The sequence below is a fragment of the Micropterus dolomieu genome, linkage group LG11 (genome assembly GCF_021292245.1).
Source record: "Micropterus dolomieu isolate WLL.071019.BEF.003 ecotype Adirondacks linkage group LG11, ASM2129224v1, whole genome shotgun sequence".
NCBI classification, from domain to species: domain Eukaryota; kingdom Metazoa; phylum Chordata; class Actinopteri; order Centrarchiformes; family Centrarchidae; genus Micropterus; species Micropterus dolomieu.
In genome coordinates, this window is record NC_060160.1 from 8,557,257 (window position 1) to 8,629,345 (window position 72,089).

At 41.4% G+C, this 72,089-nt stretch overlaps 1 protein-coding gene across 1 annotated transcript; it reads right to left on the bottom strand.

The window, feature by feature from the left end:
- Positions 1-2,481: 2,481 nt before the first annotated feature.
- Positions 2,482-34,218, bottom strand: slc25a21 (solute carrier family 25 member 21). The gene is made up of 9 exons (XM_046063284.1): positions 34,139-34,218; positions 19,521-19,604; positions 11,594-11,660; positions 10,726-10,785; positions 7,690-7,797; positions 7,398-7,562; positions 5,613-5,794; positions 4,502-4,554; positions 2,482-4,065 (listed from the first exon to the last, which is right to left on the bottom strand). The coding sequence occupies exons 1-9, from the start codon at positions 34,216-34,218 to the stop codon at positions 4,004-4,006; spliced, it is 861 nt and encodes a 286-aa protein (XP_045919240.1). The 3' UTR covers positions 2,482-4,003.
- Between the last annotated feature and the right edge of the window lie 37,871 nt (positions 34,219-72,089).

Here is a 72,089-nt window from a genome sequence, read left to right on the forward strand (position 1 = left end):
TAGATTTTCAGTTGGATTTAGCTGCCTGTCAGACACTGTAAATTAGAACATCACTGTTGCATTAAAATTTGAGATCTGGCAGCCGGGGACTCCCAGACTTCGGGGGTGAAGTGGAGTCCATGTGCATTCAGAGAGCCACATATAGGCTCATTGGCCTGCGGTCTACAAGGTCATCAGACATCTGACCCAAACGCAAACCTCCAGCAGCCACAAAAAGGCCAAACAGGGCTTGTCAGGGCCAACTCAACATGTTCATTACAAAAGAAAAGCACACAGCCCAGTTGACAAATGACATGTTTGCAAAATGATGCAAAAATACTTTCTACAAGTTTTGAGGGGGGAAAAGTGTAGTGTAATAAATTATGAGTGTGTCTGGCAAGCCCTGTCTAGCCCTGCAGTGGAAACCAGATATTTATCACAAACTGGGTTCCAGCGTGGCCGTGAAGTGGTCGATTAATAACTTGATAAAGTTGCTCACCTGCTCTTTTACATAGCATTACCTGCTGCTGAGCGTTCAGAGGGTGGTTGCTTTATTTATCCCCCCTGCTTTCCATTCCTCCATAAACAATCCTTTCGTGTGACAGTGTCAACAGTCCTCCCCATGCAGGGGCTGATTTGACTTGGAAAGCACTCTTCCCTGCATCCAGTGGTCACGGACCGTTGCATAGGGATCGTAGTGTTTCCTTGACCGTATGTGAACCACATCACAGGGACATGATGATCATGTACTCGCTGTACCAGCCAGCCCTCACGGCCAACCCCTTTACCATCCATCATGTACAGTAAATGATGGTTAGCTCCTTGAATGGCATGAAAAAGTCGTTACAGGCTCTGTTTTATATCTCAGCCTACAAACAACAAGGCCAAACAACTTTTCCTTTCAACTAAGCTACATGAACGGAGCACAGTCTTGTTAGTCTCCTCTGACTCATTCAACAAAATTAAAATGTGGTCGTCTTAATTGACACCAGTATTTAAAAAATAGGAACAGTGTGTTTTCTAGACAGGAGAATTAGCTTCTCGAAAGTCTAATAAGGCCTGCTCTAGTCTAATGTTGGTCAGCTTTATGGAAGCGAGGGTCTAAGAGGCGTAGTTTTAAAAATAGGGGCAGACACGTGTTTGTAATTAATGATGTTGAGTCTGACTTCAGTGTCATATGGTTATCTTTACTTCTCCACATGCAATCAGAAACAAGACAGCCATTTGCAGAATAACACAGAGCAGAGTATGCAAACACATGGAGCTCCATGCGTGTTCCTGCTCAACAAACATTTTTAAAAGAAGCTGACAACAGCCAGAACGTTTTCTTAATGCCTTAAAACAGCAACGTGGAGCAGACAGGTGAGTAAAACCTCTTAAAAAGAGGGGGAAAATGCTTGGAAAATCACAACATGTCTGGTTCAGTGTCTTTGGTATGTACACATGTGGCTCCCGTGTTCCATCACATGGACATGAATCACTGCTTTTTTTCTCTCTCTCTTTCTTTTACATGCAGTGTAAATCCTGGACATTTTAATCTGTATTAATCATTAACTGCGTCTGCTTTCAGAAAGACAGGTTGAGCCACGTCCAAATTGCAGGCTTGTGACAAGTGGAGCCGTTGAATTGAAATGTTACGGGTGAGGATGAGGAACATACATGGAAAGGGTGTAAAGAAAATGAGGAGAAGGGGACTTTGCTACTGAAGATTTATGATCAGCGCGGTGTGCTGGGAATGCAGGTGAAGGGTGGCTCTGTTGCTTAGCTACCAGCAATACACTCGGCGCATGTTACAAGCTGTCAAGTCTGAAACAAACATATGCATTCAGGACTCCATTACAGAAAGGACAGGTTAAGCGCTTACAATTCCATCAGTCTGCAAGCCGTAGCTGTTAGTCTATCACCACAGGCCCCTGGGCAAAAGACCAGGAGCCGTTCCATTTTGGCAGAGAGAAACTCCCACATTAATGATGACTGTCAAATGCCAACGTGGCTCAGTATAAGCAACTACCAGATGAGGTTAAGATGAGTCTCTTACAGAGCAGCCAGTACCACTAAAGGCTGTGCAACAGGTGTGTGTGTGTTTGCATGTGCATATTTGTGTAAGAGATAGACTGGCAGAGGCAGAGAATGTGTGCGGTGCCCCCCCCCCATCCTGCAGCCACATTTGCATTTCTTGAGCTTGTTGTTTTAGCTTGCGCTAAGGCTACACTCAGGCACTGACTCCCCTAGATACAGAGAGAGAAAAGACTGACGGCTGGCTAATGCAACTGCTATGGCTGACAGGTTCTCAAACAACCAAGTGCTCTGACGGGGGGGAAATATGAGTGCGAAGAAGCTGTAAACTGAAGAAAGGTGATACGCTTATATCAATGCCAAGCCGAAATGCACCCAGAGAAGACAAACATGCAACACACACACTTACCGTTACAGGACACACAAGTGCTTAACCCAACGCACACACACACGCACGCACACACAGAGTGAGGAACCAAGTGGGAGTTTAATTTTATTCCTTTTTATTTGTTAGCAATACATGTAAGTTACAAATGCTAATTTAAATTGAGATTAAAAAAAGTCGAACACAATTTCTTGCCAATAAATCTCGTGCAAAAAGACACAAGACATTCTTATACACAACAATTCGTATTGAGAATCATTGCGCACTACTGTGGCTGTTTGAAATTTCCAGTAAGGCTCAATCGTATGGGTGTGATCACAGTATATATTTGCGATCACATGTGCATTGTTGTGAAGATGTGTACATACAAACAGTATGTACGTGTTCGTATAGACAAGTGTGCATCACTCACTCCTGACAACAATCAATAAATCAAATGCTCTGACACAAAAATGAAAAAAAAATCCAGTATCTGTGGTCGTCGCTGGACTGTAATGAGCCCTGATGTCCAATGAGTTCATTCGGTCCGACTGAAATCAGCTGCTCTACCTGCCTGCCTACCTGTGCGCACTACATTGCACGTGAAATGTGTGGATTTTTTCGGCTGGATCCTTTTAAAATCTAGCTGTCTCTCTTGCTAGTTTCTCCAACGTTGCCAACCCCCAGCTTAAGTAGTTATGACTACATAAGCTACTTCATGATAATATGCAATTAGCCTACTTAGCGCTGTAGCAAATGTGTTTTTTTTTTTAACATTGAAGCTTCTATTGGGATTTTCAAAGGAAGCGTTGATGTCTGTCATCAAATTTTATGACATCATGACCCTAAAAACTAAATCCTTAAATTGAATAAAGTGAGTCGTTGAATTAAATTAGTTAGTCTCTTTTTATTAAATCAACTTTCATTAATGAAATAATTCTTCAGTTATGGTGCTGTTAGATTACTACTAGACTCGCCGCTCGCACAAATCTCCTGCTGAAACAATGAGGGGGGTATGCCCCGCTGCGCACAAATATATGGGGAATCGCCGGTTGTTGGGCTGATGGTGGCCGCTGGAAAATTTGGAAATATTGCTCAGCCCTAACCTCAGTATCTGTTTGTTACTGAAAATTATACTTTTGGGCTCTAAATACCCTGGTATAACACCTTGATACCACCCAAGCCTAATAAGCACAGCCCACGACAAAAGCACAAAATACATAAATCTCTCATGTGAAAAGTGTTCTGAATTTAGCAGAAAATATTGTGTTCATGTAGGACCTCATTGCTACGAGAAAGAAGCTGACTAAGAAAATAGGTTTTCGAGGCCTTTAAAACCTACAGATCCACTGTTACAAATCTGTTTTCTATTTGTAAATTTCTGCAGCTGTTTTTAATTCCTGAGAAACTAACTTAGATGAAGATGTAGTTTGTCCTTATAAATCTGCATCATCAGATATGTTGCCATTCTCATTTGGTATTTTGCAAAGCGGCATTGCGTATTCAATGTAAAAAAAAAAGGACAAACAAACAAAAAAACTAATTTGGTCTGACTTTACTGGAGTCAGTTAGCATCATTTGCAATGACACACAATCCACAAGGCACTTAAGTGGGTTTCCTTCCCTTAGTTTTTTTTCTTTTGGTTACCAGTTCTTCTGCAGCCATCCAGACACATATTCATAGACCAGCAGCATCACTGCTCCACCTGTAACCAAACAGAAGAGAGAGCCACAGTGAATCAATCCATAATTCTCTGATGGTGAATCAGCAGCGTGAGTTACCCAACCAATAGGAACTGAGTTTTGGTGCTCATGATGTTTCTATTCAATCATTGCAAATATACATTTTACATATACATTTTTGTTAATGAGTGCACAGTACAAAACATTAAGAATGAATGCTGAGTCTGAGAAGGACCCACCTAATTTCATTTGGAAACACTCATGTTAAGTTGAATTTAACACTAAGATGCTGTGGGTAGCTATATTAATAACTGGAGCTTTCCAGGGTAGAAGAAAATATAGATTCCAGTATAATTACCAATCTCAAAACCTATTATTCAGACAAAAAACCATAAAAGTTTTCATCTGTGTGATTTTAAGGTTAATTTTAATATCAGTTTAAAATTTTTTTGTTGTTACCTGGTCCAAGCCTCATTATCTTGGGCACCAACCCCTTGTATAGTGCGAAGTACCTGCAGAACAAAAATAGGATGCTAATAATGTACAAATATAAGATACCCGAGTTAAAACTCAAACTATGTAAATCAAGTCAATATTGTAAAAAAAATGCATCATGTGGGCCTTTAGTAAGTGTGCAAACTTGCATGTGTGAATAATTTAGAGTATGTAGTGGTGAGTTCTTGCCTGGCTGTCTACTGGCCTGCCTGTCTCTCACCCCGTCAGGTACATAGCTGGGGTGTAACTGCAAGGACTGGTGAGGACCTGCCCCTTAATGCATTCAAGGTGATCAGTGGCTGCCTGCCTCCGCCTCGTGCTCCCTGTCCCGCTCCCTGCCCCCGCCTGATGGCGTTAATAAGGCTCGACCCACTTCCTCCCTGGCCCTCTGTCTGATTAGATTGACCCGTGGAGCGCCGCGCGGCTCGTTAGGGGCTGCTTAACGATGTCTCCCATAGGGACCACTAATTAGCTGGGACTGTGTTGTGTTAGAGCAGGGGACTGGATGTGGCGGAGGGGGCACCCTCCATGCACCCCTGCGACGACAGCGTTTCTGTGCCGTTCTTGCAGCGGCCCCAGTTCCTGTGTCCACTAACTACAAACATCTCGCTGGCCCTTGTCTAGTGGAGCTGCATGGGGAAAAGTGGAAAGCCTAGGGCAATTACTAACATAACATACATCTTTCCTTGAAGCTTCCATTTAGAGCTGTCACTCTCTGAGGCTTGAAAATATGTTAACATTTACTGTACAACTGACACACTGCAGAAATGCATAATCACACATGAGGGGAATACAGCCCAGAATGTAACGTCACTATTTGGTTTCCATTCATTGGATCACAGCTTTGTATCAAGCTATTCATGCACTTCCTCAGTAGTTAGTGTAGGAAACTCGCACCGCATAATCAAACCCTGCTAACTTGTAGCTGCAGCTGGTATATTTGTCTTTTCTGACAGCCAGTTTGGCAACACAAGCAACAAAGCAGACAAAGTGCCTCATTAATTCTAAGATGCACTACTGACAGTGTTTAAAATTTTGTCCTGAAGATCCCCTACATTAACCCCCCCATTCATACCCCTCCTCCCGATACACCACGGCCATGGTCTGGAAGCAGGTGCGGTACTTGATCTCTCCAGGAACGGGCTGGGGGCCTTGAATGCGGCTCTTGGCTACGTCGAAGGGAATGTTCACGCAGGAGGAGATGGTCCCAGACACTAGGCCGATAGTAAACTTCCTCAGGAACTCCAGAGTCGGGTCCTGGTAAAAGAAGAGAAGAGATACATGATTAAAAAAACAAGCATTTCTAATATGGGAACCAGGTTTTAAATATCATGGCACAAAACATAAGTAGCAAATAAAACACAGCTATAGAGAGATGTAGTGTGTATCTGTATCTATATCTATATATAAAAATATTTGAGCAAATGCAAGGGAGGGCAAGAGCATAAGGAGGCTTCTGCATATGATTGCAAAGCTGGCATGAAAGCCCTGATCATTTTATGGTAGCGGGGGGCAGATTAGTGCTTCCTGACTGTGGTGCAGCATTCTGATTGGCTGAACAGAAGCACATGTTCTTTGGGGAGCCAAGACAGAGGATTTATAAACAGGGTGCATGCAGGCAGACTAGGGAGGCATATGGGGACAATTTGGGTAATTGGGCTGTGACTCGGCACAGGGGTATTACTGTACCAAAGAAGCCCAGACTCAGAGAGCTCTGACAGCTAATTGGCCGGGATATTTTTACAAATGACAGCAGCCTCTCTGGTCCAGGCCTTTCTCAAGTGGCTGGACACCCTGAGAGCCGAGGTAAATCAACAGCTAATCCCACTTCTTCTGTTTTTGTCAAGTGGGATGTGGGGAAGGGGGTAACATACCTGCGGCCTAAGTATACCCATCAACCCACTTCCTAACAGCCTTAAGCAAACATCACCTCACACATTCACTTGTGAATGATGGCAGAGTGCTATCTGCCTCCTCTGTACTTTTAAAATGGCAATATAAGAGAAGCCTGAGCTCGGCCGGCTCAATTTGACTATGGACATGTTTGAGTTGCAAGCTCATTGCTCATGTTGCTGACAAAAGGGCTTTGGATAAACAGCATTATCAGCTTAGCCTGTAAGCTGTCAGTGGCCACAATATTTATCCATTTCTGCCTCAACAATAGATGTTGTTAGCCTCTCGCAAACAGGATCATTCCATCAATGTACATACCGATGGATCATTCCCAAAAGCAACGGCCACAATCTAAGAAGAGAGCTATTTGGGTCATCCAGCCACATAATTAACATTCACAGAGGATGACCACTTGGTTCTCTGTACGCCATGCGTCACTGGAAAAATGTTGAAAATATAGCAGAGCCTGGGCTGCCACTGTAACGTTCTCTTGAAAATAGTACCGTTGTCTGCTTCCAATTAGTTCATTGGAGTTAATCTAATGCTCCAGTTTGTACATGTGGACTGGCGTATGGTAACGTTTCCATTAAACAAAATTAACTTTTGTTTGGGCCATCAGGCCCTGCCGGATGTGTAATCTGAAACGTTGAGGATGTTATGAAGAGCCAACAGACGAGGTATTAGCGAGGCTGATCTTACAAGTTCCTCTCTGATTTTTGCTTCCTCCTTGCTATGGGAGGTAGTCTAACTAATCATACTGTCAAACACTTGCATTTCCCCAGTGGCGAGGTGGCTGGGACAGGTGTGTATCACATAGCCTGAAGCTAGCAAAAATTAGGTGTAGTACAGGTTACAAACACCAAAGCAAAGCTGAAGTGTCACTTGGCTTGGGATTGCAATTTGTTGGGAAAAACTGAAACAGGACTGGAGGTCGAAGTGTGGTCATAGATTTTGCTTGGTATATTACCGGGCTGGTAGGAATGGCATCCTTGACATTAAAGTAGAAGCCAAAGTAGATCATGTTGAAAACTCCATGGCGTCCCAGTGTTGATGTTAATCCTTTATTCAAGCCCTTCAGTCCGAATCCATCTGAGTTGATTATGCGTCTTGCTTGAGCAAATGAGGACGGTTGCTGTATTGGAGAAAAGGAATTCAAAAGAAGGACGTCAAATGCAGACAAAAAAACCCATTGGGCCTCTACAGAAAAGTGCTCATTACCAACACGTTATGAGTTAAGACAGTATTTTATTTTTATTAACCTCTGTGAAGGAATCTCTGTTGGCCTGGAGACTGACTTTCACCACTTCGAACGGATTGACGACAACAGCCTCAGTCAAGCCTGCGCCAAGCCCTGCTACAGACAGTGCCTGGAGGGGGGATGGACATGACTTAAGAGTGAGAATGTGGAGATAACATGTGGGTAGAGACAGAGCAAAGAAGGCAAACTGATGTAGACAAAGAGGAAAAAGGTCAATGTGTCTGTGAGAGCTTAATGCTGAATCGTAGTTCCGTTTTCAGAAACTTGTTCTCCGAGTCTTTTTGTCTCGTTTAAAATGGACATTTGTTTCTGTCATGTCTGTCATTGTATCGCTTTGACAAATGTTTGAACACACCAAAGACACCTGTGTTTGTTATCATTTGACAAAATATTAGATGACAGGGATGAGAGGAAGGTAAACCAAAGGTAGAAATAGGAATGTGAGCAAGCTGTTTAAGATTCATCATTAAAAAGGGCAGAAAATTGAATTCAAGGAAGTAAAAAACAAAACAAATAACAGTTATTTTCAAATAACCATAGAATTTTCATACATTTTGTGTCACCCGATGCAATTCAAGAGGTAACAAGTACACATCCCATTCATAAATGTATATACTGGACATGTAATTAACTGTGGATGTTGCAATATGTGGATGTTTGCTACATGTATTTGCATGAGGCTGTATGTGTCTGCATGTAAGTGCGTGTGCGTGCATGTGTGCGTGCATGCATGCTCACAGTGAAGCGTAATGGGAACATGTCAAGAACGTGTCTATAGCTCATTACTCTTCCTGCCTCTTTATCCTGCTGTCAGAGCCCCGGGACCCATCCTCTCAGACATGCCTCATGATGTTTACACAGCCAGCCAGCCAGCCAGCCACGTTTTAATTCCTTATTTGTATTATTACTGTGTGTGTCCTCATTAATCAGAGTGAAGGCATTCAGCTGTGCCACACTGAATAGGAGAGGGAGAGCCATTCAGAACCAATCTGTAATTCACCCGCACTAATGATCTGATGTGATTACAGTACTTGATATGCAAGGGCCTCTGGGGGAAAGGCACTAGAGGAAGAGGAAGATGAGGAGACAACAAGGAGGTGGATAAGGAGGGGGAAGAGAGTATGATGGATGGGACAGGTAAACATTTCTCCACCAATGGCTGTAAAAACAAGAGGATCTGCGCTGTGCAGGGGCAGCCAACACGCTAAGTTACAGGTAAGCCATCCATCACACCTGACACTTGGTTGCCACCTGAATAGGTGGTGTGTTGTGACCGCACCCCAAATGCAACGAAAATCTGTCTGGCTTAAAACTCTGACTCAATATAACAGAAACCAGATTAGTCGAGAAAGATGAAACCACTTGTATATTCATGACCTGTGGCGTAACCGGTCTCCAGAATTAATAACAGCCAAGCAAATATGCAGTGTAGTCCGTTTATTAGGATAATGTTATGTTTGTCATTACTTGGCACACTGGATTTCAAGTGAAACAATGAATGAATTTCTCCAAAGAAGGTTAAAGGGCAACTGGACTTGGTTGAATCTTCAACCAAGTCCAGTTGCCCTTTAACCTTCTTTGGATAACTATGACCTGGATGACTGAGAATTTTCACCGACAATGAATGAATTTCCACTTCAAAAGGTGTTTTCACGCTCTTACTGATAGAAATACCACCGATTTACCTTAGGTATAATATATAATTTTTACATTGTTCATCTGATATAGAACCCCTAGATTAAAATCTGGCAAACACTATATGGATCAAGCCTGATTTTAATCTTGAACTGGTCGGCCTCGACCAAATTTTGGAATCCGGTCGAATACCTGCCAGTTTGGCTGTTGTAGGGCTGTGTGACGGAAGTAATGTGTCGACTGGAAGAGGAATGGAAATACCATTTCCACTGAGGGGGCTCTCACTTAGGGACTCTGCTATATATTTGGGTCAGGCTATGTAGCAAATCAGCTGGATTCTCTCTCTTGATATTGTAATTCTCACGAATCCAGGTGGGTTGCAAAGTAATGTGATTTGGGCAGCAGGACTGCTTACCATGTTCTCATGTGACATGAGAGCAACAGTTGGTGGTGGTAATGCACCTCCAAGTTGGTTTGCCAAGAAGAGACTGACAAGAAAACATGGAGGAGTGTCAGGCCAGCTTTAAGGCTGCACTTAAATCTCATAGTTAGTGTTTCATTTCAAATCCTATATGATGGAATAAAGATTCAAAGCAAGACTGTCTGGACACTTACAGTATGGACTCCAACAGTAAAACTTGTATTTGTAGTAGCTTGTAATGTTTTAAAGGGATTGTATTGTTTTGCCTACACTAAATCCTTTACATGTAAATGTAAACGCTCCGTATTTGTATATATTTTTGCTTTTACACTACATCTGCATTCACCATTCATACACATTCATACACTGAGCATAAGTGCTCAAATAGAAACTAACATTCACACACATTCATACACTGACGGAACAGCCGCCAGTCGGGGTTCAGTATCTTGCCCAAGGACACTTCGACATGCAGCCTGGAGGAGATTGAACCACCGACCTTCCAATTAACGGGCAACACACTCTACCACCTGAGCCACAGACATCCCATACGTTTTCTCATACTTGGAACCAATACATTAAAAGCAAAACAATGCCTCTGTAATAACAAATGGGATTGACTGACAAGCTGCCAGTTACACTGGCTTTACACAAAGTGGTAGAAACCAAACTTTTCCTCTGGCTGCTCTGCTGCCTGGAATAAAGATCATATAGTGATGTTCAGGCAGAAACATGAGGTCATTAGTAGCAGCCGTTTAGCCGATCTCCCCGAGTTCCAACTGCACGTTCACTCCTCTGCATTGACAGGAACATTTATATTAATTAATTTTGCTGTTAAAATTATTCTTGGCATTCGTCTTTGTTTTACCAGCGACAGGTTAGCTGAAACGTTGGTGTAACACTCTTCCTGGTCCTGTGAGCATGTGTGTGTTTATTTTTCAGGTGAAAGTGTATTCAGGTGTTACTCTGTGTATGACTCACCACACCAGGAGACAAAGGGGTCAAACTCAGCAACTTCTTGTATTGCTCAAAGGTAAAAAACTGCAGAGAGATCAGGAAAACCAGCTGTCAGAAAGTCACAGTGCATTCATAAACTGACATCTCTATACACATGCACACACCCTCATATACATATGTACATACTGATGAGGAAAGAGGAACTTGGGTGAGCATTGTATAAACTACGGCATAATAAAATCAAGCCTTACTTTAAAATGAGACAACAATCTCTGTGGAGAGAGAAAAGCACACTATCGAAAGGAGACACATCCACTGATTTGTTTATCTGAGCAAAGGGCAAAACGCCAGCAGAGGCGTTTTAATTGGAGCTTTACTTTGTTTTAATTCTTCGCTCCAGACATTTCTCACCATCAGCCAGCTTTGTCTGCTGTGTGAGCGATTACCCCATCTTCTCAGTGTGAGTGCTTATTTTTAAAGTTCACACATTCTCGTCTCCAGCATCTCATTAAAGAGCAGCTCCATGCCTGGCATCAGCCCCGCCACCCCTGCTGCCGTCACCCCATTATATGTTAGTGCGAAGCGAGAGATGCTAAGCCTTTCTACAAACAAATTTCAAAAGATGGGGCTCAGGGGAAGGCTTGCTATAAACGCTTGTAAGTCAATATTTGGTAGGCCAATAGAACAAATAGGAGTGGCTGAGCAGGCCGACATGGCGGAGGGCGTCATGTGTTTAATCACCAAGTGTGTACCATGTTAGAGCAACCACGGTTGGAGTTTTTTCATATGGCAGCAGAGCAGTTCACGGTGAAACCAGAGCCTGAGCGTTGCATCACAGTGCGAGTAGCTTTGCAGTTTTCTAGGAACTCAACATGCACATCCTTTATCTCACCTTCACCGCTCTCTTTGGTGTCTCTGCCAGAATCGGAGGCAGGATGCCCTTGTAGAAGCCAAAGACTCTGTGGAGAGAGAAAATCAAATGTTACCCACGCTTATACAAAGACTTGTTGAGTTCCACCTGACATTGTGATCAAACAGTAAGTAGTCAAAAGATAATTAGAAATAATTGGTTGATTAAACGATTTGTTGATTGACAAAAAATGAAAATCAGCACATTTTCTGATAGTTAATAAGATCAAGTTAACTGAATAACTATGTGGGTTTTGAACTGTTGGTCGGACAAAAAAAACGATTTGAAGATGTCTTCATTTTCTGATATTTTACAGACTGCACAATTAATCAACTAATCAAGAGCATAAACAGCAGATTAAATGATAATGAACATTATCACAGAAGTAAAAGAATAAGTCAAATCATTTAGAATTTAGGCCTTACAGAGCCATACCGGTGGTTCTGAATGTTTTATCCCCTTTATTACAAATCATGTACTGTATACTTTACACTATAGCTAACCATTTTGCAAAGTACGGATGTGTTGTTATTATTTTCTTATTGGTTTCCAATCATGTCTGTAGAGCCGACTCTTGAGTTGTGATATCCATCATTTACATTTATTCATTTTTGTCCAAAGTGATGTACATATGAGCATCAAGTCTGATTTGTTTTTGTGATGGTTACATATCACTGTCATGTCATGATGTGCAGTCTGCTACAGTAATGCTTTAGAGGGTCAGTTTAGTCAAATTACAAAAAACTATATCCAAGCAGAAACACTCAGTTGCTGGTTTATTAGGTGCGCTGTGTGCATGGAGTCTAAGGGCATACTCACACTAGGCCTGGTGGCCTTGTGCCCGAGCACGATTGTCCCCCCTCCCCATTCCCCCGCTAGCCTGCGCTCACATAGCACCCAACAATCTGAGCCCAGTCATGTTTAAGTCATCACTCTTTTGGGGGGGGAAGGTGAGTTCATGTCCGAGTTCCGTGCTCGATCACACTAGATGCGTACAGTCCCGGAATCCAACCTAAGTGTGCCTGAGCCCACTTCTACAATTGGCCCGGACACAGTTCAGCGGAGCGATCATACTGGTCAGACGAACTGAACTTTGGGGGTTAAACGTGCAGGGTACGAATCGCCTAGTGTGAGTACACCCTAATAAAACAGCCATACCAATAAATCCTGCTTTCTTGAAGTTATTTGCTAACATCCTGGTATTGGCCTTTGACATAAAACCCCCTCAAAGGCATGCGGTTACTACAGGAATGACATATCTGACAATACGAAATATAGACTGCAGGACTAATGCTAGGCTCACAAAATAGAAAGTATATTGCTGCTGTTTGGAAACCTGACTACCAAGAAACCACAAACTCTGGCAAACACGTTCTGTGGGAATCTGTGGAGAAAATGATTGAGGAGTTTATTTCAGCGTTTGATATACTGGATGTTTCAAAAGACGGTAGTTGTATAATTTTAGTCAATTTGCCTTTGCTCAATCATACCAGCCATAATTTAAAGCATACTTAGAGGCAGGAAAAATAATAAAATGATCCAGTGAGTTATGTATATAGAGATGCATGCCTACATTTGCAATATTGTAAGCAATCCATTTTATGGACCATCTAAAGAGTGAAAGGACAGTCTGGATTGTTAGCTATATGCATGTTAACACAGAAATGTGAATGAATGTTTCTAAACTTTACACAAATGTATGATCTTTCTCATGACATTTTCAGAATCCTTCAGAGTAGGGCATTATTATACTATTTCTAACTACACAATGTATCTAAATAATCCTTTATTAATGTGATATTGAAATATGCAAAAGCTACATTTTACATAATTTCTATTTGAAATAGCATTTTATCCCTTTTTAAAAAGTTGTTGATATTGAATAACATTAAAATGGAGGTTTCCCCCCAAAACACCTGACCAGACTTTGATGTTTACATGTAAGATAGTGGGATGTTGTCTGTTTTGCAGGGCACAAAGTATGTTTCGTATACATTCAGAAGTGCACAGATGTGCATTTCCCCCACTCTTCAATTTTGTCAAAACATGGGTGGACAAGTTAATTAGTTTGTGTAGTTGACATAGACATGGCTAGGAAGACCATCTCAGAGTTATCAATCAAATAAAATGACATTTACTTTTCAAATATTTTCTTTAGAACCCTCCAACTCAAACCCAACCTATGTGTGGCATGAGCGGGCAACAATAGCGCACCTGAAGCATCAGACTATTGGCTCATTCTCTGTTGTGAAGATAACAAACTGTCACTAGCAACAGCAAACAAGCTCTCATTCTGAAATGTTATTTTAAGGGGACTGCCTCAGAGAGAAACAAGTAAAACAGGTCTAAAGATTTCAACAAGAGAAATAGAAAACACAACATTATTTTCTTACATTTTGGAACTAATAAAAATATGCTTATGTGAGGTAGGCCCTACAGTTCCTTGAGCATATTTTTAATTACAGTGTAGGGATCAATTAAATAATGATCTCCACCCCTGTGCATTTCTGTAAACAACTGACTAACCAAGTAGGAATAGGTCAGGTTTATAAAATACAGCAGCTAAATATGTATGATACAAGATGCCTCCACACTTTATGGAGAATTTGTGACAAATTTTGCAATTGCGATATAAATCATAATATGTGAAACCATGAGTGCCATTTTGAAGCATGTCTAACAGAGAGCTCAGACTGTGTCATTTATATATTGCATTTCTATCTTACAGAGTGACCAGGGCACCTAATCAACATTTTAACAATCAACATTCAAATTACCTGCGGTCACCAGCTGTCGAATGCTTTTCAGATTTTCACACTTCCTTGTTTCTTTATCAATAAGCCAGTTTTCCATGAGCAAATACTCAGGTCATGGAAAAATAAATATATATAGGCTGTTTACAAACATTTCTTTCCACTTTTTCGGAAGGAAAGAGCACACACCTCACTACCTAAGGCCTCATAGTGGAAATTATGAAAAACTTTGAAGTCACTTGTTTTTTCTTTTTAAATGTAATGATACAAATCATATCACATATTAGGTCAGATATAGGAATATGGACCAAAAACATCAATGATCTGATCTACTACTATCAAGTATTGTCTGTCTGGCTCTGTGCCACTGTTGTCCAAAAACTATTCTCACATAATCGAGTCACACTGTTGCACTGGTGGCACGTTCCTTTATTTTGGTTAACATGGGAAATGTAGGATATTTGGAGTTAATCCAGAATACACTGCCCTAAATGCTCACTACAACAAACATGCATTGATCTGCATATAAAAATAGCAACAACAAATACACTATCTACTACTGTTTGAGTAATGTCTGCTAATAACCACAGTGTGCAGCTGTTTTTAAATAGCCTTTTTCAAAAAATAAAAGTATATATTTATTGCCTGCTTTAAAGATGCATGTCTTCACTAGGAATGAATGGGTTTGGGGTTGAGAGATACAAACAGGATAGTGAAGTCATGAAGCATTGAGAGAAGGGCTAACTCATTGCTTGTTTTAGTCTTTTCATGAGAAGACAATAACAAAAATATAGAATATCACCAGCCTTATCCTTAAAGTCATCAAACCAATTTAAAACAAAAAAGTCAAAAATATTGTAAATGTGCACAGGGTCATTGCAGAGAGGGCAATGTCTTTCATTTAGCTGCTTGTAGGTTACAGCGAGAGAGAGAGAGAAGAAAAGTGTAGGGGTGTGCATATTGATACTGAACACAGTTCTATAGACAAAGAGCACAACGTGGTGTGGCATGACCGACTATATCCTGTGAAAAGCGGCACCAGCTCTGTTGTGACAACATTCTCTACAAGTCAACAGAGATGATCTTGGTTGACTGGGTCAGAGTGTAAATATTTTTGCTGCTGGCATACATTTCCACCGAATATAACCTGAGAAGGACAAGCCATTACACTTCCACAGCAGCGAGGCCACCTTCCAAAAACAGCAGTGAACCACAACTAATTATCAAAACACTTGTCATCAGGTGACCTTTTTCAACAACGCCTGAAGTTACACAAGTGGTTCTGGCTCTGGGTAAGCGAGCCATCATAATAACTTTGGAGTAAGGGATTATGGCTGAGGAAAATCCCTCTTTGAAGCTAAAAATGTATCCCTCATATCATTTGTGTAAACAAGTTATTTCAGTCAGATGGAAGACCATTCCCTCTGCTCTCTTTGTCCATGCAAATGGTGGCCACAGATTTCCCGGGTGTGGTCAGGCTGGGGAGCCACCAGGTGATGAAGGAGGAGTGAAATTTGTTACAGAACAAATAGAGCCTCTAGTGAGTGGCCATCATTTGAATCCTAATTTGATTTCCAATGTAAAGTACACACTAAGTCCCTTTTTGGCTTTCCTAAACAAATGGCCTCCTGACACAGAGCGAGCGAAGGGTGAGGTGGGCGGGGCAGGGCAGATGGGGTGTGTGTGTCTGTGTGTTTATATTTGCTTGTGTGTATGATTTGTCTTTCATTTTCATAAAACTTTCCTTTTTTAACAGCCCCCATCCATCTGGATAGGAACTCAGCACTGACAGAACACAGGCACTCAACCTTGCTGGCTAATAATATCCATGAAGCACAAAGTTTGACTTTTTTTACACAAATGCGTAAATGCAAAAAGTAACAGATCATTTGCATACCTAAAACACTTCCTTGAGTACAATCATTGTTTGCAGCTTCTATGAGGAAATCTATTGGAAATATGCCTCCCCAGGAACTTTTTAACATGTAAACAACTGACATGTTAAATATGCAAATATTTTCACTGTGTCTACTGTATATCGTTGACGCTGAACAGGGACAATGCAGCAGAATTACGAGAGGCCAGGATTCACAAGATAAAAGGCACAAATTACTAAAGGGGACAGAGCGTTTGTTGTCAGGGCCCCGAGGCTCTGGAACAGCCTGCCCGAGGAAATCAGGTCGGTTGAGTCAGTGAACTCTTTTAAGTCCCTTCTTAAAAAACACTTTTATAGGAGAGCCTTTCCCGATCTTATTTGACTTTATTTTATTTTTAGCTTAAACATGTATTTTAGTCTTTTCAATGTTTTCTTGCTTTTATCTTGTATTGTTTCTGTATTATTGTTTTTTGGGTATTATTGTCTTTACACTTGTTGTTTTTGAAAAGTGCTCTACAAATAAAGATTATTATTGTTATTATTATTACTACACATTTCTCTTTTGGTGTATCACATGCACCATGAGGTAGAAATTTTTATTAATTCACATCTAAAGTAAGCACAGAAAAGTTCAAATGTATGGACTTTGAGGCATGGGTATTGAATTATGCTATTTCAAAATGTGTTATTTTTGCCGAAATGTGTAAAGTGTAACTGAGCATTAAGCAAATGAATGGTTTACACCTGGAAACCATTTGTATTACTCAAACAAACAGGGTCCTCTTTTTGAATTTTTAGAGGAAGAACATACTGTTAAAGGAATACATTTGGTAGCTATGGGTCTTCACTTTCTTGATCAATGATAAGTTAGAGGAGAAGATCAACGCTCACGTCTGTACGATTAATATGAAGTTGCCACCAACAGCAGGTTAGCTTAGGTTAGCATAAAGACTGGAAACAGTGCAAAGCTAGCTCTTACCAAAGATAACAAAAACAGCGTCCCCGCACCTTTGAAGCTCACTAATTAACATATTCAGTCCGTAGAAAATCTCAGGTGAAAAAATGTCATGTAAGAAATTGGCAAAGAAGTGAATAAGTGTCTTTGACAGGATGCTCCTACACCGAAGCAATCCATATGTGTCTGGTAGAGGCGCTTATCTACACTTCACACCACCACAATGAATGTAGATATTTTTTTTTACATAGGTGGTCCCAGCTGGAGTACCGCACTCCCCTCAACCCAGAACTGGTTCCAGGAATTAGTCATCGATCTACTGCACGCAGGCCAACGTGCTCTGCTGTAATGCATGGACCCTTTTAATATTCCTGTGGCCGTGCTTCGGGTCCCGACCCAGTCTCTGGATACCACACTGGTAAAGAATGCTCGAGAATAGAGTCTTTTTGTTTCCCTCCAGACGGAAACACTTAACACATGCTCATGCTGCTACACCCACATGCAACAGAAAAAGGAGCGTGGCCTGTAAGGCAATACACCAACCAAGTGTTTGCGAGCATAGTTCACACTGTCACACACTTATGAGCAAAGGCTACAGGATTTCATGCTATATTTTCCTGATTTAAAATAATAAGTAAATGTAAGGTAAAATTTTGAGTTTCTAAAGGAAATAATCCACACTCCAACAGTCATTCTTTTTTAACTACAAGCATTTAAAATGTATCCTGCTGCAATATAAGTAACAATGTCTATAGGTATAGAAGTGTCCAGCCTTCAGACTGTCTTAAGAATGGTGTCACACGTGCACATTTCCATGTCTTTCTTCAGTTTAATCACCAAGCTCGAGCTGAGAGCTCAAGTTTCCTCCCTCATCACCCAAGGAGAGAGAGTGAGGCTTGCTGCTAGCTCGGTCCTGCCATGAGCTAACGGGAGATGTTTATTTTTAATAATAATTCTACAACAGAGGGGCCTAACAGTATTTGTATAAGTTATAACTAAGTGGTTTGGCCTGGAGGTAATCCACAATGTGCTACTGAGGAGTGATTATAGCCGCAGAAAAAATATACTGTTAGTGATAATTGGTCGACAAGAACGTGGATCTTCCGTCTGTAGGGACTCTCCCTGACACATATATCACGCCTTTATTGTATTAGCAGTCATTTGGCTCTCATAGTTGATGTGGAGGCTGTGTAATTTGGCAAACATCTCATTGTGTCAGCGTTCTCTGGAAATTCAAGCGGATCTACTCCCAAAGGACACACCTAAAAAGCATGCATGCACGAAGGCCTTCAATTTCATACTTGGAGAGTGTGTGAGCGTGTCTGTCGGGTGAAGAGGGCACAGCTACTGTAGCTACTGCTGTCTGTTGAACTTCAGCCAACATAGGTTTTCCAACTGTCACTATCCGGCCACTCACCGTGCACTTGCTCGCACCTTGTAGCAGATCAACTTTATATCCACTGTAAAGCTGTCGACTCGCCATAAACAGAGCGAGTGGCAACCACTTTCCCCTGCACCTGCACTGTCTCACAACCCCTGTCACAGGGCAGGAAGAGGAAGAGGGAGCACGACAAGACGACTGTCTTTAGTTAGTTGTGAAAGCTTTACATATAGGTTTTAGGCCAGTAACAGCTGCACTCTTGTCCAATGTGAGGTACAATGAGTGATAAGGCACGTTCAGCGGCTTGTTGCAGGATGTAGGCTGTAGACACACACACACACAGGCTGTTTGAAAGCATCTGAACCCGTAAGACTTTCAGCTTTCCAGCCAGTTTGCCATTATACCCTGTTTGAATAAAGCAGCATGACTCGTATATTTGACTACATATATATTCCTCACTTACATCTTTTCCTAAGCAGATTATTCTTTATTCTTTGAGGCTCTACTTTAAGACGAAAGCTACACCATTAGAAAAATTCCAGTTAAATTAATTTATTGTGTGCTGCATATTAGTCCATTGCACTTTTGACATAATGTGTGTGTTGGACACCGTTGACCAGTTTTGGATTGGCCATTGACCCTTGTGTATTTCAACTTTTTCTTTCCATTCTCTTTTTATATTGTGTGCTTTTCATGCATGCGAATTAATTGTTTGTGTATTCGTGTTTGCAAAAATACTTGCCACAAATTGCCCCTTGAATTTTTTTTTCCAATTTTGAACTGAATTTAATTATTACATAAAAAGAATGACACCTTAACGCTAAGCCATCTGCCATATGAGTTAAAAAGGAGAAATTACTCCTTCCCTACGGGCAGGAAGACCGGCATCATTGGTGCTCTAAAGAAAATGTATGCCTAATTCATGACTGTTGTGGATAACCTACCCCTCATTCCGGAAGATGGTCCGGAAGCAATCACCCAGGTTCTTGTAGCTGTTGGGGTCACTGGTTCCCCTTTGGATCTGGAACCTGCAATGAGAACATTAACTCATTAAAGCTTCTGTAAATATTCTATACAGCAGCTCTATATTCAAACTAGGGTTAGCATTAGGTTTTAATTATATACAATGTGACTCCTGTGTGTAAAATACACTTAAACAAATGTGATCTTATCATAAATGAGCTCATTCCCTCCTTACGTCTCTCCCCTCTCCCTTTCATCTGCTGATTTTCCCTCCTCTTCAAAGATGAGAGACTCCTACCATCAGGTCCCCCAGCGCAGGGGAGAACTCAAACATTTATTTAACCCAACCGATCCAATTAGCCACCCAACTCCCCAGGACCAGGCCTTTTGCAGCAAGGTTTTCGGCCACTAACATGCTAGTAAGCCAATTGTAACAGGTCTTCAGTTACGTGTAAATTTTTAATATGATGGAGCCAGTCGAAGGACTTTTTGTTGTATTGCAAACATGCTGGTACATTCCTAATAAAGGCTGGAGAGCTGTGTGTAAATCTTTTACATGAGAGACCAGTTGGTGGTGAAAAAATGAACATAAATTGTGCTTGTTAGAGATAAAGACTTTTAGATATTGAGACTATAAGAGATCTTATTATATACTTACACATGGCTTAGACACACAAACAAAACAAAACGGTCTGATGAGATTACGCAGTGTTTTTTGACCCAATAATTTCAGCAATTAATTAAACACAATACATGAGAACATGGTTGAAAATGTGATGGATGATAACTTGAGGAATTTGAATATTTTTTCTGCAAATAGTAAAGAACATCGGGGATCCTGAGGGTAGAAAGAGAAGAGAAGAGTGTAGGAGGGAACAGGACAAGAGAAAGATTCCCTCCTCATATGGCTTCAACTGCCGGGTCACAAGGTCAGCAGTAAGTCGTCCATGCGGGTGCCTGATGGGGCCATAAAGGGCCCCTGGGTTCCAGTGGACGGGGAGTTTAGTGGGGTGAGCGGCCTTTCATATCGCTAACAGATTAACATCTTAGAGGGGTGTCCCTCAAATCCTATTTGGTGGATTCCCAAATAGCTTGTAACCCGTTCCTGAAAACCAGTTAAAACAGCATAATAAATAGATGTCTGACACCATATTAAAGAGAAGAAGAAACAGAAGGACTGAAGGTATGAGGGAATGGTGGAATAAGGGGTACGGAGGCGGGGGGGCAAAGACCTGAAAGATTTAAGACTACTGGGGCTTGTAAACATATTCAAATCTGGCTTAATTAAAGGCATGTGATGCTGGGGTCAAGGATAGAAGGGACCCTGTCCCCACTCTCCCCCTGTCTCCTGTGCTCTGCCTGCCTCGATACGAACTGGCCCTGAGAGAAAGGGGTTGGAAGGGCCGTGGTCCGGTTCCAGCCCCCTGACTCCACTCATGACCCTGGGGTCACCTCATTTCCTCATGGCCCTCTCCTACCCTGCAATAAAAGCCAGGGACCAAACAGCAAGGCCCAGGGAGCGAGAGATAATAGGGAGGACCAGAAGAACTTGTGGCAGCAGGGGAACCATCAGGCCCCTGGCTAGGAAGCTGCTAATGTCACTTTTCACAGCAACCAACAGTGGAAAATAAGACTCAAAGCTTAAGTCAGTGATGGATTAAAGGCCTGTTTAAGAGGATTGGTACAGACAAAAAGCTCTAGTTTCTGTTAATAAGGCCTCAGTGACGATATAGTGGTTGGCTGAAGACGAGCACAGGATAGCCTCCATGGCTCTGGCAGATTCACTTGGCCATGGAGTCAGCCATGCAGATCGTAAACTCTGCAGACAGAAGACCCAAGGAAAAACCCTGGGGCTTCTTTAAAAACATACCGCTCTGAGCATCTTCTTCAATCATCAGCAAAAGCTTGTGGAGATACAGTATACTCAGAGGTGATGAAATCTCTGAGTTCATCAAGAGTACCTCTCCTTTCCTATCCATATCCCCACTCTCCCTGTGTTTGTGCTTTACAGGCCCAGAGCTGCCCGGGTGAGGGTGAAGGCGAGGGCATGTTGGTGCTTCTGTGAACGCGACAAGCACTCTGGGGTAAATAATCGTGAAGGCCTCGTCCACCTGACCTCCACTGCCTATAAAAGTACAAATTCTAGGCGTCCACAAAGAAGTCAAAAAGGTAAATGAGGGCGGAGTAGCAGGCTAGAGCCCCATTCTTTGAATTTTTATGGACATGAGCGTGGTGTTTGAGGGCCTTACAAGGCTGTGTCTGCTCCCAGACCCCGGTGGGTAATGGGCTCAAACCAGGGACCAACAAGATGGGCTGTCACCTGAGAGAAGACGAGATGTTGAGGTGACGCTCATTAATGATGGTGTTAAAAAACTGCCTATGGGAAGAGGGTAGGGGGGTTATTGGGTTGATCAAAAGGCAGAGGCTTGATGGGTCTACTTTTAAAAGGGGCACACCGTGCTTTTTAGGAGATCTCTTAAAAATATGGCCTATTATATGAGGGGTACTCCCTCAGTGGAACTCAGACTGTGGCAACTTTGATGACTTGCTCACTTTAAAATTTAGAGTCTAATAAGACTGATATGAAATCATATTTATAGCCATTTAGACAGATCGACATAAATTAACACTCTATATAGAGAAGTAATGACCTAATCTACAACTGGTAGTTATCGTATGCTCTCTATTACACTGCAATATTTCAAATTGTGCAATTTTCTCCAAGTATGAACATTATGATTTATGTGTTTTGCCATGTATTTGGACTGGTTGCTACAGTGAGAGCATTGATCAACTTATGCCTTCCCTCTAGGAATGCCCTGCTTTGACAAAAAAGACACAAAATATACGATTGAACAAAAAGAAGAACTGAATCACCAGGGGGAAAGGATGAAAAGCTGAGCAACTTCTCATGACAGATCTGAAGTGCATAAGACAATCCAGAAGGCAACATAAAGGGGAAATCTATTTTTTACAGCCAGACAATTAATTTTAATGAGCAGGATCATAAAGATGGTAGAAGTCCATTGCATTGGTACATGAGGTTAAGAGCACTTTTCCGACCTAAATAGTCCAACATGGCGAATGCAGCCAATCATGACTTTAGCCATCTAATCCTGCTTTAGGGTAAAAGAGAGAAACCAAAAATAAAAAAGGTCCCCTTTGGATCCAGTGGCAGCTTGTTTTGACAACATATTGTTGTTGACAACAGTGCTGGCTCACTCTCAATGAGTAAAAAGTGTGCTTGATGAGGACAAGGAGTCTGACACTTGATGTCTAAACACTGTAGCACTAAACATGTGTTTAGTTATTTGTTTAAAAGGGATACACTGCCAATTGTTTTGACTTTCTGCTCCTATGTGGTTTGCACTGTAAGTCAATTTGGATGAAAAAAGCCAAATGAATGTAATGCAATAATGTTGATTTCAACACAATATCAATGGGGAAAAAGCAAGGAAAACAAATATTGATAGATTCAATCTATGACAAAAACAAAAAGCAAAAAGTGTTCGAGCATGGCAGGAGGAGGCCAATAAAGACAATCCTCTGGAGAGAGGAATAGGAAAATAACGTTGGGGGGAAGAAGATGCAAGATAGGAGCAGAGGGGAAGTGATAAACCTTGGGCGCTTGTGACACGGCAGGCTGCCAGAGCTTGATCTGGACCAGGCCAGGTTGGGTTTCACCAGCACCACAAACCTACTGGACCTGGGACAGCCCAGGCTTTGGAGCAGACAGTGGTGTGGATAAGGGAGAAAAAGTTACCATGGCTGTTTAAAGGGCTGTCACTCTGGATCATTTTGCACTCCGATAAAACTGACTGCTCTGATTCCCTATGGTGATGTTGGGACCAGTTTGCCAGTCCAGATGTCTGCTCATATACTGTGACCTCTATGACCTGAGAGCAGGCTGTGTTACTGTGGAAGAGCAGGAAAAGAGCTACATAAAACAGCACGAGGACAAGCTAGGAAGGGCCAGGCCAGGACTGAGAATCAGATGTTTTGAGCATTACAAACTTTTGGTTGACTGACAGATCACTCTATATGTTAGAGTCGGCTGTAGCAAATATAGAAAGCCACTAATGCTGAACTGGAGCAGATAGGTGGAAAAAATGAGTAGTTTTTCTGAAATTACCAGTAAGTGGTTGCATAACAGAAAGTATTTCTTGGGTGTTTAAACCATGGTCTCTTAACCTCTGCCAATGGCTGTTAAGAGAAATTATGGTGCTAATGTTTGAGCAATAATTTTAATTACAGCATGTATATACAGTATAATATATATAGTATAAAAGTAATGGTAACATAAAAACTTTTTTTTCAGTAGTTCTGCGATTCCTCAATAGGTTTATAAGAAATACTTTTTCAACAGACCTGCAGGGACTCTTCAGTGAACTTTTCATTAACATGAACTGAACTAGATCGATTCACAATTTCAATGTAGGAGAAAGATGCACATCCACAGCTGGATGAAACAAAGAAAAACAGAAGCCATGACAGATGATGGCAGGCCAGACAAACGAAGTCAGGACTACCTAGAGATAGACTGCTCCATGCTAGCGATAGTAACAGCCACTTTGATGTGGAGAGATGCTGCATGATTTTGAAGACTCCCCTGACAGCAGGTAACCACTGGCTATAACACAGCGCGTTCCAGACAGAAGAAAACTGCCCAGCATGCTTCCAAAGAGAAAGCTGAAAGTCGCTATTACTATACTGCATCTTGTCTCAGCTCTGTCTTGAGAGGCCAAGACAGGGAACTCTGCTGTGGGCGCCGCCAAGCATTCCAAAACAAATGAGAAATTAACGAGGCCTTAGTCGTAGCTTAAAAATGAGTAATTCCAGCTCCCTCCTTCTATTCTTTATTCTATAGAAACATTTGTAACTTTATGTGCTCAGGTGTTGGATGTCACTTGTTTTGTAAAGGCAGACTGATGAGCAGAATGTAGAGAAACCATTTCCCAACCATAAAGAGGGATCTACGTGAAAGGCTACCATTCCTGTTATATTTCTCTCTGTCTTCTTTCTCCATTTAGCTTTAATTTCATCATTTATCTGATATAGACATCTTTCTCGGACAAATAGCACTACTCTGTCCACAACTGGTATTTCTAAAATAAACTAAGGATGACGACTGAAGGCCAGTATACTATAGCCACCTTTACTGGATGTCAACCAGATCCTGTACCTTAGATCTAGTTATTTTAAAGTGCAGCATGAGTGACATGAAGTATTATGGATTCTGTCAGTGATGCAGACCTTTGAAAGAAGCAACCATAAAAAGGTTTATAAACAAGCTTGAAATGCATAAGCGGTGGACCTCAGACATTGAGGGAAAGCTCAACAAATTATGGAGGAAGTGTAAGGCCTGCTGCAGGGTTCTTGCGCTGGTGTTTGCGCATGCCAGCAAACCTCTGCAATTACATACGGAATTGCAGCTGGCCAGCGAACACGGCACGTGTCTCAAAATTTGAAAAATCATGGTCTGCAGGCCGTTGACTGTGTGTGGGTCCTTGTTAATGATTGATTTGTGGTACTCCAGAGCCAATGGCTTTCTCTTCTGCCTCCTTATGAAAATAGACCATAACATCTCACTCCTAAAAAGCATGAGATTACAAGGACTGGGGGCTGAATCCTAAATGTATAAAGTCAGAGGAAGAACTATGACAGCACTCCCATGACACTGTTTAATATGCCACACAGACATTTCGGTCTTCTGCCTTTTTCAAAAACACACTGGCAACCAGTTACCCATCATATTTTTAAAAACGAGAAGAATAAGGAAGCAAGCAGAAAGAAAACAACTCTCGTGTTGTGCAATGGCCACATGCAACAAAGAGACATCACATGTGGTTCTTCCTGCTTTCATCTTCTTCAAGAGCAACTTTCTTGTGCTAACTGTTAATTTGTCCACAGCACCCTTTCCAAAAGAAAAGCCAACTCCCGCAAGGACGAGAGTGCAACTTGTGTGCACATCATTTGCTGCTGAGTTTACACACAGCAGCGCAAGGTTCAGCGCAGGGACCGTGCTGAGCCCTTAAGTGTCTGTTCAACACTTCAAATACAGATTATCACATCTGAATCAACAAAGGGGAGGAAAGACTGTCTGTGCTTCAGGCACCAGGTGAAAAACCAAGCTCGCGTGCATTAAAGTTGTGTCATTTGAAATGTTCAAGCAACAGCAAAGTAGTAGCCCCACAGCGACAACAATTTTTGCCTGATTTGAAAGTGCCTTTACAAGTGACTCAAAAGTTCTAAAAGCTCTTTGCAAGAAGGGGTGACAGAGGCGCAGTAAAGGATTTACAGACATGCGTGTGAGATTTGAGAGGCAAAAAGAAAGAGAATGATGGGACAGCAGGAGGGCTGCGCTGTGGTTGCAGCTCAGTCAGGGTCTAGTGAAATCAAAGCACACAATGCCTCCACTCTGCAATTAGTGTACTGGAATGTAAACTCCTTCACTGATAATGATTACAGGTGCTCCAGAACGACACACACTGACATGCACATGTGCTCTTTATGTGTACCTCTATCTATGGCTGAAATCTCTAATTTAGTTATCCATTTGTGACTGCTAGTAAACATCTCTAACATTTGTGAGTAAATGCAGCAACATCTGTCACAACATTAAAAGTAATGGGTTATGGTATTTTGATTTTATTAGATAGTTGACAATTAAATGACATTGCAGTTACATGGTATGCATACAGCTGGATTATCCACCTCATTTGATGTTTTGTTTTCTCCATTTGATTTTGTGATTTATTTTATTTTGTTTTAAAGGGTTATAAAAATATTTTACTCAAACTCTGGACAGCAAAAAACCTGAATGTGGCCCCTCCCAAATAAAGAAAGAAAGGAAGGAAGGACCCCGGATTACATTCAATGATTCAAAACAAATGTTTTTCAAATTCTTGCTTTCTTCCTAACCCATACCTTACAGGTAAAAACGCAAGCGTTAATTCCTAGTCAGTCAACAGCCCAACCGCCACACCTTTACTTCCTGTGTTGCTGCACATAGGGCACACTGCTTGTTGCTTGTAAATGTAAATCACAAGGTTCAGAATTCTTATGGACACTGGGCTGGTGGGTAGGTAGATAGGTATGTCTTCCATCTGTCTTGGACACAATTTGAAATTTTCAATCTGATTACACAGATCATTTAGCTGAGGCATCGTCTAAGAGAGCATGAGTGGAATGCGAAGGCATCATTTTTAATCCTGCCAAATATGCTCCCCGGCTGTGCTCATGAAAAGACATGCACTCTCCCTTTTGCACTGGACTCACCCTTGCTCATGCTTGTGCACTGAAGCGATGCACAGACTGAGCTAGGTTTATCCTGCACGCACGTGGCATGTGTTTGGCTTTATGCTGTGAGTAAAGTCTTGCCCTGCGGTCTCACAGCGCCGGGGGGATTAGGAGCCGGCTTGACGACCGCTGACCTGCCTGCTCCTTTACAAGGCAAGATCAGCTATCAGGCTGCTGCTGCTTTGTGCCCTGCTGTTTGAGGGTTGTGTCAGGGATTCCTCGATGAGTGCACTGGGGTTCACCAAGCAGTTGGGGGCAAACGGAGGTGGAGGTGGGGTGAAGCATTTGGGCCATCCTCAGCGCTGTCACACGTTCCCCAATAAGACTGGACGTCATCTGTCAAAGCCCTCATCAAAGATCACTTTCAAGCCCCCCAAGTGGGACACACTTTCATGCGTGCTGTGACCAAATGGAGGTAGTGTTGCCATGGATACTGCCGTAAGCGAGGGCCAGAACCAGGTTTTTCTAATCAGGCTCGAAACAGGCTACTGGCAGGCTTAGTGGTTTGCAATGAATGACAGCCATGACATACAATTTATGGAATTGCATAATTCAATACAAATCTTCTAAAAACACATGTACAACAGGGATTGAAAATAAAACATTACATAATCGCTCAACAAGCTACAAATTCAGAGGCAGTGGTGGAAGTTTAAACAGTGCATTCAACACAATGTTGATGATGTTATATAATATGGTTTATATTAACAAATATAATGGCTGACCTGACATCAGGCTTAGATGGCTGATGAAAAACTAAACTAAAACCACAGAAGACCAAATGTAAGTAGAAACAGTTAATATTTGTTTAGTGAGAGGAGTTTAAAAAAACCTGGATGAAGAGTGAAAAAAAGACAACAAGCAAGGGAAAAAGAGGGAATCGTGAGATGGACAGTGAAAACGAAAGCGTAGTGCACGGAAGCAGAGAAGGAGTGGCTCAGTCAAGAGTGATTGCACAAAACACATCTTTGGGGGTTATTATGGCAAACACATCAGATCATGTGCATACCTTAGATGACACAGTGACGCGAGTTGCTCAGGGAGACTCAAACAGGGGGAAGGCGTGACTTCACTCTTTGGGCGGAAGTAAAAGGGGTGATGGGAAGCTGCTTTCAGATGAGCGCGAGTATGCCTGAGCGTGCATGAGCATAAGGGTGGAGCTCCATGTAACAGGATCTCGACATGAAGGGAAATGTCGGCTCAGTGCAACTCTCTAATGAGAGGGAGAACCTGATCAGAGTCAGATGGGGTGCCCCGAGCGCCCAGCCCCCTGCAGAAACTGCCGCCCGACACCCTTTGTTACCTCCAAGTGAGCTGAGACCAGCCCATGAACCATGTAACTAGGTGGTTTCCAGGTTAATGAAAAGTTGTAACTCCGGTACCACTGTCTCTCTCTGCTAAACTGACAACTGCCTTCCCTCCCCATACCGCATCGCACTCTAAATCTTCACCCCCACATTTCTGCCCCTATCCATGGAAGAGGGGGGTAAGGGGCAATGAACGGTTTACTTTGTGTGAAGTATGCTACAATTACATTTTGGGCTGATTATTATCCAAAGTGACTCACAATGAGAAAAATGTTTCCATTTCTGGATTGAGTGTACTGAAAGCAACAGAGAACAAGAAACAGAACTGTCACAACTGTAGAATACTCATGGCACACAACTATGGCTGAACAATTAATCCAAATATGGCCAAATGCAATATCCAAATCGCAATTTTTTGGATAAATGTAAAATGTGTTAATACCATTATACATTACAGTATTGTGGTGCTACAGAGATGCCCCAGCTTACATATCATATTCTTCAAACAGGGAACATGTTTGTTTGGTACAGACCTCAGCAAAAATCAATAAAAATCATTTTTTTCTGTGAAAATGATTAAATTAAATTAACATTCCCAGTGAAATCGTGACTCACATTGCATTGTCTGTCAAACTAATCACAATATGATTTTTATTACATACAGTTCAGCCCTACAGCCCACCTGACTCTTCTCCAACATACCAATTTCGGCCTTCATCCAATCTGATGTGCTTGTATTGAGACTTAGGTCCCGATTTACTAACATCCCAAATAAAGAGTACTAAATTGCGTGTGCATTCTAAAATATTACACGTGTAATTGTAGTAGCTGTTATGGGTGATCAACTAAGAATTATTGTATAGATGACAACAGGAGCAAACACAATGGAGGTGGGAGTATATAAATGAGGGTTTTGCATTTTTTTTTTTTGATTTCCTCCATGGAGAGTCGGGAGGGAAAGCAGCCACTGCGTAAAAACCTTAGTTTGTTTCAGTCAGTGTGTATACATATATATATGTATATGTATATAAATATATATACATATATATATACATATACATATATATGTATATAAATATATATACACACATATATACACATACATATATATACACACATATATATACACACATATACATACACATACATATACACACACACATATATATACACACACACACACACACACACATATACACATACATACATACATACATATATATATATATATCAAATCAACAACATAAATCCGCTGGTGTTGTTCCCCTGATGTTCAAGAGCTATTCCCTGGATATCACAGCAGAAAACTGACTTTAGAAACAAGACAAAACAAAGCGCACCAAACACTGAGGCAGCTATCCGTGGTGCCATCTTTGCAACCCTATTAGTGGTACTATCCCGTCCTCACCCACAGTCTAAACAGTGCTATCAAAAGCTATTTGTCCAGTAAAGAGTCTCCAGCAAGATAAATGAAAACTCTACCAACTTAATTGTTTCACGCATTTTTGTGCTTATTTCAAAATGACCTATGTAAATGTATACACATTCAACTCTTTTACAACGATGAAAGCGGTTGTAAGTCACACTGAAGGAAGGTGGGCTCTGCAGGAGTCCCTCAGATGTAAGATAGATTAACTTGTTAGTAAAGGTGAGTAACAGGGGTCATGGCTTGACTGGTCAGAGAACAACGCAACGGGGAGTGAAAGTACAACAACAAAGGCAAAAGACACACTGTGAATCATCTGAACAAGACTTTCCTTTTTACGTCCCATATCTAAAGCGATGTCCAGTGTGGACAAGTCAAGTACTTGCATTACCCAAAAGTGTTTTCCCATCACTATTTTTAATAAATATCTTGAGTGAATAATCTTGTCATAATGGACCTGCTTTCCTACTCTGCTTTAAAAGTATCTCATAAGTAGTCCAGATTTTGTGCTATCAATCATGTTAGAAGTCATGTGTCGCCTTTTCTTCAAATCTCTGGAACACAGCTTTCCATTTATCTGCCAAGGCAGTCATCTTGGAGGATGAATCAGTATTTGCTTAAAGGAAAAAGCTGCCAAATGCTCCTTTTTGATTCATAACAGCGGTATTTGGCTACTTGTGGCATGTTTCTACACCAACTGCTGCAACTAATCCTAAATCTGCAAACCACAGCCCCCTCCTCCTCCCCCTCAGAGAAAGGGAAGAAAGATAATCCCTCATTTGGGAAATAGGTAAACATCGGCTCCCAGACAGGTACACATTTAGACAAGTTTACCTTGCAAAAAAAAAAAAAGAAAAAGAAAAAAAGGGAAAAAGGGACAAAGAAAGAAAAAAAATCCCTTTGATTCTGAGTTGGTGGAAAAAAGTAAATTTACTCCAGTTGCTGTTCAATTTGGACCAGTGGACATTAAAGCAGGAGCCGATGCCTAATAAGAGCCATGCCTGAGCGAGAGAGAGAGAGAGACCCAGTGGAGGTGTGTCTGACTCTCGGCTCCAAGGTTCCTACTAATAGATTTCAGCTCCCTCAGTGTCCCAATTAGCTGGTATGTATGCTTGGTTTATGAATTCATGTGTGGATATTAAGTGTGTGAACATGCATGTACAGTGTGCATACATATCTATTCATGTATTGTACATTTCAGTGTGTAAGTGGGCCATTCAAAATAAGCAGCTACCTCCTGTTGTTTAGACTCTCTTGACATTCTCTAATGCTCCCAAATAAAAGAAAGAAAGAAAGAAAGAATGTTCTGTTTTTTGCGTTTGATTTTCGTGACAAAACAATACAATTACAAAAAACTAGTACACCCTGAGCAAAGACCAAAAGGAATAATTTTACACTGACCTATTCTGAGCAACAGAACTGCTGTCAACATAAACACATGGCAACACAAACAGAGAAGACAAACAGATAAACCTGTCTACTTTTAGAGCAGCTTTTACCGCTTTTTAAGGAAGAGCATTACAAAGAAAATAGTGAGTGCACTTTTAACCCTGACCCCGTGTGAGGACGGACAGGCAGTGCTCAAGACTTACCTGTAATAAACCCCCATAGCTTCTACATGTGACCATAAATCAGTGTGTGCCTTCAAAGTATCAAATATCGACTAATACAACACCGCTCACCCCTGGCTTTTATCCCTGCGTTTCCTTCTCTGTGTTCTGGTGGTGGCACTGCCTTCAAAGTGCAACCATCTCACTTTTTTTTTAAAAAGGCACGCCAAGCAATTTATTTACCAAGAAACTGCTGCCGTAAATGACTGGAAAAGCAGTACAATTTACTGACAAGTATGGGGCAGGGGGGCTAAGAATGAAGCCAGAGGTCTTGGCTAGGCCTGTGAAAGACTATAAAGCTTTAGTAGTAGTCCACGACCTGTTTATGGCTGGCTGAGACACTGTGGTGCGAGGCTCCTGATCACTCAACAGCTCAAGACTGCTGCCGCTCTTGCGTAACACACAAACAGGAGATGGTAATGGAAAACAAACTATTAAAACGCACCTAGTGTACTTAGTGGCATCTGATTTATCCTGCAAATCCCCGTATTTCACAAGACCAGCAGGCCGTACCAAAAAAAGGAAAAAAAATCTTAAATTAGGTAATAAGATAAAAACAAATATGAGTGATTTGCAAACATAAAAACATCTAACATTAACATTGTGTGAGGAATGAATGGGAAATGATGCATTTCATTTTCCACAAAATGTCTAAGGCTCTTGGCATTGGTGCCCACGAGTGCAGAGCTGGACAGGCCCGCTGAGCTGGGGAAAAAAGACCTGATATGCTTGGAACTTCACTTTACAGAACCAAATACCCACCAAAAGGATTCAAGGCAGATGTGTATTAAAAAATGGCTTTCTTGTAAGTATCTTACACATAAAATGACACAAAATATGAGCAAAGTTATGAATTGTTAAAGGATAATTTTGGTATAATAATCCTGGGCCTTATTTTCACATATTTTGGTGTCGAAATGACCAGTAGGTGCAAAAAGTTTTGGAATCGGTGCAGTAGATGGCTTCAGCCGGCAGCTGCGAACTGGCTGCAGTGGCTGCAATATATTCCTTCGGGGCATTTAAAGCCATGTTAAAATTCCTTATACCTGAGAAATATAACTGCCTTATGTGACGTATATTATTCTCTTTCTTTTATATGTGATGTTTGTTTGTTTTGATTGTGTATCTAAATTGTAACTGTTGTGCCTTCTTGGCCAGGTCTCCCTCGGAAAAAAGATTTCCTTCCTTTCCTTGGAAAAGGACTTTGTGTCACTCAAAATTACATATGCAAAAGTGCTTCTTTTTGCCACCAACAGGCTCAGACTGTTATACGAGATGTCTGACAACATCATGGAAAGAATCCCTACGAGTGAATCCCAGTGACACCCTTTGTTGGTGAATTCTTGCTCCGAAATCTCAAGAGGCAACTTGTTGCAGGAAGACGGCGGGGGAAACGTGAGTCAGAGTTGGAGAGAGGAGTTTGTTGTGTTGGAGTAGCATTAGGAAATAAGGTCTTGCTAGCAGTTCCCCTACGTACACAACAAACTCTCCCTCGTTTCCACTGTCGTCTTTCTGCAACAACTTGCTCATTCAACATTTCAGAATGAGAACTACTGGACTGATTCCTAAACATTATGTACCTTCTAGGGATCACCCGATATGTTTTTTTCCAGGCCCATCCCGATACAGATTATTAGTAACCAAATAGACCGATATTTGGAACAGATATACATTTGCCTTAAAATGTTTAATCTTGGTGTCAATATTTAGAATAACAGAAACTCCAACACAAAGCTTTGTTAAAAATAAAAAGATTAAAGTAAATTGTCATGTTTAATCTTTATAAATAGGCAATTAAATGAACCAGAGATCCATCCCAGAGATTGACTTGTTAACTATGAGTGATAAATTATCAAAAACTTAACCCTAACCCTTTACCTGCTGCCATTTATATTATATTTATTTGATATTGTAAGGATTTTATTGATACTATTTATTGGTTCTGTTCTTTATCTATACGCTCACTGGTTTTTCAATACTAAATAATTGCCTTTACAAAATATGTGATTTTAAAAAGAATCAATTCAGAACAGTAATCAAATTTAACATTTTATTATAACTACCTGTTAACTCAGAGCAGCAACAAAAAGTTAGGTTTACAGCAGCAAAGTCACTATTTCAAATCAATATCTGACTGGAAACAAATGGAACATGTAAACTATATTCCTGACATCAAAATACTGAGTGAAGTTTAGAAAGAAGACACCAGTCAGTTTCAGTCCTCCTCCTCCTCCCTCTGCTGCTGCTGTAGAGGAGCTGGTTTCTCTCAACAAGCAGCTAAATTTACAAGGATTTGCAAAATTTTAAGGTACGTAGCATCTCAGCTAAACAGGCTACAGAGAGATTTAGCTCATTTTTAACTAGCTATCTGCCGAGCTAGCACATGTGCTTGTGTAAAACCAAAACACAGCTGCGGTGGATGACACAGAGCAGATTAAATATTGCTCTTTACACGTTCCTACTTGTCGTACTGATGCAGTATCAGCCTTTTACTAGTACTGCTGGTTGTGCTGTATTTACTTACAGTAACGGGCGTAGTTATGGTCAACTGGTGTAATCTACACTGATCCCCGCCAACTAGCTCTGCTGAGAGAGGAGAGGACTGCAGCGTGATGGCTCGCTCGTTCTATTGGCTACTTCCGCACAACAGTCAGTGTTCATAGGCTATTACTCGTGATTTGTAACCAATCAGCTAGTACTGTGGATGAGCAGCCAGAGAGTGGCGGCTGCATTACAGCCAAAGGAACACTTAAAAAAAATTAATTCATTATATCAGCTATCTATTTTTAAGATGACCAATGCAGATTATTGGAAATATTCTGAATATCTGTGCCGATAATCGGCCAGACTGATTATTGTTCAACCCCTAGTACTTACTTGTCATTTCGACAAAAAAAATGTCAAAATAAGGTTTAAAAATACTGAAATGATCCTTTAAGGTTGAACAGGTGGCTTACCTCGTCTTCACTACATCGAGGGGATGCATCAAACAGATCTCTACCAGACCTAAAAAGTAGAAACAGTCAGGATAAGTCATTTTAGTAAACATGGACATTTAGGTGAAGGCTGGTTATGTTTTTAGTTTCAAGAGAGAGGAGAGATTATCCCGTCCATCAATATCGATATTATAAGCAGAGACAATGCACTAGTACTAATACAATTAGTTCATTAAACTCTAGATAGCCTAATTGAAACTGGAACTTCAAGGTTCTGTTTCAGAAGAAGGAAAACCTTTTTCAAAATCCCACAATTTGTAACTACACTAATAACTCAAAATCCAGCCTTGGAAAACAGCCTTAGGAAGTCGAGCAGGACAGAGAGGGCCGAGATGTGTCCAAGTACTTAGACAGCAGAGATTACAGAAACAAAAAAGGAAAAATAACTTTGGAAGAGCTTTGATATGAATGAAACCTGGTTCTGATGATGTATCCTCAAAGTACCTACGCTTTAATGGGAGATGTAGATTTTTCTGTGCTCACAAAGTAATCTTTGTTCATTTTGTAAAAATCGTGAAAGTTAAACATTTCTGATTGCAAGTGATGTAACGGATGCCCATTTGCCTTGTCTGCCAGGGACAGGCTTCTTTATTTCTGAAAGACAGATGAAAGAAATACTGAATGAGAGACTGTATCGAGTTACAGAATCTGGTGGACAACAGGCTAGCCCACACATGACGTCAGGACTCTCTATGAAGTATTATTTATAGTTGCGCGTTAAGGCATTACAGCATTGCTACAAGGCCAAAGCTAAGCCGTAGCTAACATTAGCCTCCTTAAAAATGTTGGAGTTGGAGCACCTGCGGCTACGGAGACACCGTGGGGGCTGCAAGAACTGTGATTGGCTGCTTTTGTTAACATCTGCAAGTTTTTGATGGCTGTGAAAATAGTGAAGGAATGAAAGTAATCATGGCAATGCACAGGAAGAGTCTCCTAATCAGTAATGAGACAAGGTAACTGGGTGTAATTCCGGTACCATAAAAACATACGTATCCCACTATCAGTATATATTAATGAATGAAAATGTACACCGTAGGTCATCTGTGGCAGGATTCACATTAACCCTTTGCTTCAAGCATACATACAGCCCAAATTGATAGAGTAAATTGTTTTAAGTCACTTCTCAAACAAAAATGCAAAAATCTCAAATCAAATATCAAGTTTGCCACTTGTCTTTTGCATATATCACTGTAAAGTGAAAACTTTAGATTTTGGTCAGAGAAAATAAACAATATGAAGATATTTTTCAGACAATTTATAATACTAAAAGAACTATAAATATTTACCAGATCAATTGATAATGAAACAGTCATTAGATGATTAGATGCAGCCCTCAAAGGCTTAACTGTCCGGAAATGCCTATCCAGTCTATGTCTTTTTCACATGATTTCTTTTCTTACCCTTCCTGCTTTTCATTTTTACAATATGCACATTACACTGTATATGATAATCTGGAGGATCAGACAGAAATGTAAATCTGTTGTTTTATGTCAAGTGTGACAGTTGACCTTAAAACAATCAGATAAGAAGGTTGACTGGGGCAAAATGCAGCAGAAGTTGATGTGATTTTTTTCCTTTCATTTAAAAAGCAAAAGTAAAAGTGTAAGCACTTCTTGTTGCTACCAAAAGGTTTTGACAACCAGCCAGCGGCAGCGCCTGCCGACCTTCCATGAGAACCTTATCATCATTCTGATATTCACTCTGCCTAATTTAAAGGCCAACTACCTCGGTAATTCTTGGTGTTTCGAGCCTTGTGCCATCTTTGCAAGAACATGGGTCTGGATGAGTGATCCAATAAGACTTCTATTCAAGATTCCTACTAGTGACTATAATTGTCTGTATTTTGGGGGGACCGAAGCCACCAACCATGTCATCCATGCAAACCCAGTACATCAACAATGTGCCAGCAGCTGGAGAATCAGTGCTGCTGGGCGATCAGTGAGGGACTCGCACACACGCTAACTATGCGCATCTGTGTTGGAAAGCCACTGCTTTGGCACAGAGGCCTTCTGACTCAATCAGGGTTTTTTTTTAAAAAACACAATTCTCACTGCATCCCTTCACTGGTGCTCTGAGGGCTTCCCTTGCAGATTCCACTGTGTGTGTACACAGCTGCGGCACAATATGGGCTCTTTCTAATTTGCTCAATTAAACATATTGTCTATAAAAGAATGTGTCTTCTGGGGTTTTTCCAGGGAAGTAATTATCAACTGAAAAAAATGACTTTGTCTACAGTTGTATCTTAACGTACAAATAGGAGGAGCAAGAACTTCTAAACCAAGACGTGCAAGGGTCAAACTAAATTCCATCTGTCACGGCTCAGTTGGCCTGACTAGGGCTGTTAATGGTACTTCAATGAAAAGATAAATACAGGACTGCTTTGGACACATAATTTTCTGGCCTTGGTATTAATAGGCCTGCAGTGAAGATGAGGAGCATCAAATATTTCAGCAGGTAATCAGATTACATGATGAAACCAAACCTGCCTGCCTGCCAGATCAACCTGTGCAAACACAGTGACCGAACATGCTCTAACAGGTGATGTAACGGAGGGAGAGCGAAGTCTGGGGAAAAGGAGAACTTCTGCAATCTCATCCAAACGGTACAGTTAGGAAGCAAAAACAAAGAGAACACAAAAATAACAACATTTTCAAAAAGGCTCCTGCAAACGTGTGTGATGCATGTTAAAATAACTGTGTATTCGCTTTAAAGCAGATAAACAATTTCTAGCGGAACTTAGATAACTTATTTACAATTATATAGATAACAATTTGCAAAAACTACTATTGCAGGTTTTATCTCTCCTGATCTGTTGTGATTAGACTACCAGACATAATGACTTTCTCAAAGACCTACAGCCTATGATATGAACATTGTTAGATCATTATATTTATCAAATAATCAGTAATTTGCTAAGGACATGTTTCCAGTTTAGGAAACAGAATTATGATTTATGTTTTGGTATGTTTAGAAATATTCATTAATTTGTCCTCCATTTTTAAAATCACATCACAAGCAGCTGCCTTCAGCCACTGGCTGAACTTCGCTGATCGTCACAACACATTACACACAGAATAATGTAGGGGGCACGTAGGTGGGGTCTTTCCATGATAATATGAATATGGCATAAGAGTTTGCCATTAGTTATTCCTTATTAAATGGCACTACATTTTCATAAAAGCATGTGTCTCTCACATTTGTAAACTGAAAGAGGTATAACAGTCTAGAAAATAATACAGATAAAACCACTGTAGATACACAGATGTGGGACTACAAACAACAGCAGCAGGGGAAAACATGTTAGTAATTAGTAGTAGTAGTAGTAAGTAGTAGTAGTTAGTTAAGACTCATCCCAGATCCCACGGTTGAAGTCATGTGTTCGCATTTCCATCACCAACAAACTACACTGAACAAAATTATCAACGCAACACTTTTGTTTTTTTGTTTTCCATTGTACAGGGCAGATGGCAGATGGCAGACAGCGACACCAGATACTGACTGGTTTCCGGACAATCCCCTGACCCCCCTAATACAGTGAAACTGCAAATTTTCGAGGGTCTTTCTTTGTGGCCAGCCTAAGGCACACCTGTGCAATACCCATGCTGTCTGATCAGCATCTTGATATGCTACACCTGTGAGGTGGATGGATTATCTCGGCAAAGGAGAAGTGCTCACTAACACAGATTTTGACAGATTTGTGAACAATATTTGAGAGAAATAGTCCTTTTGTGTACATAGAGAAAGTCTTAGATGTCTGAGTTCAGCTCATGATGAATGGAGCCAAAAACAAAAGTGTTGCGTTTATAATTTTGTTCAGTGTATATGTATTAAATTAAATTATTTTTTTCATTAATAACCAAAGGGATTCACTGCTACATTTGCTTGTACCAGCAAGTGACTAGAGCAGCTGTGCACATCTGGATACTTCACTTAAAATGATTCACACTAGATTTTGGGCCTCATCGTTAACCTTACATTACAGGAACTCTAAAGGATACAGGCTACCAAATGCTTCATTAACTTAGAAAGGTAACAGTAGTTAACACTTTTTACTAATTGACAGCCCTGCCCCACTGTGCAATTCACATACAGTGATTAGTTCAGTGTGTTGAGTTCAGTTCACAGGCTGTCAGAATTGCACTATGGACTAGTGTCTTTACATGCAAGGTTAATGTCAGTTAGCAATGTATGTGGTGCCTGGCAGTTGCGGAAGGATTAAGTGATGACAAGTATGAATGCAAAACTTGGCTGTGTTTACTTGAGCATTCGTCTAACGCCCTTGTAGACGAGACACCTCAAGAACAGCTGATGACAGTCTGCAGGGGTTCGAAGAAAAAATAAAAGAAGAGAAAGTGTGCGACCATAGTGCTAACTTGACTGTTGTATGACAGGGTGCAGGTCACCAAATTGAAATTGTTTTTTTTCTAACTACATTGCCAAGTACAATGTTTGCCACACAGGACAGAATCAACATACTATGATATGATAATTCACGCAATCTAAATTATAAGGAAGTGCTGTAATATTTGTTTCCACTTCATTTAGGGGCTTCCTTTATGTCCCAGAATATCTTTTGACAGCTTCCAGGCACAAAGGGTTTTCTGTGTTTTGTATTTGTAAAGGTGAAAAGAGGAATAGTGAAAGTTGTTCCCATTAAAAAAAAGAGGGCCCAGCGAGAACAAATTATGTTGTGTGCCTTGTCAATCCAATTACTGAAAAGGCTACAACAGAGGGCGCTGTAATTATATAACTGATGACAGATCCATAAGATGCAACTTGTCACTGCAAAATATTTTGATCTATTGAGGCTATTCTGAGTGAAGCATTTAATTGCTGATATTTTAGGGAGCTGATTTCTCCCCCGGCTCCAGTTCTATAGGAACTGTTTAAAACTACTAAGTAGTATTGTCATTTATTTTGATCCAGCTTGGGAGGTCACACGTCATGGAAAGGTCTCTGTGTCGAGACACCAAATATGTAATTTCCTCGACACCACTGAAGCAACTTCTCACTCTAATGTGCCCCAGTGCATCATGCTCTTCTACCCCAGCTGTCAGCACATACTACTGTTTAATCATAGAGCGCGGCAGTAGTGAACCCACACACTCTCGGGAGCACTTCACACCCCTGTATAGCCTCTGATGCACAGTCACTGAGCATGGTGAGGCCAAACCAAGGAGATGATGCTAATGAGTTGCTTAGCTCTGCCTTTCCTTCTCTGGTTTCAACTTTTCAACTGTAGGCACCCAACTCCTACAGCTGCCAGGAGAGTACTATTACAGCGACATGCCATCTGGTTGAGTTTATAGCTTTGCTATGCACCAGTGAGTGACATATTGGGAGATTCCATTATTTGAAGGTTGTTTTGTTTCTGAACCACAATGGTAGTGACAGGACTTGTCATTCGGCGCCTTGCAGGCACGCACACACATACACACACACGCTCAGTTAGGCACAAGTGCTAATGACAAAGGAGTGTCTGGAGCACAGCCATTAACACACTCTTACACATACACTACAAGACTGCTATTTGCCACAAAATGCATTCTGCGCCAAGGCACAGTGCAAAGGATAATTGCACTGTGGAAACAAAACGACTGCAAGAACACAGTGAGCTATTCTGATTTTATACTGTGCAACATATAGTTTTGATTTAATGCCTGGTTTTCTTAGTGCACAGATCTGACATCATGTGCAGCATTTTAACAGCCGCGGAATTTGGCTTTTGTTTCAGGTATTAAGGGGATGAGGGGACCATATGGAAGAAACAATGAGATGCGGTGTTAAATACTGCTGCATTATCCCTTATTCAGTTTCGTTGATATTGTGTCGATGATGCAGCAAGTCTCTGGCATGGACACAAAGTGGCCTCACTGGTAGCACTAGCATTGCCACCACCATATTGGCAAGACATTCCCGGTCGTCTGTTGACTTGTCTTTCAGAAAAAGAAGATCATACATCACACGCAGATGAGATGATTATCTGAGTTGGTTTTGGCTCGGGAATGCACACAGTTTGCTCCCACGCAAAAGTGAGAAAGAAAAACAATAGTGCGTCAGGGAGCGATTGCTCAACGGGTGCAGGTGTCATCCATCATGCCAAGACACACACTGAATGACTGTAATTCCCAGCAGCCACAGGGAGAAGGTCACTGCCACAGGAAGCACAGCTCCCCCAGTTAAATGGACTAATACTTAAGAGACATACTGGCTGCTCATTTCACACGCTTGCTTGACCTGGTAAATGCTACAGTCTCTGATGACAGCTTACACGCTACTTTCTTAAATATGTTAATACTACTTTGTTAATTGCTGCTGTTATTATGTACAGGATTATTTTCATTACACATGAGATATCCATTGTTTCAAGGAAGTAATAGCAAAATGACAGATTATTTGTGCTTTTCGTCCTTGGTAAACAAAGCCTACAACATGAAAACGGTCATCAATAAACAGTTATAGAGAGAATAATTTCACAAATGAACATATATTGCTAATTGTTTTAAAAATATGTAACTACACAACACATTTCTTGGCTCACTGAGAGACAAAGCAGAAAATAACAGCTCGTCCTTGGGTTTCAAGGCATGACATGAGGCATAAAAGTGTCATGATGACAGAGCCTCACCTCACAGGTCCGCTCTGGTTTTGACAAGCGCTCCTGACTGAACCTGCAGGTGATATCTCATTCCTCCATGTCCTCCATTAATACTTTTCAAAACACATCTGATCTGGAATGCTAAACAAACCCTGTGAGCTGCTGCTCCCCTGCAATTTGTCATCCGCACAACAAAGCCAACCTGATATCCATCAGCAACTGGGCCAGGCGCTCTGATTAATCTCAGGATCATTTAAAGCTGAGGCAGAAATAAAATTCTTTCAAGCATGTCGTGGCGATAAATAAAAAGATGCACAGGCTAAGATTATGATTATTACACCATATAAACAACCAACTAGACATAGAAGAATTGAAAATAATTCATATATATTTTCATCTCCTGACTCTTTTATGCAAGGCCTACTTGCTCCTCCTCAAACATCATGTTTCCTTTATCTTTCATAACAAACAATTAGACTACTGTTTTATGGGACATTTATTGTGTGAGTTTATTAAAACAAACCTACTACAACCAGAGGGCAATAAATTTACACTGTATTTGTAAGAAAACACTTGCGGTTGGCCTAAACAAGGCAAATCAGGGAAGTGGGTGAAATAAACAACATAAAGGATCTGAATATCATGAATATCACTCCCCTGCTGGCTTTGGTGAGCCCAATAAACTATAGTTACTACCAAGTGAGGCACACTATAGTATTGAAATACTGCCTTGGAGCCAAACCTGTTTTTAAAGTAAACATGCAGTGTAAAAATTCCGATCACATTAAAATTGAAATGGAGTATAAACCATTCTGATGCAATAATGTCACATGTAAACTGTCATGACATATAATCACCTCATATATAGAGGGGGGCACAAAAGAAATGCCTATATATTATCCTATGTATTAAAGGCAATTAAGTTAATAAAAGAAAGCAACAAATGTCATTAATGCGGAAGTAGGCAATCATTACTAAACGTGATTTATGCTCCACATCTTACTCTGCTCTTCTGTCAGAGGTGGATGAATCTGTTCTCAGCAAATTAGTGCATGGGAAAACAAATAACCAAAACCAGCAGGAAAAGAAAAAAAGAGCATTATATTAACTCTATCTCCTAAAACAAACACTAGTGCGGAGGAACTGATTATGAAGGAATTTACATATAAAACACACACACACACACACACACACCACCACTCACTCACACACACACACACACACACACACGCGCGGGATAATATAATGGCTCAAGACATCTGGGTAGACACACAGAGAGAAAGAGAGAAACGGAGAGAGAGAGAGAGAGAGAGAGAGCACGAGCTATTAATCACAGATATCACCAATCAGGCTTCCTGTCTGGAGCGCAGAAGCAACCCGGTTAACTCCCCAAACAGTCCCTAATTCTGCACTTGAAAAAGCTCAAAGGGTGCTTAGAAAAACAAGCGGGGCCATCTCCAATGACAGCAAGGGATTTTTTAACTGAGGGCCCCTGACCAGAGGTGCAAGCATCCCGGCATTCCACGGACCTGAGTCAACTACTGGTGCTGCTTCATTTGTTATTACTGTATCACCTCCGAGGGTGCACAGTGTGGATATCCGCAAGTAGTTTACAGTAAAATAATTCAATCTAATACTGAGTCTAACTATTTTAGAGACAATAGAGACTTCTTTTTTCTTTTTCAAAGGTAATGCTGCTTGAGTGTTAGTTATCAAACCCTCCCAACCCCTATTCCCATTGGAGGACAAACATATTCCTACACATTTGGTATTCAATAATGCAGATTATTTCGTGACAAAAACAACGGAGGTAAATGGAATTTTGTTTGTGGTGCTTAAAAACTAAAAATATACTGAACTATTGTGTGGGACTATTCTTCTATGAAAGGAACTCTGTGTACTGACTCATTAAGTCTTTAAGATTGTGTAAACAGGGGTCACAATCGCTATTTTGCCGACCTAGAAAACTAGCTTTTAACCCTTCTCCATGTTAAACGGAACCAGTTCTTCATAATAAGGACACATATCCTGCAGAGCCGTTCTGCAGTGTAGCTCGTCCTGTTTACAGATCAGCAGCCGTCAATGTATGAGTTGAGATTAAAAGAGAGAGGGGAAAAAAAAGGAGGAAATAGGAGGAGGAAATAATTCATTCGTTTACTTCACCTGATACTTTTGTCGGCTAACACCCTCAAAAATCAAACATCTAAAATAACAAAAAATAAACAAATGCTATATCAAATATGCAATATATTGACTAATGTATCCCGTTTGCTAATTACGTATTTATTTTTCAGTTGAGTGTGCTGTCTCAACACCCTCACAAATCAAACATCTCAAATAACAAAAAGTCAACAAAGACTATATCAAATGAGAAATATATTGACTAATATATGCTGTCTGCAAATTATGTCTTTATTTTTCAGTTACGTGCGCTGTCTCAAGTTTAGATTTATAAGTCATGGGTTATGCCGCATTTTCCCCCACTGGCTATACACAGTGACAGCTCGTGTAAGTCCCTGTCTGTCAAACATGAGATGAACTCTGATACTGAGGGAAGTGTAAAAGGTGTGGGTGGGTGTGGCGTGTGTGCTGTTGACTGGGGTCAGGGTCAGGCTTATGATAAGTTAGTGACAGATTGACAGACAGACCGTGCAGACAGTACAGCGCTGTCGGAGCCTCCCTCCTCCATTACTGTCACTGTTTCCTTGACACTGGTCCCACTTCTTTTTCTACATGCCACAATCCGATGCAAATACATGCAGCAGCAGTACGGAAGCGGGTGAAGGGAGGAGAAGAAAAGGGCACAAAATGGATGCAAAACCTGGTGTGAGTGATGTTTGACAGGAAGTGCTCCGTGTCATCTCGGCCTGATTCTTTCATGAGGATCGCTTTTTAAGCAAATTGTCTCCAACTCCTGCAGGACACCTGTCACCATCTAAATAAACTGTATAATCCTGTAACAAAGGTTTCAGGGATTGCCATATAGTTCTACAAATAAGAGCACAACGTGCAGCTGAAAACGCTTCAGGGTATTTTTTTATAATAGATGCCTATTGTTCCCTATAAACCAGTGGTTGCCAAAACGGGGGTTGGGAGCCCATAAGAGGTCACAACATAAATCTAGACTGGGACAGACAGGGCATTATTTTAGAAGCTTAATTTTAGAGGTCATGCTACTGTACTGTAGTACTGAAGAAGCCAACCTGTTGATCAGACTTAAAATCTATAAAATAGGCTTGGGAGGTAATACAGTATGCCAGGATTTTTAGATATAGTGAAGGTGAGCCAGTCAACATGGACGAAGTTGTGTGAACATTATCTCCATGTCTAAAAATAATGGAATCAGCCCATATAATACCAGTGTGTGTTATCCCTTAAAACTGCATAATGTAAATCCTCCCAGGTTGTCAAACTCCCCAAATTCCCAACAAAAAAACAGAAGACATTAACCTGAGTGTCCCCTAAGTAGTATCATACGCACTGTGCACACTGACGTGACATTAAAATCAAGCAGAAGATCTGAATTTCCCAATATTCTATATTACAGTCAGTCCTTAATTAAGCGCTTTAAGAGTATTATAGTGATTTATCAAATGGATTTAGATACCCAGCCACATATTTAAGATATTATCCAACTGCCTCTAGTAGCCCATCATAACATTTGCTAAATAAGCAGGTGAAAACGTAATGTAATTCCTTAATTTGAATAAAAACATGATAATCACCAAGACTGGCATAAAACACTGCAGTGCTAAATCATTTCACTCGCCACAGTCTCTTTGTGTAGTTTTCCTAAAACTTACCTGTCTGCGCCATTTCATCAAACCTCCACACATGCCTGGAGTTGTTCATATCCAGGATGAACAAAAATTATGTATTTTTAAAACTGGAACACAAAGATCAGTCAGTGCAGAATACAGATATCAGCAGGGCTGTATGATATGCCAAAAGAATCATATTGCAATTCTTTTGACAGATTTTACCTTTTTGCAATATGATGATATGATAGTGGGAATGATCACTTTTGTGTCAGATGTGTTTTCTTATATCCCGAGAACAGGATTTGTTGGTTGTGGCACATCTGCAGCTCTGCAGTGCTTTATTATAATGCTGTTCTGTCATACATTTTACCTTCCTCACAAAATCGCAGCTTCTGCAATGGATACTGAATTTTGCCATATTGCGATTAATTGTGCATCTCTAGATTTCACTTGAAATCCATTTAATTGGAGTCCTTCGTAAAGTGAGACTACAGGTAACCAAAACAGTGAGAAAACACAAATAGCCCACCCTCGGCCCAAACTCTTATCTACTATCATCTAATTTGGAATCAGGGAGATCTTACAACTTCATAGTAACTGAGAAACCGTGATGTTTATTTTCCTGCATGACAGTTGAATTTAAATAGATGAAACAGATATGACACTGACATGAAAAATGCTAAACGTATCACAATATTTCACTGCAGTTCTCTAATCATCAGAACACTGAATCATTATCATTATTCTCATCTGGCTTGTATGTGTCAAGCCGCCAGGCCTGTTTGAATTAACGGTTAGACACATCAGCCCACACTGTTCTAGTTTGTTAAATAATTACATCAAATATTGTGGAGTATCAGCTCAGCTAATTTGAAAAAATAGAACTTTGAGTTAGCTGTAGCACCTGAATACCACTTACTGCTGTTGACAGCAGGAGTTTGAATGGAATTACAGAATGGGGAAAAACACTTCTGGAAACAGCGACCACTCCCATTTCAAACTCTATAAACAGTTGAAATGTCCAGCTGCTACCACTCAAAGTGGTAGTAGCACGAATGCAGACATGACCAAAACTATACTGCAAAAAAAGAGATCAAACCTTAACATCAACATATCCTGTCTGAAAAAAGAGTTTTGCATATTTAGTAATGTTACATAAAATTCACTTTAAAATCAGTTCAAATGAACACATCTGGAACATGACCGCTACGAAACCAGAAGTTTATCTGACATGGCTGTGAGATTACATCCGAAGAAAAAGTTGGGAACAATAGGATGTGGCTCCTGTTGGAGCTCTGAAGTAGCTAAGTCGGTACCTGGTGGTATTAGCCATAATAGTGAAAACTACAACTACTACTGCTACTACTACGCAGCTCCGAAACAACCGGAACTAAGAAGTTTCTATGTTCTATGACACCTTTTTTTTTCAGCTTTCACAGAGCACAACGAATGGTCCATCATGGCGAGACTTTATATGCTGCTGAGTGATGTGAAGCAGAATAGTAAATGGGTAGTAAGTGGACTTCCCACTGTAGACACCACCATCATTAACTTCACCACCACGTCACCACATCACTACAACATCACCACTGCTGCTGACGCACCCACCCAGCCTGTAACCTCTACTCTTCAGCCAATTCACCTTGTGTAAACAAAGATTACACCCCATCCTATCCCCATCCCCCAGAGGGGAGAGCTGTGTCGTTACTGTCACCTAGTGGACGGAGGGGAGACAGAGATTGATTAATACACAAAGAGGTAAGACTGAGACAGAGATGGAAAGCACATGTGGGAACCACACAAAAGATGGCTCTCTGCCTGAGCGAAAGGAGAAGCAGCTGCAGAAGCATATTCCATTTAATGTAACAAGAAAAATAGATATGCAAATGTTCTATCAACACAGTGTGTCACTTTAGAAAGATAATCTGTCTTTATCACAAAAACTTCACACATTCCAGGCTCTGAGCTTCATAGCTATTCCGAATCCCGTAATTTTAGAGGAGGGACCAAGCTGACCACTCAGCCAAAACAACCAAAACTTTCTCCGGAAGCTTACCTGAGTCCATAAAAGCTGATAATAGAGCCAATAATTGGGAGAGAACAGCAATAATGGAGTTTTAGTGAGGCAGTAAATTCTTTAATTAGTTGTTAACACCCTGTGTCTATATGGATAGGTTGACGCTTCCCCCATTGCTAGCTGCTGTCTAGAGCAGGCTGGATGGATATCTTTAAAAACAGAAAAGACCATCACCTTTACTGTTAACAGGCTGTTGAGCACCTGTATGTCATAACAGCAAGCTGCTGGGAGAAAAAAGCTGCCATGTGCAAACTAGCTTGTAACTTTGCGACCCAGAAGCTTGAGATCAAGCTTGAGATTGAAAATACAGACAGGGTAGAGGATCTTCTGTGGGCCCAGGCCTCATGCCGCCTGGAAGAAAACCCTAGTTGGCTGACATTTCGGGATGTATCACGGTATGGACATTCTCCAAACATACAGTCTTTGCGGGTAAAGACAAAGGCTTCAAGGTAGATAAATGCAAATGATGCAGGGACTGGCAAACCAACGGACATTCCTGAAGAGTGATACGATCTTTCAGTCCACAAACTATCCAATGATAGGAGTGGTACAGTAGAGGAGAGAGTGAATAATCTGACAGGGTGGTCTGTCCTTTCTGTACTTGGCTAGTTGACGGCGTGAGGGGGAAAAGGAGAAGAGCTGCAGGCTGCAGTAGAAGTAGAGGCAGGACCTGCGGCAGTAGCAAAAGGGAAGTACCAGCATGGTTCACTCTTGTCCTAAGCCAGGAGAGTTAAAGGCAGGAAACCATTACTAAAGTGTAAATGCACTCAGCCATCACTGCTTAAACACAGTCGAAAATATGTTCCAGCACTTTGTGTGGGAGGAGGTCTGTCCCATGCAAACACAATAGGGCTCTCTTGTCCCGTTTAAATAAAAGACTCTAGGACAAGTTAAAGCCCTACACAAACCTACCAGTTTCACTCATATTGTTAGCGAGCTCGCTGTGTCTCTTTCCAAACATTGCATAACGCCGCTCCAGATGCACGCTGGTGGTTTGAGCATGATGAGAGACTGTGATTATGTTACATACGGCGGTGGTTTGATGCAATAATTATGCAATCAGCAGCACAGCTTTGTGTTATGTCTATGATTTATCAACATTATTTGAATTGGGGTAATTAATTGTCGCATGCGGGCGGGCAGCTTAATGGCTCACTGTGTGACAGGGCATCTCTGACGGCTTTTGTTTTGGCAGATGGCCGCGTGCCACGTGGCTCACCCAGCACCAGGGAAACTATACTCAGACTTAATCACAATACAGGCCTTACCCATCTGCCTATCAGTGCTTTCTAAGTCATATACAAACAGACTATAGATCTGCAGATAGGGAAACAGATGCTGAGAGGCCTAGATAGACAGAAACTGGCTCTTCTACTCCAGTATAAAACCAGAGCAAACATGGCAATATTCATGCAATCTCAAGACAGTTTTATCAAGATTTGTATAAATGATCACATTTCACTCAAGCTGGGAATGAGAGGCAAGTCATTAAAGAGGCAAACCCTGGAGCTGCTCCATTGGCAGTCAATGACAGACCGACTTTCTGGACTGACTCTGTGTCCGACGTGATGCTGAGAAAGGTCAAGCAAACATTCTTTGAGTCTATAAGTCTCCAATTCATTGTTAGTGGAGCACATCCACGTTTTGTCTTGTGATGGCATCAGATTATAGCCTTGGTTCTCCGGTTTCTGGCTTTCTGAAAGACTTGTTGCAGAAGGTAGCAGAAGGAACCAAAGATCAGCTACAGCTGAATGCATAGGAGCATTGGATACTGCATAGAAATCTTTGTCAGAAATATACAACTGTCAGCACATTTTAGGAAAATCCTTTAGAGCAACATTCAAAGCTTTACTGAGTTCATTTTTAACATGTGTGGATGCAAAATCGTTAATGAAATTCAACAACACGTAAAAGAAACAGCTCCATCATCCTGTAATTGAGGGGTCAAGATCTCCTCGTTGGACAAACTCCAACTAAACCATGCACGGATGTGGTGGTCGCTTTTATCCTGCTATTTTGTCCGAAAAGCTGAAATCACTCCAGACTGTCAGCAGAATCATGAGTGGGAACCATTTTTTGGAAAAAGTCACAGAGTAACCAGACTAATAAAACCAAGAGTTTGAGGTGTTCCAAAACGTAACATACATCATTTGAAAACATCTGATTAGGAAAACAAAAACTCTGAGAGAATCAAAGTACAACTTTATGGACGATATCTAAAGTTTTAAGCGTTTTATTACAAAGTCATAAAGTCCTGAAAAAAAAAAATAATTAAACGTACTGTTGAAATCTTGATTTATTTGTCAGGGAATATATTTAATTTTTACATCAAATGGAAATACACTATTTTCTTTTCCATTTGGATATGTAACGGTTCATAAAAGTAACAGATGACACCTTGGCTCTGACTCACTACAGTGTGTGGGGGCTCTTCTGCAGGAGCCCTGGGACAGATCCTAACATGTCCTAAAAGGATCCGTCAGTTTGCTTTTGTTTAGCCATCACTGAGGCCAGTTTGGCGACAGGAGTTGCATGGCCTGTGTACATTTGAAGCAACAGCGAGGCGCTGTGGTGTGAGAGTAGAAAATGCTTTTTGGGCGCTGGCTTTGCTATGACAGATGCCGACGATGAACTCTTGACACTGGCTCAACCGGTTTATGTTCAACATGTGTGTCTCCGTTACTGTCTCTGGTTTCCAGGAGGCTGCCCCAGCTGGATGACTGTGGACGTAGGTATGTGTGGGTCTGTGTGTGTGTGTGTTTGTGTATGTGTGTGTGTATATGTGTTGAGGCCAAGGAGAGATGAGAGGAGCAGCAGGATCTGTAGCTATCTGGGAGGTTGAGCATAATGACACACCGGGGACAGATTAGGTTCCTGTCCATCAGGGTTCCATCAGGAAGACTCTGATTTACAGCCATGCTGACCAGCCAGCCAGCCCTCCACCCAAAGCAAACACACGGAAAACACCACCGCCTCTGTGTGGTGGCAGCTGGTGGGCTCGCACACATGTTGCATTTGGCTACTTCGTACACCCGCTCAGTTTTTGACTTCAACATCAGTGCAGTAGTAAGCATGGAAGCTCTTTAGCAGCAACAAGCTTGAAATTAAAATTCTTCACGTGTGTGCATATATGTAGATGTCTGTCTATAATACATAATGCTATGCATGCTACATACTGCCTACCTCCCCAGAACAGTGAAAGTATGAGACAGACAGATTCATTAAACAAGATGTCACCCCCAAACACAACAATGATTAATCACACGCTGCAAATTATAAGCACCTGTATGAATGAACAGCAAAGCAAAGTCCTCTCCCACTGTCTGACTGCATGCTTTCACTCTCTCAGACAGCCAGCCCACCGCCCTAGCCCCCCCCCCCCCCTCCTCTGACCCTCTGCCCCCCTCACTCATACCAAGAGGAAGTCTGCCTGAAAAGAAATAACTCACCGCGTACACAAAAGGCCATTTTGACTTAAACTCTCCGTGAAATGATAGATTTTGATGTTTTATGCTGAGTCGACCTATAGGAGCTGTGATGCAAGTAAATGCAAAGCAAATATGTGGCACCTGGATGTGGCATGACTTTATATCAAATATGTAAAAATCAATGAGGGCAGTTCCATATTTTTTTGCTTTTAGGTTAGCAAAAAGAGGTTTCTTTAGAAAATGGCACAATTACAGAAAAACAACCTGATGATTAAATGGCAATTCAGTTTTTAACCTAAATAAAGCAGAAAAACATTCTTGTTTTATTCTATCTTCCAACATACTGAATTCACTTTTAGAGTACTGTGGTCCTGTGTGTAGAACCACCTGAATTCATTATGCTAACAAGCCAGCCCTGCTGATAGGCACACGGGCTGATGTGAGGAAATGTGAGTTTGATTAATGTGGGCAATATTGAGCTGTGCAGACTGCTCCCCAGCCCCAGTTAAAGGAGTCGTCTGCCATCAGGTTCAAAAAAGGCTGCAAGCTGCAGAGTGGTCTCTCTGGTGTGCACTGCTGCCCGACACTTCACAGCAAATCTGCAGCAGACCTTCCCTCTCCTGCCACACAAAACAAAAGTGGCCCCTGCCTGGACCTGAGTAAATCTAACTGGCACACAAAGCCCTAAATGAAAACCATATTCCTGATAGCTTACACAATGAGGGAGATGTGCTTTGTGTTTTGCGTTCATGTATATACATACCAAATAGACCTGGGCTGGCTTGTCTCAGTCTGTGATACTCCAGTGCTCTTAAACTAGCCAGACCACAGCAGGCAGGCAGGACCAATTGGGCCAATGAAGCAGACTCTTTTGAGAGCCAGTCCCATGAGATGGACCATCTCACGAAGGCAAGCCACCAGCCAGCTGCATCCAAAAGCAGCAACCCTGGCAATCTCGAGCCCTTAGGCATAGAGGTGTAGAGGTACAGGGGGAGAAGGGAGGGGGAGAGAGAGTGGGAGGAAGGGGAAAGCTGAGCAACTAACAGAGCCCCCAGGTACCTGCCTATACAGTCGCCTCTCTCCAAATGTTTACTTTGGACCAGACTGGCGGCCAACTGGTTGCAATTGACCCTCTACCAGGACGAGTTAGAGAGTGAACATGAGACTTTTCCTTCTGGGAAAAAGATGGGGGAAAGCCACACACGTACACAGACTCTACAGCACACATGTAGAAATGTATCTCAACAGATAAAAAGCAAACACAAAATTACAGGTCACTTTAATAGTACAAACAATGTATATACTTAGAGAAGAACCTGTTTTTGTTCAGCCTAATGCATCAGAGTAAAAGAGTAAAGACAACATTTTTTAGAACTAAGCTGGAAAGACACCAGAAATCAACAGCAGACCCAAGACCACCTGCCAGAGACCTGCTGACTCTCTGTCTGGTCTGGTTCAAACAGGGCGGCTGGCACATAGGACTGGGCAAAGTCAGACACTGTCACCACCAAAAACACCATTCTATAGACTCGGAGCCCTCTTCTGCCATCCCACGTGTTAACCGACTAGTCATCCACCCAACAGCAGGGAAAGATGTGATGGAGGAAGGTTGCTGAGAGGACGCCCGCTGGCCCCATAGACTAAATAAAACCTCTTAATCCTTATAAACTGCTCCATATGAGTATTATATCCCTAACTCTGCGCAGGATTTCCAAGGGAATGGAACTCATTTCGTGGGTAAAACATTACCAGGATTCCTCCTGTTGCTGCCTGGCTTCCATCATAGGTTCCGTGTTCTGCTGAGACCCGCTGCGATGCAAACCCTCAATTCCCCCGCAAATATTGCTGACAGAACGCATTTATGATGAAAAATGCCCCGGAAAATGTAAATGAGGGGGCTGGCTAGATGAGATGATTGCTTCCCATGAGTAAGCATGTGTAAGCATGCGTTCGGACAGGCAAAACATGTTGCCCGACAGTGTGCGCTAAAGCTGTTTAGGGATTCACTTCACCACAAGGAGAATAAAAAAAAATTTGCGAAGGCGGCATGCAACCCCTTGCAAAACATGATCATACAGACTTGCTGAGTTGATATGATTCTTAAATAAAAATCACATTTAAAAATAAACATGTCTGTGTAATCATTTCTCTTGTCAGCTGGCCTATTCATGCTCAGCACGCAAACCCTCTCAGAGCACACCTGAGTAGTGTAAGCATACGTCGGCCCCCGAGCAGGAAATAAGGAGGTGGGGGGGCAGGTTGGCATTTCACTCCGGGCCAGTCATTTGTCACAATTGTCACAGAATGCACAAACACAAATTACTGAATTATAACTGCGGATGTGTGTGTCCTGCCTTGGTTAAGTCAAGACAGCACTGGGAGCTGTCATAACAGGGGCTGGTGTTGGGGCCACCACGAGATGGAGGAGGTGGGCCGAGTCTGTTTTTGTGATTCCTGTGTTAGCAGTTAGGTGTTTATTTGGGTAAAAGCAATGTGAAAACATGGTTGACTGAGAGAGGACAAATAGAAAAATTATTAAATAGCAAGGTAGAGAGAAATAAAGTCGAAGAATAACATTTATTGCAGACAATAAACAAATTGGATTGAGCTAAACCAAGTGGATGCTTAACTATCATATATTATATTAATACATAATCATTATACTAATTAATAGCCAATCTAAAGCCAATTAAGCAATTTTTTCATGCAAAAATAGCCAAACAGGCACTAGTTCCAGAGTTTTGGACTGTTGGTCAGACATTTGAAGATGCTACCTTGTATAGTCCAAACCAGTAATGGATTATTGAGGCCGATACTGATAGCAATATCGAAAAAGACATCAGACAGACCAACCTGGGTTGTGGAATATTTTAAGGGGAATTTTCTGTATTTTTCTTACATTTTATAGAAATAACTATTAATCAAGAAAAGTATCAGGGTGGAAAATTAATATTAGCTGCAGCCCTAATTTCAACATTACTAAAATATTTATTTGAAAGTCTGGAAGTGAGAATATCCTCCTCCTACTTTATGCTATGAAGCATTACATCACATTTACATTACAGCTTTTATCCAAAGCGACTTACATTTGAGGAACAACAAACAAGCATCAACAGAGCATCAACACAGCACAAAGATGTACAACTGACAATACATACTAGTAAGGGCAGCAATAAATACTAGTAAGAAGTAATAGCATGTATGGCATCAATGGAATAAATGCCTAGGGAAAGAAGAGTTAACAAAAACGTGCAATCAATACAAGAGAACTGTAAGGGAATAGAAGAAGAAGGGGGCAGGAAGTACATGTTAGAGGTTAGGGGTTAGAGGTGTTATAAGAGGAAGTGTTCTGGGAAGAGATGAGTTTTCAAGAGCTTCTTAAAGTTAGAGAGGGACGACCCTGATCTGATGGCGTGTGGTAGCTCGTTCCACCATGGTGGTGTCACAGATGAGAACAGCCGGGACTGAGATTGCTTTGTGTGTAGGAATGGCAGAGCCAGGCGCCGTTCGTTGGAGAAGCGCAATGGTCGAGAAGGAATGTAGACTTGTATTAGGGAGTTTAGGTAGATGGGTGCAGACCCAGTAGTCACTCTGTATGCAAGCATTAATGACTTGAATTTGATTCGGGAGGCCACGGGTAGCCAGTGGAGCAATAGAATGAGTGCTTTTGGCAACCTATCATGCAAGAGGCATGCAAGGTAAAATACAATGGCTGCCTATACTGTCAGCAATTTAAACGATATATAATATGACTTAAAGATTTACTAATGTTGAAATGCTACAATGTAGTAAACCAACACCTATGTTAGCTCTGTACAGGACAAAATGTCTCAGCCATCTGTATCTATGCTGCACAAACTAAATCCCCAGTGTTACTGAAAGGGGTGCGGGTATGTATCTGACTCACCCTGTTGTACAGTGAGTGTGTGTCGAGGTGAACCACACAGGTGTGGTGGGCCAGACACAGGAAACGTATTAACATGGACCGCCGTTTACTCTCCTAACCACACTGCGTCCCAAAGGGACATGGATAAAAAGCTAAAGCCAAAGTCTCTTCCCACACACACACACACAAATCCAAACATATAAATTCAGATATACTAGACAGTTACATATATACTGAAAAAAATTAAACTTAAAAATGCACGCACACACACATTTAGATACAGAAGCACGAATCAAGCCATACACAGACAAATTCAAACATAAATTTTAATATTTAAACATACAACCATCCACAGATGTATGCATGCACATACACATGCACTTATATTCAGACATAAACAAAATTTCACACACACATTGACACTCACAGACAGAGACAGGCACCAGTTTCTCCACCTCTCCACGTTAACACCTGTCCACATAGACATTCACACTCCATCAATTAACACCTACATAAAACACCTACAGGCGCCCGTATTCTATTAGAGGTCAGCGCCTAGCTCCTCAATTTCATGGCCCATGTATGAGGGCCGCAAAGGTGAATGTGATGACAGAAGGGCAGGCGAGCTGCACTGCTGCAGACAGACCATGGCTCAGTAATACATTATGCACACACAGACGCATGAAATTGTCTTGGGTGTACACCTATACATCTCAGTTTCAACTGTGATCAAATTGAGGCTCTAAAGCACATCAGAGATGGACAAAAAGGAAACCTCAATGTGCAGATTCAAAATAAAAGGAAAAATAAAAAAGATGATTTTGATGTTTTTAGTCTAAATCAGTAGTTCACAAACTTCTTAGGCAACGCACCCCCTTCTATATATTGACTGGGTTGATGCACCCCAAAAAGAGACAAAAAGAGGATCTATATGAGGATTTGTAAGTGCAGAGTGGCTGGCTCAGCCTGAGAGGGAGTGAGAGGAGGAAGGTGAGAGAGGGAGAGAGGTGTGTGAGTAGCTATTCCCTGTGAGCTAGTATTAATAATAATGTTTTTTTAATTTTAGATTAAATTTACAAAGGACAATTTTCAATTTCGGGTTTTAATTTCATGAATAAGTATTATTGTAGTTATTACACTATTACACCACCATTACATTTTTCCTGTCATGCAGACCCTAGAGGCAGCTCACGCACCACACTTTGGGAATCGCTAGTCTAAATGATTCATCAACCACTTCTTCCTCAAATGACAAACTGCTTTTCATTTATCCCTATTGTTACTCCCTCCACTCTCTCTTAGGTATTGAGTTGTTCTCTTTGGCAATCTGAAAGTCTCTCTAGGCTGTACTCTTTCTCTCGCCCCCCCCTTCCCTCTCTCTGAGGAACTAAGTCTCTTCCATGGCTGGGAGGTTGTAATTTGTTACAGGCGGCTGGGCAGGCAGAGAGGTCTCCCTCTTATCTGGACAGGGGATCACCAGGAAAATCATATCAGAGGGAAGGCGTGTTTAAATATAGCCGTAATTGCAGCAATCATTTCTTGCTGTCTTTTCAACCCCCACCTCCCGCTTTAAAGGCCCCACCTCGGTTCCCCTAACTTTCTCCAGTCCCCCCATCCGCCCCCCTCCCCACCCACCGCCCCCCAATTCCCCACCGTTTTTCCCCTGGCTTTTCAGAACTACCTCCCTCTTCCCCAGTGTTTCCTCCTCTAGTATCCAGTTAATCCTGACTCGTGGTGTGGGCTCGGGGGCTGACAGTTGCATGACAAGGAATGTTTCCCTTTGTAAGAGCCTACTTCCTCCTTGCGCAGTTTTAGCCTAATTGAAATGTTTCCTATTGAGCTCAATCAAGGAGGCAATTACCTAATTATTCGCTTATGCCTAACTCGACCCTGCAGAGAGAGACGGAGAGCTAGAGAGAGGGGAGAGGGTTGGAAAGGGGTGGTTGAGGAGGAATGGAGGAGAGAAGCAGAAATACTGAGATAATATGGGACAGACGAAATAAAGGAACAAATTAGGCTACGAACATTTTCTACTGTACAGGGAGACACAGTTTCATCTGTAAGGGCTGAAATGTGCACACTTCAATAAATGTCCATTTTAACCAGCTCTTTATGATAAATGTGAGGCATTAAAATCTTATTTTGCTGAACGCTAATAGAGAAAATGCTGCACTTTGCTCAGAAATGTATGATTAAAGTGACCTTTAATATTAGTATGGAGCGACGCTTCACTTCAAGATATTGCCTTTAAGTGAAATTACACTGCAAACGAGAGAAATCCTTATGATCTTTTTTTACTGGCAAGACTAACGTAAGATGCATATTTTTTTGCAGCGCACAGAGGAAAAAGGTGGTTCTCTGCGAAAGTGTCTGGTTTTATGGGCTCATAAGGAAAAGTATTATCAAAGAAAGAAGCAAGGGGAACGGGGGAGACATTAAAGGAGCTGGAATGTTTTGTCCCAGCTCAGCCGGCCTCCAACACATTTAATAATGAGACAGGTAATAAAACACACACGCACCCCTCATATACACAACACATATCACGGCAAATGGGAGGGACATGTTTTCATACGTTTTCTTCCAGGCTTTCCTGACATTAAAACAGATTGCCTATGTCATGTTCTGACCCATAATAAACAAAATTTTATAGCTCATTTGAAAATGGAGTATGTTAAAAAGCAATCAGTACATCGTTAAAAGTATCCATCTTGTGCAAAGTAAAGCTTTACTTTTGAATAATTTACTTCAGCTCTGTGAATAATGTCCCTCAGCGGTGCGATGGATGGTGTAAATATCACTACCTGTGTGAGAGAGGCTGTGTATGCTCTGATTTGAATTCTGTCCTTCTTCTCTCTCATCTCTGTAAGCCCGCCCTTATTCGCAGCTTCAACAAGTGTTGGCTGCTCTTAAATCAATCATTTAAATATATGGATAAATCAGCGAGCCGTCTGGGTTTAAGCACACATGCCGTAGCTTAATTCACCCGAGCAAATGAGCACAGCAGCCATATTTCAGCCAACATGTGCACCACTGTTGTCTAAACAAGCGCTGCGAGGCAGGCCGCAGAGGAGGGTCCTGGCTGGAGGTCATGGAAAGCAGTTATAATGCGCACACACAAAAATATATATACATATATATATATATATATATACTCACACACACATACACACACACACACACACACACACACACACACACACGCACGCTGTGAAGGGAGTGAAGGCCCTGGCTTGAGGTCATGGAAATCTGTTATAATGCCGCCTTTCACCAGGGAAAATGAGAGGAGCAGGAGATCACAGACAGAAGCTGCTTTCCTGTGACACATATGAGCATATGTATACACAATAACACTTATACACACACACACACGCGTGGCCTCAAAACACACACACAAATAGGCCCGGCAAGTATATGATGACTTGATCAGACACACTCAGACACACTCAGACACACACACACACACACACACACACAGAGTCACACACACAGTCACACTGACCTCTACGGTCGGCAGAGGGAAGAAAAATTGAAGCCCACTCTCTCACAGGCTGGGTGGGCTGGTCAGCTGGACTTAGTAGGGCAGTGCATCTGGGAATTCTGCTAAAACGCTTTACACACACATACAAATACACACACTTACTTACTTTCAAAATTTCATAGAAAGTTGGTAATGGCTGTTCCACTTCCTATATGTGCAGAAAGCAAGACCCAAAAGCTAAAACGACTAGGTTGTAAACACATTTAAAAAACACTTTTCCAATGTGAAGTAAAAACACCAAGTAGTGCGAGCTGAGCACAAGGCAGAAGAAGAGGCAAAGGAAAGGCTGAGCATAAGAGAGAGCAGATCTGGGGATCGTCCAGGTGGTCCTCACCCCCGGAGCCTGTATGGGCACTACACTGACTTGAAGGGCAAAACCTGAAACCCATGCAAATGTGATCACCAGAGCTGGCCTTGATTGGGACGGCCGCATATGATTAAATATAATTGCAAAGAACCTTTTCCAAATGCCTTGGTGGTTTTGAAAAAGTAGGAAGGAAGGATTTAAAACCAATTCCCAGCTTTTTGAGAGAAACGAGAGAGAAAAAGGGAGGTGTGTGTGCACTTGAGAGCAAAAGTGAATTTTGCAAGACGGTGAGAGAGACAGAGATAAAAATTAGATGTACTTCTTTCAAATCAGGGCTGGTTTTTACATGCACATGGCAAGCAGGGAGGCTTTGCTGGCAGATAAAGTACGCTGGGGTTCAGAGGCAGACCCGTCACACTGGGATGATTGATGGCTCAGTCTGAATGCTTAAGTCAACAGAGCATGAGCACGTCTCAGCAGCCCAGCCTAGGCCCTCCACTCAGCACCTATTTAAGGGTCAGGTGCTTCAGAACACACTCACTGTGCAACTGCTCCCATTATCTTATGAAAGCAAAGTAAAGAAAAAGGGGAAATCACCACTCAGTTTTGAAAACTATGATGTGCATGATATTAGTGCAAAGTAGTACATTTGATCTCTTGATGACAGTGTAAAATTAGTCAAGCGAATACCATGAATCTCCAAATTTGGTGATTTTTAATGTTTCATGTTATCTGAAGGAATTAAATGATAGGGTCACATTTTTCAAATCTGTTAAAAAAGTCTTGACAATTCAAGTGGATATTTTCCAAAGATGCAGTCCTTTTAGTGTAAAATGTCCCAAAAAATAATTTTTACTATCCCTCTACTGAAAGGGAATGATTTCAATGTACATATGGCCATTTGAGTACTGTATTGAGACGGACCTGAAAACTTTAAAACTTAGTAAAAAAATAGTGAAAATACATATCACAGGTTCCCAGAAGCCAAGGTGATGTTTTCAGATTGCTTTTGTAGTTCCAAAAGCCAAAGATCTTTCATTTATAGTGACTGAGAAAGTGAAACCAGAGAATGTTTGGCATCTTTGTTTGATGAAGGACTTCGATGATTATTATTAAAAGTGTTATTATTTTTCTGTCAACTGAATAACCATTTTAAATGGCCCTGAAAACCAATGTTCTCCACCAGCTTTTACTATGAAAGATGAGGTCCTTCATGAATTTAAGATTTTCTAACAGTTTGAATAGTTAGGGTTACTTTAAGTTAGAAATGTCTGTATTTGTGTTAATACTTTTGCAATTTTCATAGGTTTTAAGTGGGCAGGACCTTTGCACTAATCAGAATTAAGCAATATTTGAATCAACATGTGATAACAGCTGTAGGGTTGTTACCTTATGTTGTCAAAGTTTTTGCAAGTTAAACCTTTCTAAATAATACCTAAAATATTTTGTTGCACATTTAATAATGGGTATTGAATGTTATAGAGAAATACTTGATCTGAAACCATGTTTTTGGGGACTCTACCACTATATGAGTGTGTGCATCAACTATAGTTTAGGGAACTGTGGGCGAGCAAAGAAGGAAAACATTTTGGGTGTGAACATGCACGTGTTTATATAACTCTCCATTGTGAGGGAAAGGATTTTGAAGGTTCTGGGTTACTTGTTCCAGGGGGCAGGTGTCCAGCCTGCTGATCTGTGGGCTGCTCCACTTCAACACCTTGTCACCAAACCCCCAAAGCCTTCCCCAAACTCTCCACCCACCTCCCACTAAATCATGTCATATAAGAATCCAGGTAAGAAAGCTGTCTCTTTTCCTATAGATTTCCAGTATTTCAACTCCCTTGTCATACTGGGTGAATTTAGAAATCTGCTGGAGATGAACGTGTGTACAGTTCACCAGGAGGTTTCCCATTGTTGAAACTGATTCTTGTTTTCATAGTTTAGGCCATGTTTTCTATTTTTTTATTTTTTAAAAATTCACTCACCAGATGCACTTTACAATGGAATGCATTAGGTAAAGTAACAGGAGTGTTCACACAAACAGATGATAATTCTGTTTGGATAATATAGTTAAGCTGGGGAATTGTTTACAACCTGTCTGAATGTCTGAAAACTTCTGATCCTTGCCCTAATGGACTCCTTTACGTCTGTTTAGAGATAAAGCTGATATAAAATTAGTGAGTAAACTTTTGTGAAATGACTGATAGAAATATTGTCAGAACTATAAAAGAAAGTTATAAAACATTTACTTTACTTTAATATGGAGCTGTTGTGGGTAGTGATACACAGATTAATCAAAGGCTGATAAATCGGGCCGATATCTGGAATTATGAGATCATCTGCATTGGCAACTGCCTGCACAAATGAGAAGGATAAATAAAAAGTGTCAGCAGACACATCTGCAGGCAGCCTTGTGAGTGTGGCAGCTGTGGAATGATGTCAGCACTGCCCCTTCTTAGTGTTGGGAAAGTGGTGCCAATGTTAGTTTCGAGCCCTAAATTTCCTCAGTCACCATCATCTTTTCTAAATGCTAATACGTTTTTTCCATCCTAAATTAAAGCAAATCTAAAACCATTTCTGCCTCGCATTGTTATGCTGTAGAGAATAATGCAGTTGAATGATGTTACTTCTGACAAACTGTACCCCACTCACCTTAAACACCAGTCACGTTCTGAAATTTACAGCATAACCCAACATGTTACTGGCTAGATAAACATGTATATTAAATTGTTCTCTGCATGAAATAACTGAATTATACATGACACTTCTTTCTTTTGATATCTCATTATATGTCGGCGATCAGCCACTGAAAAACCCATATTGGTTGACCACTAGTTGTGGGGACTGAACGTGTGCTGTTCCAATCTGTACTACTGGGCCACCCTGTCAGAAGCATAATGTGCAAAATGTATGAGTTATCGAAAATTTTGGACAACAAAGACTTCTGGAAAATCATAGATAAATGCCTCAAAGTTGCATTATGATCTTTACCCCTTGAGTTTCCACATGTCAAACCTACAAAAATCAAACACAGATGCACTACAAAGTCTGAGTCTTCAGTGGGGTTCGGTGCAGATTGGCAACATTGCAGAGGCAGCACTGAGAGTGTGTTTAAACAAAGTAAAATTCGATTGTGGAGATGTAGCTGAGTTTGAAATTTGGTCCATGTGCTGTGTGCAAACATATGTTTAAAATGCAGTAGATATGTACATTGAAATGCCTGTTTGCTACATTTGTAACCCCCACCAGTAAGAAGCAGAAATAGAGTCAGAAGTAAAGAGAAAGAGACAAATCCAGACAGAAACGGTCCTGTGGTCTAAGTCATTTTCATCAGTGTGTTTGTCTTCAACTCCAAATCAATGGCAGATGCTACAAGGTGGGCTGCTAACAACAGCAAGGCCGCTACAACAAATAGCGCACACACAAGCAGACGCACATACACTCCATACACGGTTCAGATTTATCTCTGATACAGTGTTGCTGCAATCTCCGCTTGATTAGGAGCAGGCCCGAGTTGCTGAGGAGCAAGCTGCGAGGAGATAAGCTTTGAGGGGCGGAAAGAGGAGGAAAACCGAGGCTGCTTTGACATGCTGTAGGTCTTGGCTGGAGTGGAGCCCAATAAATCGCCTGGATTTCAGGCCCTGTCATGGTTCCACCCAGCCCATATGCATGTGTGTGTGCATGTCTATGCCTATTTGCAGATGTCTCCCCAATAGGCGTACAACTCTGACAGGATCTACACACCCCTGCATACGAGTATTCTGTATGTGTGTGCATGCCTAAAAGTTTCTTATGTGTGTGTGTCTTTGTGTGTGTGTGTGTGTGTGTGTCTTCCTGTGGGGCCTGCAGCTGTGACAGGACCTACAACGTAACACAAACATCAGGAAAATAGTTCAGAACACAATCACTGGATCACACAAGATCAGATTCAGTGACTCAGTGGGGGCTTGAGGAGCACTAACGAAACAATCACATGTAGACAAAACACACAGACAGTGCACACACATGCGCACACACGCACGACAGGAAAAGCATTTAACCTTCACTCTGTGGGGGGAATCTCATCTCTGATTTCCCCTACTTCCCCCGGCTGATTCACTCCCTGTTGGAGCCAGATGAGGACGAGGATGGCACAAGAAAGGCTGGTGCTCTTGATGTTCCTCCTGGTCATCAGTGTCCAAATCGTCATCCCGACCAACCCCCCCGCCTTCTCACTCATCCACCCGCTCACCCACTGTCATCCCTCGCCCCCATGGGTTGGGTGCCTCCCAGCTGCAGCCTGGCTCGTCCTGATTGCGCCTGATTTGGGTTAAGTGATTATTACCCTGCTGCGGTTTGGGTAGGGACTCTCCCACAGGCTGGAAACAGGGAAGGAGGGAGACCTCTCCCTCTTAAGCGCACGCGCACACACACATGCACACGAACACGCACACAGTCTGTTTAGGTGTGTATCTAAGAGAGAAGGACAGAGACAGAGAGAGACACTGCCTGAAGGGAAAAGATGACTGTAAACACACATGACATCAAGACCGACATCAGAGAAACGTGTGTGGGTGTGTGTTTCTGAGTGAATGAGCGAGTCTATCCAATTTACCACAATTTCTTTACTTTGAATTCAAAAAACTGGTAAAAGACAAAGCAAATTAATGTGCAGTTCCATCCACTGCAGTTATGGGCGTATTAGGAGCGTTAGGACCAACAGTGGGTGGCGCTAATTCTCCAGTCGGATACTATTAGCCATCGTAGAAGAAAAGGGTGCAACAAGATGACGTAGTTAAAGGAGTGCTAATCAAACATTAATCAATGGAAAATCATGTGAAAAATGTCATGTAATATGGCTCTTGTTTGTTTCATGTATTAATTTTAATTACATTGTTCGATCAATCCACACACCTCAGATATTTTCGTCAGCTGCTATTTTATGTCACTTGGGTGGAGTGGAGGCTTGACGGGCAGATAAACCACATGCTTCATAAGTCATGATTTAGTCACTTAATCTGTTTCCATCACACTTTGTCGCATTCTTTTTTTTGATTTCACAATATAACAACTTTACCACCTCAAGCAAAGCATTTCTTGTGATTTGTCAGCCTTCTGGTGTTTTTGCTGTTTTTTCAATGAGAAAATTGAAAATGCAGATTAAAACAGGTGGATGGAAACACACTTAGTGAGAGAGAGAGACAAGAGAGGAGAGAGACAAAAAGAAAAAAATAATAGTTAACATACATATCATAAGAAATGTCTCAACAAACTACAGCAACACACAGACACACACAGAGACACACATTAAAGTCTCCATATAGCATAGTAACAGGGACGTTACAAGAGAAGTGTGGAGGGAGGGAAAAAGTGAAAATGTTCCAAACACATATTTACGACCCGGAGTTAAACTGTCTCTCACTCTGTAATTCTCAGAGCTTTTTACTGCAGGCTGGGGGTGAACAAAGTGCACGTTCTGTTATTCTACCGTCCTTCTCGTCTTACATCCACCCATCAGATTTAGGGCTGAGGTTTCAGGGCCTCCGCTACAGAGACTCGGGGCATTCGCTGCATTAGGAACACCCTGAAAATTGGGTAGAGTTCAGGATGGGTTATGGGTTGCTATTCATATCTCTTTCTGTCTGATTTGCTTTTTCTGGAGAGACAGTGCTGTTTCCATGGCCAATTTCTGTCTGCATTTTTGCTAAAATGTTATTTTTCTGACAGATATTTGGTTCAAAAAGCTCATCCCTGAATTTGTGACTCAGGTAAGAATACTGAAAATTGTGACCTCAAAAAAGGTGACCTGACCTCTCAAAAGCCAAACACAAACACCAGTACTCAACTGGGTTAAAGGAAATCTACAGAGATCAGGAATACTTTACCTGAAATGTTTTTGATGTTTGCCATTTTCCATTACTATTCCAGGCCTGAAATAAAGACTCCTTACAGCTCATGCTACATCTAGAATGTCCAAACACAACAAGCCAATAGCACAGTAGTTTTTATCCATCATTTTTTAGACTGCAGTAAGAAGCTTATCCGTTTATCTGTGGTTATTTTAGGATATTATGCCGTGCCACTCGTAGAATCCCAAAATGTTTCCCTATCTCCTTCTTTGAATCAAAAGCAGAATTTCTTGTCAATATACCCATCCTATCAGATGTTCCTATCATTATGAATTCAAGGTGTCCTGAGTTCACATTGAAGATAATGAGCGAACAGCTGCAGTCCAGCTTTGGCTCCCTGAACGTGGTCTATTTCAGGCCGTACAGCTCCCAGCTAAGATACTCGGCCCAGAAGCACATGAAAAAAGAAACAGCAATGAGTTCAAAATGAATACACACAGAACCTCAGAACGGCGGGGAGCCAAAAAACACACTATAATCTAAAACATACCAATTTAATCATGGTGGGAAAGATTCAACAAGGCATGCACACCTGCTCAATGGAGCATTTCCACACGGGAGGGATATTTCACAAGTCCAACAATGAATTTTAATCATGTGGCTGAGGTGGACAGAATGCAAAGTAACTGTCAAAGCCAAAAATAGTTACATCTATGGAAAGATATATGAATTACCTAAACGATCTTCAACACAGCTGAGTGGCATAACAGATGGTGTTATTTTAATATAGATCTCTAGAAGACCAATGTGAGTTTCAATAGAAGTTGCACTTCTTTTATATACTATACTTCATCCCACAAATATTTTAATCCATTTTAATGTTTACCCCAAATGTATTTAAACTTCTTGGAGTTTATTTGTGAAGTGTTGTGCACGTTATTTAATGTTGATGGAAAAAATAACTAAAAGAAACTTTGAGTCACTGTGTTTGTTGAGACAAATTGGCATGCAGCTATTTTCATTGCTCTGACATTGTGACAAAAACATATTTCTGATATCACGTCAAAACAGTTTCCAAAGTCGTTTTGTAGATTATTATTAGTAAGATTATTATTGTACTAATAATTCAAGTGGCTTATTGGCTTTCAAAAGTATTTCCTGCCTGCTAGTCAGATGTGGTAAAAAAAAAAAAAAGCAAACATTTTCAACAACTCAAAGATGAAGAACAAGGTCAAAAGTTTTATTTATATATAGCTTACATAATTCATGCATAATTTTTTTTTACATTCCATCACACAGCAAGTGGCTTGAATTTTATTATTTTGAATAATCCACTAATTGTGAGAAGGCAAAACTATGCACAAAGCACTGAAACATTTTCCGTATTTGTTACAGGTCAATCTGTCCTCTGTCAAGACTCCCTCCCAGCACTAAAGAAGTACATGTAGAAGCAAGACATCATTCAAATTCTGTTACATGTTGGAACTTGGTTTTTGTGTGTTTGTAATGTCTTTATTAAATTAAGATTACTATACCTGGTTCAAACAAACGGCAAAGATTAGAACTGATGCACTTAAACAAAATGATCCAGGATGCCTCAGTCAGATAATTATCCACATCAGCCTCATCCTCCCTCACCGCTCTGGCAGCTTTAACTTACACATTCAAACAAACCTTCCTATTATTAGACCACAATACTACTTAAGAAATCATCTGAGTCACTCTTATGCATCACTGAATCTGTGGCATTTGTACTTACATAATTCACTGCTACACACATGGGAAGAGAAGCCTCACTGATGCTAGATGTCCAGCAGTGTAATGGTACAACATACCTTTAGATAGCACTAATGAGTGGGATAGGGATGCATGAGATGATTCTCAGCCTTGTGGAGCACGGGCACAGGTCCCGAGGCGCAATTACACATACCAAAAACATGGTGTGAAGTTTTTGAGAAGCAAATTAGTCTGCTTTTAATTATGTAGAAAAGCAGTTGGACATTAAGGTTGGAATGCAGGGTGTGAATAGATTCTTCAGCAGCAACTAATTTCAGATGTTACCATGCATGAGTGGTTTTAAAAGTTGAAACATGGTGCACCAAAGTGGAAAACATAACACTGAGCATGATTGTTCTTTGGAGATGAAGATAGACAAGAAATGAGTTATGTTTGACAGTGATCGCGCGGCACACTGCTATAAATACACAAACTATACAGCCACTGTTCTGTAACACACTCTTTTAGTGTGTGTCCCATTATAAAGCTTTCTTTGTTTTTCCATCCTCAGACAGCACGACCAAAATCATGACAGGTTAAAGACGAACAGTACAAAATATATTTATGTAGATGGTTAAGTTGGATCATCTCTATGGAAACAAGTGTGTGCATTGCTAAATTAGTGTGTGTTTTTCCTGACTTGCCCCACCTCTCTAAGTATATCTATAGAGACCTGTGACAGCATGAAATTAGGCTGAATTCATAGCAGCGCATTGTGAATATACAGTAGTGTATTCTGAAGCAAAGCAAACTATGTGAACGGGGAAATCGCACAACACTGCAAACTGTTGTCCAAACAAGGGCAGAGGAGAGAGAAAACATCAGCTGAGAAGGGGGGAACCCAGACCACCAGGGTTACCCCCCCCCCCCCCCCCCCCCCCTCCTCCATATTTACTTAAACTTTCATGGTTTGGCTCAGGTCCTACAGGGCCATCTTTCACCTCACGTTTTCCCCTCCTTCACACCCAAAAACAGCATGCATTGTAAGAGGTTTCCTGTAGCAGCCGTCTGACTAGCATGTACATCCTAAACACACACGCACACGCACACACACACACACACACACACACACACACACACAAAAATCTGCCTTGTTCAGTCTGACCTGTGGGTAAGGTCAAGCAAGTGGTGATGTTTCCCACTGAGGGCTTCATACAGAGGAGTGCAAGCTGCTTGACCATCTCATTTTAGTGAGTCTAAACGATTAAACATTTAAAGTGGATGACTTTCAAGAACACAGATGTTTAATTTGTTTAATTTGATTTTGAAAACTTGATCTGGTCTTGCAGTTACTTTTTTATATTTAAAATGTGTGTGTATGCATAATGTTCCACTAGAGGAGACTGTCCTTCCAAGAAAAAACAAGAGCATCAGTTGTTTCAGCAAATGCCCCCAAAATGACAACGAACGTCACAAAGTGAAAAAGCCCTCTAGCAGCTATACTATAACTTAATAGTAATTCTGACGGTAGCAAAGGATGAAATAGTGTGAGTATGACATCACTGTTTGTTTGTGGTTCACAAAACCTTGATGAAGTAGTCATTTTAACCCAAACCATAAACTTCCCCCAACCATAATTCAGTTGTTTATGTGCCTAAACCTAACCAAACCTTAACATTAGCAGTGTAACATCAGAAACTTTTTTTTAAATTTGAAATGTCAAGCTGTCAAACGTGGCACCAGAAAACACTTACATGTTCTTGTAAGGAAATGTTCTTTTTTGTCTGTTTGTTGTTTTGTAACCTGGGTGACCTGATGACGTGGCAAACTAAGTGCTTGTTAGACAGTGTCTGAAATCCCCTTCACACCTTTCCGATGTCGCAAAAGGGTCATGTGACCCGTGTCTACAATTTTTGAAACTTTCCAAAAAACGACAATTGACAAGAAAGTCCACACACACCCAGCGATTGGTCAGGTGATGTGCAGAGGTGAGACCTTTTCTTTTAGACTTAGTTGGAGGACACTTCATACAAACTAGTTTATGTCAAGCATACCTCTGCTTTAATCTTATAACAGCCAAATTCCACATTTGAATCAAGGACAACAGCAAATGTCATATGCATCTGCATGCAACAAAAAGAAAGTGGACACAGGGCTTTTGAAGGACAGGAAGATGGACATCCTCCCTGTCTGGCTGGGTGAGGCAGCTTACTTACCACTGGGGTAGGAATGCTGTAGGTCCCCTCCCAGGGGTCCTGAGACCAGAATGGCTGCTTGTTGTTCTACAGTCCCCTGAGATTCCCCTCGCTGCCTTTCACAGCACCAAAACGACTACACTCACTGACAAGTTTTCAGATCATGACATCACGGCTGTTTTTGTTGTGGTGTGCGGAGGTGGTCTCGACCATGTCTGAATTAAGACCTCCTTGTCTGAGTGTGTGTGTCTGCATGTGCACATCTTCGCTCTCCCACACATGCCCCTGTACGATACAGACTTCCCACAGAGGTCTTGTGCTTTGACAGGGAAGGTGAAAGGGGGGTGAGTTTTTTTTCTGGCTGTGGAAAATGGAGGCGAGTTTTATGACCCATGTTCCCTGTCCTCCTGTAAAAATCACACCAGTCGTTTTCCAGCGTTGCAGCATCATCAGCTGCGCAGCCAATGAAAACAATGGAGCGTGTGGAGAAGAAACAAGGCAAACAAAGAGGAGAAAAAAAAAGAGGCCTCTTGGACGGAAATACCTGCAGGTCTACTTTATACATATACATCATCCTCTCCCCTTCCCATCAGACTATTTACCTACTCACACACATGTAGAAATCTTTAAGACTCACAACCCTACAGAAGTTCTCATGGGTTTTCAGTGGCAATCCAACCTGGCAATCTTCCAAAGCTCTCTGCAGGCACTTTGTTTTGCGGAGGGGGGTCTTTGGGTCATACCCAACAAAGATGCATCACTGCATGGGCCCACCACGTGTGGATTAGTGGGCACAGTTCTGTAACTCCATATAACGAAAGGAAAGCTGCCAGGCTACTCTGCCTTTGCCCTAATTCTGATTGTCAAATGTTCTATTGAATTAAGCAAGAGAGAGGGAGAATGCATGTCTCTACTAAGCCTTGAAGATGAGAGAGCAGGAAATGCCAAAGTGGCTGTCCTGTGAGTTCCTGTCTGTAGAGGTCGGATGAAGAAATGCATTGAGTGCATGATTCATATGCCACATTGTATTAGCGCACAACAAGGGCTGAGAGGAGACAGATCGGCTTGAAACGATGAGAAGAGGGACAAGGCATTTGTATTCTCCTGTGCTGGTAATACATGGTAGCAAGGGTGATTTGCACAGCTAAATCAAAACCAAGTGATGACGACACTGAAGTCCGATGCATCTTAAGATGATGAAGCTCTTCAGTGTGTTCCACATCGAAGCTCACTGCAGTCCATTTGCTTCTCAGGAGACTCAGTAACTCGAGGTAACATGAAGAGTTAGTTAACCTGTGAGAGCGTGCTTAAACCCTAATGCGCTGCAGATGTAGCCATCTTAGAAGTCACACGTTTTAGTGAAGGCTTGCTGCGCTGCTGCTTCGTTGCACCTCGATCCCCTAAAGGGAATGTTTAGAGAATGGGAATTGTATCTATTTGTCCGGGGTTGTAAGGAACAATGTTGCAAACACTTTGATCAAGGCACACACGTTTTGCATTACAGCAGCATCACTGGTATTTGAGAACATTTAAGAAAGAACAGACTGCAAGTCGCTAACGCTGCACTAACGCAGTACTAACGCACGATAGGTGAAAGATGGATGAATGATATGGGACTTCTGTTAAGGCTTCCAGTGGACATGCCTGCCAGGCAGCCACATTACTCATGTAGTTGGAAGGTCTATTATAAAATTGGCTACGCATTACAGGGACCTAATGTGGGCTCCTGGCAGTCCCACACACTGCCTGCGGTAAGGCTATCTAACACAGTCAGTGGGACATATCTGCTGTTATGATCAGACCCACAGCAGACCTGCCTAAACACAGCTTATCTCCCCTTGCGTCCAAGATCACATCCAGCCCAGGGAAAAGGTTTGAATGAACGCTCAAGATGTGTGAACAAGTCTCAATCAGATGATTTAACCTGAAATCAACGAGAAAGCAAAATCTAGACCTAACAAGCACCTCTAATTCTTCATCAAACCCTCCCCCCTTTGAAGCTCCTCCTCACCCCCTTTTCCTCGCTCAAAAACCCCCCACTCCCTGGCTCCATTGCTCCAGGAGATCCTATCATTTCTCCCGCAGACTAGATTTCTTGGGTGACTTCAAAGCTTGTTCACTAAGTGTTTAGAAGAATGCAATGGAAACAGGAAAATAATGTTCTGATTTCTGTAAACTTTATAACATCTGCTTTTGCTTAGTGCTGGTGCAGTGTGAAGCAGGGGCTCCATACTGTGTTCAGTTTGGGACATTTTTTCCCACAGCTTAAACGGCCGGCATTGTGCACGATGGGAAGGGTAAAAACAAAACAAAAGTGTCTTTGAGCCTAAGGAACATATTCTTCAAAAATGACATTTATGAAGATTTGGTAAGAGCAAGAGGTTGTTTATTTTGGAGGTTTAGTTTAATTTGTTCCTTTTTTCAGCCATGTCACAGACCATTTGAAAAGCAGGTGAGGAAGAATCCCACAAGAAAGGTAATAGGTTAACCCTCTAAGACCTAATTTCCATCACTGTTTGTATAACCTTCATCTTTTGAGAATTTAGAGGATGCAATAAGTATATTTCCACCGAGAGGGAAAGGAACCAGGCGAGGCTTTGCTTGTGTCCCAAAAGGCCTGTGAGTAATGTTGCTGGCACCGTACAAGCATACACACAGACTAACGCTACCTCCTTGTGTATACACAAGATGACAAGCCGTTTTTAGGGCCAGGCCAGATAACTCCATCACAATCTCCTCACGCTAACAGGGCAGCATGACAAGAGCGCCGTGTATACACACACAGCATCCGACTGGCAGCCTCAGGGCTCCTGTCTCCTTTCCCCTAACTCAATCATGCTCGGGTTTCACTCTCGCCCATCCGAGGCTAACTCGCTTCCTCTCTCTATCCCCTCACACTACCCCCCCATCCTTAAAATCCTTAACCCACATCCCACCCATACAGTATCAATTCCTTGTCCAGTATACATGCATGTAAAGGCAAGGCCTATAAAAACTTATTTTTAAATTTTTGTTTTAATATTTCATTTCCCAAAACTGAAATTACTGAAATGGTGTCATCTCAAACCATCAACATAACTAAAAATATTTAATTAGGGAAACTTTGGGGACAGGGAGCAGCCTCTGTAGCCCTTTCTAATGCTTTTGTGTTTGTTCAAACTGCTGAAAACAGAAGTAGAAACAGGAGAGCCATTTTAGGCCAACAAGGATTCACAGACCTCCCTAAATCACTCTGACACTGGTAAAGAAAAAAATGCATTGGCAATACACCTTGCACTTCTCCATTTCATTGTTTGGTTGTATATTTGTCATATTCCAGTAAAATTGCCAAAATGCCACAAACATGAAGTCACATGGAGCTATATCCAGAGCAGCCACAAAGGCACTTGCCAAGTTTGTAAGGAAATACAGTTCAGCTATTATAAAACATCAAATGTCAGATTTTCGGTTTCAGTGCCCCGAAATTAATCTTTTCTAGAGGCCTCATTTTGCTCTGACTTATTACAGCCTAACAGGAAGAAATCCATTGCAGGGGAGGAAGAGATAGCCCACTGACAGCAGCCTCAATACACCACAATGCATTGCAGCCACAAGAGATACTCACTTGTCTTCTTAACAAGCCAAGAAAACACAGACTCCCTGACCTGACAGTTTTGGCATCCATACACACAGAAGTCTTCCTCTCAGTGAGCGGTACTTTCATCAGAGTCTGTTCATAATGACAGCTATTTTGCTTTGCTTTTTCTGTATGCAATACTCACTCACTTTTATGAAGAAAATGGAAAAAAGCTATGTCTTGTAATGTCTTGCTATCTTTAACATAAAAGGCTATAAAGATTTCATAGCTGAATGCAGGTTTAGGCATGCTCTAAAAGTTGTCAAACAGCAATTTCAGAGGTGACGGCAAATTACGAACTTAAAAAGGACCATACTGGTGTTTCTGCATGCAATTTTACAATAAATACTACTGACTTGTTTTGTATTTTTAAGTATAGTGTGAAAACTTGCTTGACATTAGTAGTCCAGAAGTGAACAGCATTTCCACGTTTATTGCAATTACATATTCTTTCATTATTGTTGGGAACCTTTCAAAAATTAAACAAACAATAACATTCATTTTACAAATATAAATGATGTTGTCTAACATGAGTTACCATTTAGGCAATATTCAAATATCTTCAAATGGTATCTTTCTGGAATTGCATTAAAAAATCTTAAATGTGCTTTGAAGTGTAGATGATTTGTAGTAAAACACATGGTGTGGTGGCTCAGTGGTTAGCACTGTCACTAGCACCAAGGTCAGACCTGGCTGAGGCCTTTCTGTATGAAATTTACACGGTCTTCCCATATTCACATTCTGTAGGTTTCCTCTGGGTGCTCATGTTTCCTTCCATGGTCCAAAAGCAAGCAGGCAAGAGGTGGAAACTCTAAATTGATCATATGTGTGAATGTGTTGGTCTGGCTACACACTGTGTAGTAGCCCATCAACAGGATAAGAAGTACAGAAATGGATGAACATGCTTAAACATGCGCAAACACTGATATTCGGTATTCAAGAAGACATAATGATTAAGGATA

What these genes read in the sequence shown, in the direction of transcription:
- slc25a21 (XM_046063284.1), bottom strand. Translation starts at nt 34,218, where the DNA reads ATGACTTATCCTGACTGTTTCTACTTTTTAGGTCTGGTAGAGATCTGT. An exon ending in CTCGATGTAGTGAAGACGAG is followed by an intron (nt 19,605 to 34,138) that starts GTAAGCCACCTG and finishes TTCTCATTGCAG; the next exon opens with GTTCCAGATCCAAAGGGGAA. An exon ending in ACAGAGATTCCTTCACAGAG is followed by an intron (nt 7,563 to 7,689) that starts GTTAATAAAAAT and finishes TCTCCAATACAG; the next exon opens with CAACCGTCCTCATTTGCTCA.